Raw genomic sequence first — 67978 nt, 5'->3', positions numbered from 1 at the left:
TGTAAAGCAACCGTAGTCCAATAAGGATGTTAAACAATAAATGAAAGATCAAATTCTATTCTAAAAAAAAAAAAAGATTCTCGTGGGATCTTGGACAGGATGGATGGAGCCAGTTGGGTTCTGGGGCCGCTGTCCTGTTTAGATGGTGTGGAAACATGGTCAGAGTTGCTCAGGAGTGTCTCTCGCAGAGTCCTGGGCCCAAGCAGCCGTGTTCCTGTTGGGGAAGGACACGGGGCTCCAGCCGGCTGGGCGGGCTGTGCCGAGGTCCTGGGGCCTGGGAGGAAGCAATTTATGGAAAGTTAGTGCGTCATAGCCTTTCCAGGAACTCTAATCGTTAGGGGAGAAAACTATTTTGTGCTGCTTCTCTTTTAAGAAACAGTTAACAGAAAAGCACTCCCCACCGCGTAAACATGACAGGTTCACGGTGTACCTCGAAAGAGTAGGAGAAAAACAGGGGAGGGAACCGCGGAAGGGCAGCCGGAGTCCACCTGTCATTGCCAGGGCCCCGGCGGGGAGGGTGGGCGGGCACCAGGGGAAACCGTGGGGCGCTCTAATAGGACGTTGGCGCCCGGTGTGGTTCTGTGGGGAGATCGGAAGAAGAGGGAGGGGCCGGGAAGGGTGAGTCAGCGGCAGAGAACTGGGGTCACTTGAGTGTGTATCCCATTCCCGCACAGCTTGGTGATCTTGCATAGGTGGGAGTGTTGTGGACAAATAAGGTGTAAATAAGGACACAAAGATCTGGAATGAAACAAAATGGAAAGCTAAAATACATTTACGTTTCTGAGGGCATCATTCTTGTGTTCAAATGCCTTCCTTGGGCCCAGAGTGAGAGCCCGGGGCATCGCCGCCCCGGGTGCAAAGACTGTTCCTCAGGAGACACTGCAGAGAGCCCATCTTTACACTCGACGTCCTGCTGAGGAGGTGGGACAGCCATGGGGCTAACGCTAGAAGTGGCTTCTTTCCTCTCTGGTTACCGTTTGTATGGCATACGTACACCTGTAGGTGGAGAGTGGTTGATGGTGACCTGTGCCGATCAAGAGCACAGGGGCCCTGGCGTTGCCTCTGGGTATCCCACGACTGGGCGCTCCTGGGGCCACCCACTTCTGCTGTCAGCTGTGTTGTTTCTCTGCACAGGTACTTCCACCCGGACAGCGAGCCCTTGGAACTGGACTCACGCTTTTGGGAGCTCCGGGATAGCATCGTGCAGTGTGAGCTGCTCGTACTGAGGGTTCTGCGTTTCCAGGTCTCCTTCCAGCACCCTCACAAGGTATGTGCTGGGGGGGTCGCCGACAGTTCCCAGAGGCACGAAGCTACTTGCAGCCCCCTGAGCCTGGAGCCACGCGGGGCCCTGGGGAGAAGCAGTGACCGGCTCGGGCAGCCTCGCCCGTCGCCACTCTCGGGGTCCGTCAGGCAGCTCTAATTTCAGCTGCTGCCTTTCCGCCCGCTCGGCTGTGGCTGCGAGCCAGGATCCGCGTGCCCTCTGAAGCCCGTGCCCGTCCCCAGACCCGTATGAATTATTTGTTCACTGAGCCACGGGGAGGCAGGGCCCATTTCCTGACCTGCCGAGTCCCTGTGCCAGGAGTTGCTGCCCCGCCTCAGAGCTCAGTGCCAGCTCAGCTGTGCGTACGAACCCACGAGAAAAGCCTGGTCACTCACCGTTCACAGCTAGGAGTGCGTTCGTCCCAACAGAAGAATTGCTTCAGAAAGCAGCAGAAGGGGCACGTGAACCCTTAGAGCACTCGGAAGGACCCTGTGGACAGCTGGAAAGGTGGCCTGCAGAGAGGCGGGTGGGGGGGCTTGGGACGTGTGCCTTCCCGACCGCCTCCCTAGTCCCAGAGCCGCTGGTGGAGATTCCAAGCCGTAGTGTTTTCTGTCGGCGTGCGGTGCAGGGCTGCTCTCCTCAGTGGCACTCCCCGTGGGCTCAGGAGAGAGTGGTGTTCGGGCAGAGGGGGAGCTGACAGACGGCCGAGCTGGAGGGCATTCAGAGGCCCTGGCGCCCCGAGAGCCAGTGTCCGGTGTCTGGCTGGCCCCTAGCCTCAGGCTGGACTGTGGGTGCCTTGCCCTGTCGTGCACATCGGGGCGCCGTTTCTGGAGTTTTAATGTTTGAGCTGGGCCACGGGCATGAGGAGAATGATCGCTGATGGTGGCCGGCACAGGGCCACGTTGACGGAGAGGGACAGTGGCGGGGTGGCCATGGAGAGCGGCCGAGTGGGTTTTGGGAGCCGGGCCTGGAGGCTGAGAGCAGGCGGGCCTGAGGGGACCGCGGCGGGGCTGGAGGTGAACCTGGCAGGAGGGTGGGGCAAGGCCTGTGGAAGGCACTGGGGCTTTTTTCCAGTGACACCGGGAGGCGACATATCCGATCTGTGGCGTACACACATCGTGACACTTAGGGGAGAGTGGCTGGTGGGCAGACAGGCCGCAGGCTCACAGTAAAGGAGGCAGGTGACGGGGGGCCAGCTGACTGGCGTGTCTTTGCAGTACCTGCTCCACTACCTGTTGTCCGTCAAGAACTGGCTGAACCGTTACAGCTGGCAGCGGAGCCCCGTCTCCATCACCGCCTGGGCCCTGCTGCGCGACAGCTACCACGGGGGGCTGTGCCTCCGGTTCCAGGCTCAGCACATAGCCGTGGCGGTGCTCCACCTGGCCCTGCAGGCCTATGGGGTCGAGGTGCCCGCTGAGGCCGAGGCCGAGAAGCCATGGTGGCAGGTGAGGTGACTGCGTTGGCAGTCCCCCTTGGCGTGTGTCCCCCTCTTCTCTGCCTGAGGTCCCTGTACCTGGTGTCACATTTCTTTGTAGTAATTATCCACAAAGAAAGATACGGGCTACTTGGGAACCTTGAAGCTTGAGGCTACTCTGTCCTAATAGTCTAAGGCAGGCTCTCGCCCTCGACACCGCGGACGTTCAGGGTCGGATGTAGGAGCAGGACAGCGCCAGACGTTGCCAAGTGCCTCGGGATAGGGATCGCCCCTGGCTGAGAACTACTGAGGCCAACCAAGCACTTTTTTTGAACTGAGTGGGAGCTTGTCGTAGATCCGAGGTTAATAAGTCTGGCTTCACGTCAGAAGACGTACAGGGGGTGCTCTAAAAAGACAGCGGTTGGTAGGTAGGTAGATAGATGATGTGTGGATGGATAGGTGATGGTGGATGGTGGGATGGAGAGATGATGGAAAAGGAGGTAGTTGGATGATAGATGGGTGGGTGGATGCATAGATAGATAAGACAGATGACACCCCGCCTCCCCGAGACGTACTGAATGCTGAGAGCGGTTTGTCGAGAGCTGGGTGAAGTGTGTCTGTCAGAAAGGCTGCAGTTCTAGCGGGTTTCCCTGGGTAGTCCCACCGTTCCTTAAAATGGGATTTTGACATCATTCTCCGTTTTTCCTTTCCTGTACTTGAAGTTTGCCGGCCCTCTCTTCATGATACCTTTGTCCCTCCTTGTCCTACAATGAGATTCCATGTAAGCAGACTTTGAGGTGACGGAAGGCTCCTCCTTTTTGGGCACCACCCCTCCCACGCGAACCCACAGTGGCTGCCCTCCCCCTTCCTGAGGCTCCCTCCCCCGGCCTGCTCGCCCTTCCTGGGAGCTCACAGCTTCTTTCTGTGATTCACTGTCCTGTATTGCCTGTCTGCCCCCCAGCCCCCCACCGCACCCCAAGGCCAGGGACCTTGTCTGCTTCATCGGTGTCTGGGCAGGTGGGGGGCAAAGGGCGGCTGCGTGGACAAAAGCATTGCTCCGTGCCGGGCTTCTTGGGGACTTCCAGATCACGTGAGCCCAAGGTCCCCACTCTGTTGAATCAGGTGGCGGTGCAAGGGGCCGCTGCTTCCTGGCCCGTCCTGGGCTGACTTTCCTCTGCGTGTCCTCCCTGCTCTCCTTTCTCTTCGCTTGTTCCTGACGGTGACCGGGGCTGGAGCTGCCGCAGCAACCTCTGCCTCCCGCTCTGGGCCGCCACCCCTCACCCCTCGTGAGAGGAGAGCACGGAGAGCGGCTCCGCCACGGGCCTCTTTTCTGGGCGACACACACGTGCCCAGCAATCGTTCTCCTGGACGAGGCCGCCCCTCTGGACGCTACGCCCGCGCTTCGCTCGCTCTTGTCTTTCCGGGTGGCTCCGAGTTCCGTGCACGGGAGCGGCCGGGCATCCTTTGGGCACGTGAGGGCCGCTTCTTGGTGCTGAGTGGCTGCTGACGAGCCGCCTGCCCAGCCCCGAGGTGCTGCCTCTAAATCGTGAGACATTCTTACTGCTCATCGAGCGTGGCAGCGGTGGCAGCGGGGCGGCCGTTTGTGCCCAGGTGCTTCGGGCCTCTGGGTGGATGAGGCTCTGGCTCTAAAGCAGTAGCGAGTTGTAGCGGGTGTCGGAATCCCCATCTTTTGGAGGCCGAGTCCTGTTCCGTGGTGTGGCTGGACCGCGTCATGTCGGTTCGTTCCTCCATGAGGGACACTTGGATTGTTTCCAGCTTTTGGCCCTGGGCTACTTTTTTTAAAAAAAATATTTATCTATTTACGTGGCTGCGCCGGGTCTTAGTTGCGGCAGGCGGGCTCCTTAGTTGCAGCTCGCATGTGGGATCTAGTTCCCTGACCAGGGATCGAACCCGGGCCCCCTGCATTGGGAGCGCACAGTCTTAACCACTGTGCCACCGGGGAAGTCCCAGCCCCGGACTACATTTTAGCGGTCATTTCTTGGCTTGGGGTCTCCAAGAGCATACAGCTAGTGGACCCTGACAAGCAAGCCTGTATTTCTTTTCTTTTTTTTTTTTTTTAACATCTTTATTGGAGTATAATTGCTTTCCAATGGTGTTTTAGTTTCTGCTTTATAACAAAGTGAATCAGTTATACATATACATATGTCCCCATATCTCTTCCCTCTTGCGTCCCCCTCCCTCCCACCCTCCCTATCCCACCCCTCTAGGTGGTCACAGAGCACTGAGCTGATCTCCCTGTGCTATGCAAGCCTGTATTTCTGAAGTATTTATTTTCCAACCGGAGTCCAGGGGGTGACGGCTGATCTTCCTGAGCCAGTGGTCGAGGGAGGGGCTGTTTCCAGGTCACTATCTCCCACCTGAAGTGACAGCCTGTGGAGAGTTCACGCTTCCTTTGGTGGCCATGCAGGAGGGTGGACTCAGGTCCAGCTTTTGCCCCAGCTCAGCCCTGGGCCTTGACCTTCATGGTACCTTGATTCCCCAGGCAGCACCCCCCGGCCCGGGGGCCACGGCATCCGACCAAGTGCTCCTTGTTTTGCTTTTTACTTGCCGTGTCATCAGGGGTCTCAGGCTTGCTGTGCTGCCGAGAGGACTCACAGAGTTCAGAAAAGCCGTTATGCTCGTGGTTATGGGAGTTCGGCTTAGTTACCGGGGAAGGGTACAGGTTGAAATCAGCAAAGATAAAAAGGAACGGAGGACAGGTCCAGGAGAGACCAGATATGAGCTCCCAGGTCCCTTGGCCCTGGGCAAACCGAGACCCTCTCATCAGGCAGGGGCCTAGAGTTCCCCTCCCAGGAGCCAGGCCAGGACTGGACCTTCCTTGGGAACGTGCAGAGTTAAGCCCTCTTCATTTGGGCCCCTGGGGACTCACGTTGCAATTTTATAAGCTCTGTGGCACAGTCAAGCGGCGGTCTGGGGACTTCCCCGGCGGCCCAGTGGTTAGGACTCAGTGCTCTCACTGCCGGGGCCCGGGTTCAATCCCTGGTCGGGGAACTAAGATCCAGCAAGCTGTGCAGCGTGGCCAAAAAAAAAAAAAAAAAAAGACACGTTCTGGTCCAGGCTAGAGAGCAGGTCCACGTGTTCCCTAGGGGTTGGCCTAGGGTAGAGTGGGGTCCAGGAGACCTAGCCTATTTCTGGAAATGAACTCCCACCCCTGCTCCCATACCCAGAGACTGTGGACCAGGGGGAGGCAGGAGCCTGTCACCAGCTTCCCATGTAACCCAGGACAAGTCCCCTCTCCTGTATGAGTTGGATGATCACCACAGCCTCTTCCATCTGGAATGTTCTCTGCTTTGTGATCAGCCTCGGCAGGCTGGACCTGAACCGGCTGTGCAGAGAGCCACCCTCGTTTCCAATAGCCGAGTCCCCACGCCATCCCCCACCCCTGTGCACTGTGATTCTGTGCTTAGTGGCGGGTGCCTTGTTTAACGGAGAGGGAGTCTAACCGGAACCTGTTTTCCTTCTCCTTTCTAGGTGTTTAGTGAAGACCTTACCAAGCCAATCATTGATAACATTGTGTCTGATCTCATTCAGATTTATACCATGGACACAGAGATCCCCTAAGGCCCTGGTCCAGGCCTGCCCAAAGAGAAGTCCGTGACGCTCGGCAGCCTGGGGATGGCACCGCCACAGGGCCGTGAACGCCGGCCCCCAGAGGACCAGCTGGAAGGGCTGGTGAAGGCGATGACTGTCCCCGGCAGCCGTGGTCTGGACAGTGACAGGAGCCACGCCTTCAGCGGGCGGGCTTGGAGTTCACCGCGAGGGGCTGCCGAGGCCAGGCGCCGCGTCTGCTTTTGTCCTTTGAGAGGACCTGACTGCCGTGGAGGGTGACGTCGTCGGAAGGAAAATCAAAGAAAGGATGGGACTGAGCCCCTGGGGATTTTTTAAAAGCCTGATTTATAGAATGAATTAATGTGTAACATAGATGGAACTTTATTTTGTGTAATAAAAGATACAAATGAACTGGGACACCCGGTGTTTGCTCTCTAGCCCGTGCTGCCCTGGGGGGCTTGTGGGTGCCGTCCAGACTCGATTTCCCCTCAAAGGCTCTCCAGGTGGAAGTGCCTGGGGTAGGCCCTCCACCGCTTCCGGAAGGTAGGATGGCACAGTGTGTGCCCGTGTCACAATGACGTCCCCTAGAAGGGCCCACGTGTCCTCCCTCCTCTGCTGGGACCCTTGCAGGGCTTGGCAATCATTCTGCTTGGCGAGTGAAGTTACATCTTGGAAAGAGGGATTAGGGAGTATCATCTGAGTTCAAGAAGACCAAAATGTATCTAGAAAGTTACAACTTTTTATTAAGGCCAAGAGAGTGAGTCAAGATGCCGAGTCTGGGGAATCTCAGAGCCGTGCCCCGCCCCCCGACTCCCACTCAAATGGCACTGCTTCGGGAAGGACTGCTCTTGGGTGTGCCCTGGGGGAAAGAGGCCAGCCTGGGCGGTTGGTAGGACGCACGCTGGTAGGACCATCCTTCAACACATGATGGCGTGGGGGCTGGGGGACCGTCCCAGGCACTTCACCACATTTGCGAGGTTGTCACCAGGGGAGCGCAGGCTCTGGCCACTGGCCACCATGCCCTCTGGCACCCACAGGTATGGGGGCTGGTTGGCACGCCCAGGGTCCACTGGGTGAGGGGCACAGGGAGGGGCCGCTCATGGGTGACAAGTCAGGCAGTAGGGCTTGCTGGAGTTTGCAAAGTGATTGTGTTATTTGTCTTTAGGGTGAAGGATATGAGTAAGTGTCCCCTCTTCCACTGTGCCCTTTCCAGCTCAACTGGGTACTCTTTGATGACAGAGTCTGTGCCAGAGCACAGGGCCGGGGCTCTGAGCGCGGACAGTGGAGGGTGAGGGGCCTGGCTGGCAGGCCTCTGAGGGCGGCTTCGGCTCTCTTGCCAGTCCTTTCTGCTTCGTGCTTTTTAAAAAGCACCTTGCCTCCATCACCCCTTTCCTCCCCGCAGGCTGGACCCAGCTGCCCCCCACCCCGGCCTTGCCTGCCCCATGTGGCCTAGCACTGCCCTTGGTGTCCCCACTCCAGCCGAGAGCCACCGTGCTTAACAGGGCGAGCTCTGGGCTGCGGGGCTGACAGCAGCCTCTCTGGAGTTTCTGTGGCCCTGAGTTTCCTCTCACCATTACCAGGTATCAGTCTCTCGATGGGACTCAGTTTCCCACTATGTAAATCAAGCAGGTTGGACCAAACAACTTCAGACTGTGACTGCTCACTGCTATTTGAAATCCCTCCACCCATGTGTGTGCCTGTCACACTGCCCTGGGGACTCGCTGGCTTTGTGTGCTGGCCTCTGGGCCTGTCAGCTCAGTGCTTGTCACTCAGGGGTCATCTGTGTGTCTTCCTGATGCCGCTAAGGCTGTGAGCCCCACCTTCAGTGTGTGTTGTCATTGGAACAGAGATAAGGATAGGTATCGGGACGTATGTGACACTTTTAAGGAATACGTGACACGGCCAGCTGTGCTTTGTGCTTTGTAAGGACAGTTCAGCCACAGACTATGAATTAAAACCTGGTGCAGGGTGGTTTCCTTTTGTTTGCTTTGGCTTCCTATTACTGAGGCTTTTATAAAAGATAGTATGGATTAAAGATATACAACCTTCCATCTCCTTTATTTTAGGTTCAAAAAGGAGAGATTGAGATAAGATTTACTAGAACCTGAAGCTTCCAGGAGCTTTTCATTCCAGAGCACGTCTTAATTACTGTAAAGTGATAAATGTTTGATCCTTCCTCGGCCTGTCAAACCAGAGGAAGGAGGGGGCAAAGCAGGTTCTATGTGGGGCTCGACCCATCTCTTCTTTTCCAGCTGGGATGGGGAGTGGTGTCCCCCAAAGACACGTTCACATCCTAAGCCCCGGAATGGGACCTTATTTGGAAATAGTCTTTGCGGTGTTGTCAAGGTAAGATGCGATTCTACGGGAGTAGGGTGACCCTAGTCCAATATGCCTGCTGTCTATAAGAAGAGGAGAGAGACACAGAGATAGGCCTGTGCAGAGGGAGAATACCAGGTGAAGACAGACTCACAGGACAAGGCCCTGCGACGATGGAGGCAGAGACCAGAGTGATGTGTCTACAAGCCAAGGACTGCTGGCGATGCCAGAAGCTGGAAAAAACTAGAATCTTCCCCTAGAGGCTGCAGAGGGTACGTGGCCCTGCCACACCTTGATTTCAGACTTCTGATCTCCAGAACCGGGAGAGAAGAAACGCCTGTGCTTTAGCGCCCCCCATCTTCCGGTTTGTGGTACTTTGTTACAGCAGCCTAGGAAACGCACACGTGGGCCTTCCCCCAACTCATGGCACCCACCCCCGTTCCCAGGCTGCCAGCTGGTAAAGATGGCGTCCGGCTTCGTGAAGGGATGGGTGTTATAGTACCTTCCTCGCCCCAAGGCATTTGGCTGAGTACCAGTTTCTTCCCATGGGAACCTGGGTCATATTTGATAGTGGAAGTCCATGAAAAAGAGAATTCAGACATAAATGAATGCGATCGCTCCAGAAGGTGCAGCTGTCTTGATATGGCATTTGGCCCAACCTAGGCTTACTTAGAGTTATGGTTCGAGGTGGCTTGTGCATCAGTGAAGCAAGAGCTCCTGTATTTGTCTGTCTGCTGCTTTCTGCCATTTGTCTCTGGCCTTTTTTGGAAGTATGGACTCTGGTGGTTGGAAGGGAACTTAGAAGCCATTTTGCTCGTTTCTTGGCAGCTTCCCTGGAAAATGCTTTCTCTGGCACTGCCAAGTCTACAAGGGTGACATGCACAGTCGGGGAATAGAAACATGAGGAAACAGGATGCAGGGACTTTTGGCACCATTGCCGCGGGAGTCATTCGCAAATCTCGGGCCAGATCTGCCTTCGTGGCTCTACTGGTACGGCACGGCTGTCCCCAGCACGGGTGTTCAAAGACGCCTAGTGAGCGAAAGAATGAACGGGGCAGTGACGCTCGGAGCAAGTGAATGGGTGCAATAATGGGCTTTCTTTCCACGGCTTTGGTTTAAAGAGGAAATCTGTGATTGGAACCCTTGTGCACTGCTGGTGCCGTGGAAAACGGTCTGGCCGTCCCTCCAAAAATTAAACGGAAGATTACCATAGGATCCAGCAATTCCACTTCCAGGTATCTACCTAAAAGAAGTGAACGCAGGGGCTCAAATAGGTATTTGTACACCTGTGTTTACAACTGCGTGATTCACACTAGCCAAATGTGGAAACCACCCAAGTGTTCGTTGAAGAATGAATGGACAAACAAGATGTGGTCCCTCCAACCAGTGGAATGTTATTCAGCCTTAAAAAGGAAGGTCGCTCCGACACCTGCTGCAACCTACAAGGCATCATGGTCAGGGAAATCAGCCAGACACAGAGGACGGATACTGTAGGACTCCACTTGTACGAGCTGCTTAGGGCCGTCAGATTCCTAGGGACAGAAAGTAGGATGGGGGTGGGGCACGGGCTGGGGGGGGGCACGGGCTGGGGGAGGGGAGGGGGGCTAGTGTCTAATGGGGACAGGGTTTCCCCTGGGGAAGATGAACAGTTCTAGAGATGGATGGTGGGGATGGCTGCACACCAACCTGAATGTACTTAATGCCGCCCAGCTGGGCGCTGAAAAATGGTTAACGTGGTAAACTTGACGTTATCTGTACTTTTCCACAATAAAAAACGAAGCCGTCTGCACGCGTGCCAGGGCTCTGGCATTTGGGTGGCGTTCCCTGCTCTCACCCTCCTCTGAGGATGCCACCCTGGAGATTCAGGTCAGGCCCTTCCAGGTCAAGACAGTTTGAGGCCCACCATGCGAACCTGACCCCACAGGGCGGTCGAGCCCTCTCCTCCTTCCATTAGGATTGGCAAGGTGGCCACGACCCCAGGCGAACCCCGCTGCCCCCGGGGCTCACCCCAGCTTGGTAAAGGGAGGAAGACGCTTCTCTTTAGGTCTGGAGGAGAATTCGCCAAATAATAAATCACACACGTTACCCAGACTGAGATTGTGGGAGCCTTTCATTTTTTTTTTCAATACACAGAAATTTTGGTCTATTCTTTAAATTAGGAAATTCAACTACAGACTTTAAGTTATTATGCATCTGTGGTCTTCCTCATTAAGATACTTTTGTTCATCTTTATAACAGGCAGATAAAAATGTAAAACAGATTTAATAACTGAACACAGTTGACCAAGCCATTCCATATAAGATAATGCTTTAGAGGGAGGGGCTTCCCAACGAGATAGGGCCCCTGGCCTGAAGACGCACAGAAATGAGAGCAGCGATCTGCACCCCACACCCCATGGAAAGGCAACCTAGGGACTAAACAATCGCCGTGTACAGGAGGCAACTTTGGACAGCAGCAGCAAGGCTTTGTGTCTACAACAGAGGATGAAAAGAAGCCCGTGAGCATAGCATTACTCAGTGTATATTCTTCAATTTAAACATTTCCAGTTTCAGTTCTTGTTTAAGAACACACAGACCCTCAACAAATTGAGTTGCCCTGTTTGTTGTTGTTTAAACAAGGACATTAGGGAACAATTTACAAATGGGTAACATTCTCAATGTGCCCTTTGGAAGAAAGGGATGGCTTTAAGTTATCGGTAGCTGGCATTTGAAGTGGGATTTGCTTTTCTAACCGAAATTCCTTTGCCCGGGGTGACATGGCATTAATGTTAACAGTGGGGACCGAGCACGCTTGGGACGCCGCCTGCCCGGAGGCACACAGACACAAGTGGAGGCAAGGCGAGCCCTGGCCAGGGGCTGTGGGATGGGCACGGGATGGGCGAACCAGCCTTGCCACTGGTCCAGCTGCTGCTCAACTGCCGAGCGAGCCCCTCCACACCTCAGCTCCCAGCTGCCCCCCAGCGGCTCAGCCCCAGGCCCGAGCGACAGGCGCCTGTACTAGCCGTGGCTGGACCCCAACCTCCTCCCTGCAAAATGTGAGACAGAAGAATTCTGAAGGTAAAAGAACCTCTGCTTTTTCTGCATTTCCCACCCCGGTTGTCACGCATTCGAGGAAAACTGAGGCTTGGCACGCCGTGTGCCCACACTGCCAGGAGAGGCTCCCGAGGGAACCGTCTGGGGAGCCCAGGCCCAGCTCTCCCCACCTGCAGACCAGGTGCTCAGCCGATGACGTGGCAGAGCTGACCTCCTCAGCCTTCCGCACTCGCCATTATATAGCAACAGAGACGAGGGACCGTCGCTCCCAGGGGCTTGGCCTCCCCAAGGTCGCCGTAGGTGGCTGCAGACCCAAATCCATGCCCTTGCGGGCCACAGTTATCCTTGAACGAGAACACCAGGATCCGAAGAGTGCTTTGCGGGTGGTGACTGAGAACTTTTCCCAGTCGCTTTATGGGCGTCTCAGCGACAGCTTCTTGGCATTTGCCGAAGCAGAGCGGGAGTCCAGGTGGAGGCGCCCAGGGGGCTGGGGTCTGCGCCGCGGCCGTGCCGGCTCCTCCTGGGTTTGGATGGAGCGTCTGTCTCCGCTTTCTTTCTGACTCTTTGCATTCTTCCCCACCTCCACCCGTGGACCTGGCTCTCCTGGGGCTGCTCTGGGGATTCCGGATCATCCCAGGAGGTCAGGCATGGCAGGTGGCCTGGCTTCGTGCTCTTGAAGTTGGGACTCTGACAAAGAAATCCTACCCACTGGCCAGATTTCAGGACTTGGAACTGGAGTTGGAACCAAAGGAAACCGAAAGCAAAACTCCCCCTTCGGCCTACTGGAGGGAATCATTCTCGTCAATACTTTGGTATTTTCCTTTTTAATAAAAATTCCATCGAATGGTGTTTTTTTCTCTATAGGCAGGGGTCTCAAAGTGCAAATGTTCCAACTGTTTCAACTGTAATCGCTCCGGCCTCACGCCTGCCTTCCCAGGAGCTGTGCTGGGAGTACGGAGGATGGAGGGGACTGGCGGGAGGGGAGCAGTGCGGGGGAGGGGCGTCCCAAGCAACCAGAAGGATATTATTCTTGCAGTCTAGTTCCCTGAAAAAAACCCTGCCGCGATAAATAATGAAATCTCAAAATGAAAACACCCGATAAGAGAAATGGAAATATCATGCCGTTAAGTAGTTCCTTATTCTTTAGATATGCATCTGGTCCTATGTGCACGTACACGTCTATACGCGCACACACGTGGCTACGCACACATGCACACACAGGCTGACTGCACGCGTCCTGGGGAGGGGGTGCTTGGCCGGTGGACCATCTGGGTGGGAGCATCCTTCCTGCAGAGCGGTGCTCGCCTCTTGTACCTGTTGAGCCGACTGCTCTGCAGCAGGTGCCACGAAGCTCTCGATAAACGGAAACCGGCCCTCTGCCGCACTGCACAGCCCAAACAGGGAACATCTGGTGGAATTACAGTGTTCGTTTAAAAAAGCTTCCATAGAAAAAGGGGGGAACACGACTGTTCTTGGTCTCTCCTTCCTCCTCCTTCCCCTTCCTGGTCCTCCTGAGTAAGAAGCCTAGAATGCATTGGCTTCTGGCAGGTGCCTTGGAGCATCTTCAGCGGCCTGGCGGGCCCTCCTCGTGGCCGGTGCCCTCGCCCGGCCCGCCCGGGTGCGTGTGTGTGCGGGGAGTGCGCGTGCCGTGCCGAGAGCAGTTCTGCTTAGAGGGACGTCTCCACGCTGTGGAGCGGGCTCCCGGGGCGGGAAGAAAACACTGACGAGGTAGCTGACTTGGTGCCGCGCGTAGTCAGGTAGACGCCGCTGTCTATGGCGTTGTTGTTCTGGTTGGGGGAGGGCGGGGGCGGGGCCCGCAGGCGCTCCTCGTTCTCGTCCACGTCCGTGTCATCGATGAGTGGGATGTTGTGGGTGTAGTCATTGATCAGAAACTCGGGCGTCGCCATGAAATTATGGATGGAGGTCTTGGATTCGGGTTTCTCCAGGCCTTCGTAGAGGGAGCTACGGAATGCTTTCACCACCCGGATCTGGAGGGGGAGGGGGAGGGCCAGTGAGCAGGAGGGAGGAGGGGGAGGGCGAGGAAGGAAGAGGGAAGGAGGCCATCAGCGGTGAGTGCAGCCCACACCCACGGCAGGGGTCACTGCCTGACAAACGTCTGTCTTTTGGAACAGAACAGTTGGAGCCCTCTGCCCCGCTGCGTCTCCCTCCCCGTCGCCTGATGCGCATGCGGGACAAATGGCAGTGGCTTTCTCTAGGCTGAACTCAAGAGCAATGGATTCACGGGACTCCTGGCTGCTCCCTCCCACCCCTTCCCCTGCACTGAGTGTGGGGGGGGATTCCAATGTGGGAGCCCGGAAAGATGACTGGGCAAAGGGACAGTGCTGGACACTGGGCTCTCCACTTTCTCTTCCCAGAGAGTCCGAGGAACTTTCTGGCAAGAGAAAGTCCCCAGCCTGTGGGCACACTGCAGGCCTTTCGCGCGTTGGTTCCCCTCCCTGGCTTCTCGGCGCCCTCTCCTCTGTCCCCCGGCTCCTGTGGCAGCAGCCCGTGCTGGCCAGGCCCAGACACATCTGCCCATCACTCTCCGTGCTGCTAAGTCCAACGGCCCTTCTGTGTCTCCATCTTATTTGATCCCCCAGGGGCCACCTGCCCCTCTTTCTGGGAACTTCTCCTGGCTCCCCTGACACTGCCCCTGTCTGGCCCTCCTCCTACCTCACCGGTTTCTCTGTCTTCACCTCCTCCACTGCTTCTGACTCTGTCCCAGAGTGCCCAGAGCCCCGGCCTGTCCCTGTCCCCCTCCTCCCTGTGCACACCCCCAGGCTCACCTCCTCGCCCTGGCCACAGCTCTGGGCTCATCTGGCTATAACCATGGACTGCGGCCCAGGCCCCTCATCAGAGCTCCAGGCCTAAGAGCCTACCAGTCCCCCATCTGGAGGCATCCAAGATGGAAAATGGCCCCATTTTTAATTTACACCGACCAAGCCTGTCCTGCTCGGATGCCCTGATTCACCAGCTGGCTGCGTTTGATCTGGTCGTCATTTCCCTTCTCAGACCCTTCCGTCCTGCATCTCCTGCCATCAGAGGCCCTTTGTAGTCTGCCGATACCCGCCTCTACAGCCTTTCTCACCCTCCTCCTTTTCACTCTCCAAACCACACGACTTCTTTCAGTCCCTGGAATTTGGTTGGGGGCCATATGCTTCCCCCACTCACATTTGCTACACCTTGTTCCCTGGCTGCCCCGCTGGCATCTGCAGACCTCAGATCAGCACAAGTGCCCCCTGGGGAGACGCTTCCCACAATGCCCTGCTCCCCAGCTACCGAGGCCCCAGCTGAGCTCAGGCACCCCTGACCTCCGCACCTCCCGCAGGACCCTGCTCTCAGAACTAGCCCCTCGGCCTCCGCTGGCTGCCCTGCCTTCACCTCCACATGTGCTCAAGTCTCCTCGGTTTGCTGCCTCTCTCCGCTCCTTCCCTGGGCCCCCAGCCTGGGCTCCCTCATGTTTCTAGAAGGCAGAATCGATGGGAAGCCTTCAGCTGGGCTTCGCACTAGCCAGCTGGTCCTGTGCTGAGATGGGGAGGCCAGAGCCTCCCTATGTGAGTGGGTGGACACAAAGTGAGCTCTAAAGCCATTACCAGGTCCAAGGTCCTAGGGTTGGGTTTTCTTGGTTTAGACAAGGTGTTGGAAAACTGTGGCCCAAGAGCTAACTCTGGCCCTCAACCTGGTTTTGTAGATAAAGTCTTATTGGGTACACGGCCATGCCGTGTCCTCTGAAGGACATGTCCAATGTTCATTGCTGCCCCCTGGTTTAGACCATGAATCCCTTTCAACCCTCCAGTGTCTGGATCCCGGGGTAGGTCAGTTTAACCCAGGAGAACCTCACAATTAAGTGCAAAAAAAAAAAAAAAAAAAAATGAGCCCAAGGGCTCCATAAAATTGGAAATTTCTGATTCCATATCTTAAATCCAGTTAGGATTTTCTCTGCATTTGGTACAGCCGCATCTTCCAGGTCGTAGATGGCCATCATTTGCTGTCGGCCCCCGCATTCCCCAGACTGGTTTCTGAGATCGGGGTGACCCAGAAGTTGACAATCATTTTCCTTTTCTGGTGCCAGGATTGTGGGAGAGCCAATGGGACACTGGCTGTGGCTGTGTGGTGGTGGAGGATCTACTCCGGCAGTCAGCCACCCCCTCAAGCCACAGAAATGGGAGCAGGTGGCGTGCTGCCGCCCTTGGCCCTGGAGGCCTTTGTGGTAAGTTTGCCAGCAGTGCCCCGGTGCCCCTGGCTACATCCTTTCCCCTCACCTGGACCTGGGTCATGTGATCAGGCCAGGCCCCTGCTCAAACTCATCCCCAGCTCCCCCAGAGGGTGGCCGGCTCTTCCCTCCCCAGCTTCTGTTGCTCTGGCCTGGAAGGCTCCTTCAGGGCCCTCCTCCCGGGTGTAATCAAAGACTCACTTTGATGCCCCTCACTAGCCTCGTTTGCTGCCTGTCGCCAGAGCCTGGCGCAGAGCGGCCGCTCAATCACCAACAGAAGGTGCCAGGGCTGCCCACCCCAACGTGCGCCGTTGGCCTGAGTCATCCTGAGTGTCTTACAGCTGACGGTGAGTCGGCTTCCCTCCAGCTTCCATTTCCCTGCATGCAAATCTTGGGCTCTTAACACATGGCCTGGGATTGGTCTTATGATGGGGAGTTTTCAGGCCACTCCACGCTGAAGGGCACAGTCAACCCCCGGGACATGGGTTTGGTGGGAACTGGGAAACGTTTCTAAGAGAGGGCCGCCCTGGACGCCTGAGCTCGCACCTGGGAGTCTGAGGACATCCCCACCGTGGAGTTTAGCGCGTCCCTGCGAAAGCCTGGTCACAGCTGGGTGGGTCCAGCGCTCTTCCCCAGTGCGTGACCCTTACTGCCTCCTGAAGCTCCTCTCCTGGCCTGGGACTGTCCCAGGGGCCAGGGCAGGGTCCTCAGGCCACCTGTTCATCTCTAGGACGCCCAAAGGGGTGTCATTGCCCTCAAGGCTGTGAGTGCCGCCCACAGCGCACAGCCCACCTCGACGCCACCAATGCCCCCTGCACAACCTCCGCCTGCATCTGCCGCTCCTGTACCTCCTGTCAATGGCTAATGGGCCTCTCGAACTGGAGGAGGTCCAGGAGGACCGTCAGCCTTGCCCCCCGCCGACCCTGCCCCTCGCCTAGTCTTTGCATCCTGGTGCAGGGCTCTGGCTGAAACTTGCAGGCACAGACCCAGCGCCGCACATCAGCGTGTCTTGGGGCCCCTCTTTCCCGAACCTCTCCAGGGCGGAGCCGTCCCCGCCTCAAGCGCTGCGGCGGTGTCTCCCCGCAGCCCCTGAGCGCAGAGACGCCCCCTGCCTGGTCCCTGGATCTTTCCCGGGCTCCAGCCTGCGTGGCTGCCGCCCCTGGGGTCCCTGGTCCTTCTCTCTGACCGCTGAGTCAGGCCCTGCCCTCGCTGTGTAGCAGGCAGGGACTCCAAACATCCCAGCAGCTGCTGAAGCTGCTCTGGGTCCTGACTGGTGGCGCTCACACTGGTCTGCGCAGTGTGGGACGCCCCCAAGTCCAGGTTACTGTAAGAGAATTTAAAGGTAAAGAAAGACGTGAAAAGCACCGGCCAGTAAAGAGGACTTCTAGATTACAGCCAACCAGAAGCAGGTCTGGCTGGGGCTGGGGGCTGTCCCATGGCTTCCCTCCCCTTTCCGAGTGAGGCCTGCTGCGCCCCACCGCCTGGCCTCTGACACCGCGGCCCGCTTCCTCCTTCGCTGTCAGCTCCGTCCCCCTCGTCTAGGTTACTCTTTGCCCCTCTCTCGGGGCTGCAGCCCCTCCAGCTGTTGGTACGCAGGGGCCCAGCTTCGTTTGGCCCTGTTCTCTTCTGCCCCCACTCCCCAGGGACCTCTCCGTTGGGCGCCCCGTGCCCCCCACACTGCACCCCTGCTTCCAGGTCCCCCTGCTGCTGCCCATCCCCTATCGTGGCCAAGGGCCCCAGAGTCGTCTGGGCCTTTTCTCTGTCCACATCCATGCATTTCCTGGGTGCTTCTAGCCATCTGCCTGCTAAGGAGCTCCCACCTCAATGTCCAGACTCGGGGTTCTGCCTGCTTCTTCAACTTTACCTCCCACCCCCCATGTCTCCTTCCTTGTCTCCCTGTTGCCACCCTTGACGTCCACAGTCTCTTCTCAGCATGGCAGCCTGAGTAATCTTTTCCAGCGGAAGTCAGAGCGTGTCGCACCTTCCACTGGTCCAAACACTTCAGTGGCAGTGTCTCCCTCAAAGGAAGAGTCCTGCCAGGGCCTGCCTCGGGCCATTCTCTTCCTCTTTCTCCTTTACCCTCTCCAGCCTCCCGGCTCTTCCTCAAGCACGACACTCCTGCCTCAGGACCTTTGCACTGGCTGTTCCCTCTGTCAGGAAGGCTCTTCCCCAGTGAGCCTCATGGCTCCCCCTCAGCTCTTTCTGTTTACAGCCACAATCCACTCATCTCCCTCGGCACCCCGGCACCTCTTCTGCCTCCTTTTCTCCCCAGCATGGTTCACCTTCAAACACCCCACACATCCCATTATTCTCTCCTCTGTCTCCTGTCACTGGAACATAAGGCCCCTGACGTCCCCAGCACCCAGCACAGCATCCGCCTGCAGCAGGGGCTCAGTGGATAGGTGCTGGGCGTAGGGGGCCCACACAGCCTTGCACGTGTCTCCCACCATAGCTCCCCCGACCAGCGCCCTCCGCCCACGGTGCTCGGAACAGCAAGCTTGGGTGTCCCCCAGGGCCATCACCCCTGCCCTGTCCCCCGCCTACACTCTTCTTCCGCCAGATCATCCCATGTCGGCCTTGTCTCCTTATTTGGAACTCAGCTCACAAATCATCCTCTGAGAGGCTGTCCCGGACAACCTTTATCGAAAATAGTGCCACTAATGTTTCTCTCGTTCTGCTTCCTTTCCCTCTGAGGCTGGTGACCACCTGCACTCAGCGCAAACTTACTTCTCTGTTGTTTGCTGCCCGGCCCTCGCCCCCGCACGTGAGCCCTGGCCTGTCTTCCCCTCACCGTGAGCTCCATTAGCGGGGATGGGGCATGTGACGCTCCAGACCCGCGGTACTACCCCGGCCACAAGGAGAAAGGATGCTTGTGTCAGACTCTGCCACGGGACCATGCCACTGATGAAGAGTTGCAAGCAGAAGGGGTGAAGGTCGCGGCTGAAAGTGGATGTACCCCGCTTTTGTTTTGAACTTTAATTGCTTGCGTTTGCAATGTAGGTGGTGGTGGAGGCGGAGAAGGGACGTGGAAGCAGGGAGGAAAGCGAAGGATGAAGGATCTCCCACCCCATTAAAGGAAAAGAAAAGGAGAGAAAAATAAAAGCAAAGGCTCCCGAACAACAATGACAATGGCCACAACAGAAACTGGGTCTGACACCTTCGGGCTGTGGGAGGAGCAGGCCCTGGGGGGGTCGTCACCCTCTGCACCCTCCCTTCTCTCTCACTGTGAAGCTCACAGAGCTCAAAATTCTTCCATCCAACTCCTGCCCCGTCCTTCCGTACCAACCACCATCCAGAACCTTCTGTGGGAGGAAGGAACCTGGCAGCTTCCCTGGCAACGGGGCTTTGGATTTAGAGCAAATTCTGAACACAGCAGCCAGGGAGAGCCATGGCGCCTCCATGAACTTTAGGTTCCCAAGTCCCAAACCCTCCCTGTAGGCATGAGGGTGAAACGTGACTTGAGATCAACACAAAGAGGTGTGCGGTGATGGACCCACGATCGAGGGGGTAGCGAGGGGGAAGGCTCCCTTTCCTCACCACGGAATCAGAAGACATGAAAATTCAGACTCCAGAGTCGGCTCTTTCACTGAGGGATCGAATCCCAAACAAAAGACACAGCTTTGTGTGTGCTGGCAAGCCGAAAATGCTGGTGGCTTGTGAGTTTTGCGAAGTTTACCTCCCATTCTGTGGGCATGTATGTGTGCCCAGGACCGGGACAGGCCAGACTCAGTGGCCGGTGTCAACAAGATGTTGCACTGAACTGACCCAGGCATGGAGAGTCCTGGGTTTTCCAGGGGCTCGGCCTTGCCTCTCATCCTGGCTGTCTCCAGCTGCAGGGCCTCAGATAAGTCTCCTGGGCTTCCTGGGCCCTGGCTCCCAGCCCCAGGAGTCGGCCCGGAAGTGTCTACGGGGGTGGGGGGCTCTGGAGCAGGGCTTTCGGGGTCTGCCTTAGGCTGCAAGCTGGCATGTGCTTTAGGAATTGCCTGGAAGGTTCTTCCATGTGGTAGGGTCCCTGGCTGCAGGAAGGCTCGGGCAGGGCTGACACTGTTCGTAGTGTGGAGACAGTGTGCACAAAATGCCAATACACTATTCCCAGAAACCCACGTGGGCAGACTTGCCTCGAAATCAATGGATTTCCTGAGAAGGAAGCAAACTCCAGCAAACAAGACAGCTTTCACCTTGCAGGGCTCCTTCCTCAGTGGGGCTGTCTTAACTACTGCTCTAGGAGTGTGTGAGGGGCATGTCTCCCCAGGCTCCAGAAGGGCGTGTCCACAGAAGCCCCGGGGTCTCACCGGGCTGGGCTTTGCCAAGTCGGCAAAAGCCAATTAAAATAAAGCAACCGCCATGATATGTTTTCGGTATGGTTGATCAGACCTGAAGGGCCCTGAGGGAGTCCTTCTGGGCACATCTGACCAAACTCGCCACCTGCCCCTGTGACAGTAATCGTTTGAGCGTAGAGGCCCACTGTTGCTGCAGGAGGGCCAGGCTGCTGGGGAACAGGCTGTGGATATGTGGCTGGGCGGGGCGGGAGGGGGGGGGCTGGGTGTGTCTGTGCGGCCGTGCTCGCACCTGGGGGCAGCCATCTGTCGGCCTGGGCTTGCTGCTCATTAGTAAACCTGAGTGAATAGACACCTCCTGTCTGCCTCCACCCTGGGGATCCTAACAGCCAGCTGGGGAATGAGGCTGAGCTTCCTGAAGAATTACCGTGTGAGAGTATGATTGGGGCAGGAATGAGGGTGACTGACACACTAACAGGGGATAGGATTTCGCACCCCCTTCGTTTCCAGAAGACTGATGGTGTTTAGTAAAGAATGCTTTTTCCTAAGCCACTCAGGTGGGTGGCCTCAAGGCCATGCACGGCTGAGGTCCCATGCAATGGCTGTGGTGGGGCGGCCACTAAGGCAGGCAGGAGAGACGGCTGAGTGGGCGGCGGGGAGGCAGCCAAGGCCATTCTGGAGCCGGGGGCGGGGTGCCGGGGGTCAACAGGAAGTGTGCGTGGCTGTGAATGTGGGCGCGCTGAGCCCCGAGGACCATCGCACCTCTAGCCTCCCCCCAACACTCCTCTGAGGGGCTGTCCTCCCCCTCGGACTCTGGCCACTTCTTGCGTTGGTGTTGCATGCCGGGGCCTGCACTGGGTGAGCAACGTCACCTGTCACTCTGGCCTTCGGGCTCCTTGTCCACACCCGCAACCAGGCCTTCCGCCTACACAGCCTGAGGCTCTCACCGGAAGCGATGTTGGGCCGAGACTGGCCGCGGCGCTCAGGAGGAGGCGCGGCCTGGCTGGGTGGTAGGCAAGGAGGACAGAAGCCTTCCTGAAAGAGCTGGGTTTTCCTGAGGAAACCTTGTGCCCCGTGACCACTGCACCCTGCCTTTCTTCTGGTAAGTTCCGAGAGAGAGACTGAAGGCCTAGGGCTGTCCTCCACTCTGCCAGGACTTCCCCTGATTTGTACGATGTGGGTGCCAGGCTTGGTGATTTCTCGGGGTCTTTGAAGCTTGGACTGGGAAGCGGTGATGGTGGCAGGAAGTGGTCTTGGTCGGCAGCTTCTGGAAGCAGGAACGTCCCCTGGTGCCACCTGGCCCTCCATCCAGCATCTTGTGAGTCAGGACATCGGGACCCTCCTCAGGCAGAAGGTGCTCGTCTCCCAGTGGTACGTGGTGTGGATGGACAGTGACCCTTCTTCTGGCCAGGAGCTACTTAGGTTCCCCGGGAGCGGCTCCTACCCCACGCTGCTGGGCTCCCGGCACTGGGAAGGGGGATAGGACAGGTGGCCGCAGAAAGAAGGAAGGTACTAGAAGCCGAGGAAGAGAGAGGAGAAGGAGGCTGCCCCCAGGGAGGAGGCCTGAGGCCCCCAGACAGTGCGGCCTCAGCAGGAGTGGGGGGAAGGCCTAGGGGTGAGCAGAGGAGGGACGGGCTGCCTTCCCCCAAGTCAACACACAGGCGGATGGACAGACAGACAGAGAGGAGGCACAGAGAGAGATGGCAAAGGAACACGTGAAGGAAGTGGCAGGCGAGGGCAGCTGCGGCCCAGCAGGCCCTGGCCGAGCCTCCTGCCGGCTTCCCCAGGTGGAGTGGTGCCAAGTACCCTGTGGGACAAGCTTTCCAGCTCGCCTGTGACGGCTGTCAGCCAGCGTCTGTGGCCCCGGGTGGGTGGCTGGCTCAGTGAACATTCAAGGGAGCTGGACATGCGTGTGGCCTGTGGGATGGGGAACGCGCTCGTGTGTGTGTGTGTGTGTGTGTGTGTTTACGTGTGCGCTGTTTCCAAATGGGACAAGGTGGCTCCAGTGGGGACCAGTACATCCCTTCCATAAAGGGCAGAGTGGTCTGAAAGGACAGCTTAAGAAAGAGGAGGGACGCCCTCCACTGGGGACCTCTTACCAGTTCCTAAAAAAAAAAGAAGAAGAAGAAGAAAAGAAAAAACAAAAAAGAGAACACAAGACAAAAGAAAACAGGAAAAGAGAAGAAATCAAGCAAAAAGAAAATCCCAGAGTCTGGTGTGGGAAAAAAGCATAGTTAACAACTCCCGTCCACGGGGAAGTGATGTGTTCACAGAGGTGAGAGTTGCCGGGTCCCACTGGAAGGAAAGGAGACAGGTAGCAGTGAACCATCCTGGCAGGGGCTCTGGGCTCATACTTGAAGGTGTACTGTTTGGCTTTTGAAATCTCGAGTTTGCTGTGAGAGGCAGGTGGCCCTGGGGGGCAGTGGGGGGCAGTGGGGGGCCCACACTGTTCCTTGTGTTGTCTCTTACCGGGCGGACCGTGGGGTGGTGGGCTTAATGGCCTAGTGGCTTGCCCTTTGTCTTTGTAAAGAAGTGTGAGCAAATATGGAACTTTCTACCTCTTTAGGACAGCCCCTGGGTTCCTTTAAAAATGTGACACACATGGCGGGAACTTTTCAGAGGGACGTATAAAAAGGAATCAATTTCTCCCAGCTTCTCGAAGGAAGGAGGAGAGAGAGTATGGACCAGATCAGGTTAAGACCTTCCAATCCTGAGGCCTGCTTGGAAAGAGCGAAGATGCTTTGGGAACAAAAGGAAACGTGGCCGAGGGCGGGCTCGAGGCATGAGGAGGGCTCCTGGGGTCACCTTTAACGCCCGGGGGGCCCAGGTGTACTGCCTTTGGAAACCACTTCAAGGAGAGCTCTGGAAGCTGCTGCTTTAGTCCCAAGTGGGCGGGCTGGGTTCTTCCGCTGTGAATGGCACCGCAAAGGCGCTCGCCTCTCCTTCCAGTCCTGGGGGGGCGGCCCTGAGGCCGCGCGCCTCCCTCGAGCTGCCCCGCGGAACACTGACCAAGGCCCCAACCTGACTGACACCAGACACCACCAGAAGCGGCCAAGTTCATGAAGAACCGTCAGTTCAAGAAAAGAAAACCAGCGACAGAGGAGCGCTAAACAAAACCCCCAAACCAAAGGAAAGAACAGAAGGTCCAGCAGTGCCATGGATTCAGTACATTTCATAAGAGGATATGGCTTTAGAGAGACACACCGTCTGGGCGGGAAGGACTGAACAGGGCGATAAAGAAAGAACGGAAAAGCCTCGGTGAGCGGAGGATGTAAGACTGGAAAAAAAGAGAAGGAAGAGGCGGGAGGCTTTTTCCTCCCCCAGAGATGCCATTTATGAGAGAAAAGGGGACTCAAGACTCACTCCCAGCGGCACTGGTGGGATTGGCAGCAGAGAGAATTACGTGAGTAGGGGTAGAAAGATTGGTTACGTCATGGAGCTGGCTGAGGACCGAGGACCGCCGGCGCACAGCACCCTGAAATGAACCGCTTCTCTTGAAGGTACTCACTACCTCCATCTGTGGGAGAGAAAATGAGATAAAGGTTGGCTTGCACTGTTGTCCCCGCGACCGCACGGGGGTGGGGCTGGGTGGGGACAGGGGCCACACTGGGTGCATATCGTGACAGCAAAGCCTCACTGAGGTCGCCTCGGTGCTTCTGCTGGGGCCGAGGCCGAGGCCGAGGCCGAGTCTGGCCTCTGCGTCATCCACCAAGAGAGGCTTTGCTGAGCAAATGATTAGCGCTCAGAAGACCTGGCGCGCGGGGGTTGACGATGGATCGGGCACACCGCAAACACTTTAGAAAGAGCCATTTGCATTCACGATATGTTCATCGCAAGCCACTCAGTGTAAGAATGGATTTTAAAAGAGGGGGAGGGGGTTTCCCCAAAGCCCCTGCTTTCTCTCATCGGAATGCCTTCCCACAGAGCCACAGGCAGGGCAGGAGGGAGAGTGGAGAGCCTGGGTCCGGGGAGCAAAGATGGCTTTACTTTGTCCCCCACCCTTAAAGCCTCCTAGGAGGCTTCGGGAAATGAGAGCCATGGGGGTGAACTTGCCGGAGATGCAGTATCTTTGGGTTTCCCGACCCGCCTTTGGCTGGCAGGGGGGCCTGGGGGTGGAGCAAGCCCGGGCGTGGGGTCCCAAGGAACCGTGGCTGGGTGGCCACTGTGAACGTCCCCCCATCAGAAGACCGTGTGTCTAGATTCTGGGAGGCCAGCCCGCTGTGGCGTACTCTGGGCCGCTCCTTAGAGAACGTCCCCTCTTAGCGGGGAGTGTGTGCGGAATCTCTGGCCCTAGAAGGTGGATCTGATCTCTAGAAAGTGCCACATAGTTCACTGGATGACGTGAGCAGCGGAGCGCTCAGACGGCCCCCATCCCAACCGAAGTGAAGACGGCCGGCATTTCAACCCTCAGACGCGCTGCCAGACAGACTAATTGTTGTGTACGCACCACTGAGCCCCCTTCTGCCCAGCAGAAGCAAGGCATACTGAGTGCCCACGGGGACTGGCACAGTGCCGAGTGCCCCAACACACCGAAGGAAGATGACCCGTGCCATGATGTCGCTGTCTCTTTGCGGGGCGGGGGGCGGGGCGCATCTCCTCCCTAGACTGAGATGTTTCTAAGGCTACGGAGACAGGGGACTGTCTCAAGAGGGGGCTCTTACTGTGGCAAAGGCGACAAGGGAAGGGAAAAAATGCCTTTCCTGCCTCCGATTGGGCCTCTCCGCATGGTGTCCCGAGGCAATGATGGTATCAGTCAAAATACCACAGAATTATCCCTCTGCCCCACGCCTGCCCCGGAAGCCCCCCACGCTGGGCCAGGAACGAGGCCCAGTCACTGCTGAAGCTTCTCTGGTTTAGAATGGAATGCGAAATAGACCACGCCGTGAGCACTTTGAAAAGCTCCACGTCCTGCATTTGGAGGACTCTTATTCTGGAATGACACCCTTCCTGGCTGGTGCATTTCTATGTGCCTGGAATGATGGTGAGAGCGGGCAGCAGCTTAGGAAATGCCTTCACTTAGCGACATAAAAACTTGTGCTGGTCTCTGAAATCTGGGGAGCAATTTTGTGTCTTGCAAAAGTTGCAAATCTAGGGCTGGCTGCCTAGAGAATGTTTCTCTTGGCATGGGGTGTATGCACCTTGAGGGGCTTTATTTCTCCTAGGCTTTATTTCTGCTTTGCAAGCAGGTATTTTGAATCAAAATGAACAAACGCTCTTAAAAAGTGAACTAAAGCAACTGGTTGGTTCGGCATTCCTGAGAAGTGTGGCGGATTTGATGTGACAAAGTCAAGGGGAGGAATGAGTGGCTCCACGGAGAGGCCAGGGCTAAGGGATGGCGGAAGGAGACTTGGGTGACCTTGGGCAAGTCCCTTCTCTCTGGGCCCCATTTCCCCGTGTGGAAAGCAGGGACCCGACCAGCCCGGAACTGCAAGGCTCTGACCGAGGGGACCCACTCTACCAACGGGGTGGCAGTGTCAGGTCCAAGAGCCTGCAGGCAGTAAGAAGACACAGACGCACAGGTGGCTGGGGCACCAGAGACCTCTTCCCGGACACCTAGGATTGGGGCAGGGCTGTGGTCTTGGCTGCTAGAAGAGCTAACACTGACTTTGGCTCAGCGATGGAAGCGAATAGGCTCTGCTGTAGAACCCGCCCAGCATGACACACCAGAGCCCGTCGGGGCGGGATGGGTGGGTGGGTGCTCACAGTTGAGCAGCCAGGAGGCCACGGGGAAAACCTAGACAGCTGGTGACAAAGGCTCCTCCCATTCTACTGGGCGCTCAGTGTTCCTGCCGGGCCCAAGACATCCTTCCCCCGCCACGCTGGCCAAGGCGCCTGCGATGCCGCGAGGGCTGAGCCAGAGGCCCGGAGCAGCCCCTTGGGACTCTGAGAAGGCTTCATGGGGCCGCCGTGGGATGAGGAGGGGCCCCAGGGGACACGGTGGGAGCTGCGGAGGCCTGGGGCCCAGACAGTGGCCAGCATGGAGGCACAGCAACGCGGGCGAGCAGAGTGGGAGTCTGGGAAGGCAGCAGGGGTTCCAGGGACGCAGGGCACGTGGGGTGATGCCGAGAGGCAGACGGGAGGCTGAGTGCTTCTGGCCGGGGAGCTGAGGCTGGCGCCTGGGGAGGAGAGGGGCGCCCAGAGACTAGGCCCCCAGGGGTTGTGTGGCAGCAGCTGGTGAGCCGCGTGCACTGGGAGGGCGCTTTGGGCACCTGGCACGGAGGATTCTTTGGGATGAGCCCATGGTGACTTGTGACAGGCTGGAGGCGGGCGCTGGGGAGAGCTGTGCTCTCAGGTCCTGGCCCAGGCCAAGCGGCCACGCGGGAAGCCGCCCGAGCAGGCGCCCGGTGGTGTTCTTCCTGCCGGTGGGTCTCCAGGGCAAGAGCAATTGGAGCTGGGTCGGGGCAGTGGGGCTGTGGGTCCAGGACAGAGCACGGAGAAAGGCCCGGGAGGAGCAGGGAGTGGTGGGGTGTCACACGCTGGCTATGTTGCAAATAGGCTGCAGGGGTCCAGGGTGGACCCCGGGAGCCTCAGTCCAGGCAGAGACGTGGGCGGCTGGGCCAGGAGGATGTTGGGGGCGGGGCCGGAGGTGGCTGGACGGGGCATGCGCGTTCGAAGGGCCATGCCAATGTGCCAGGTGTGTGGGGAGACGGGAAGAGGGTCTGGGACAGCTCCAGGGCTCTGGCTTGGGCAGTAGAAGTGAGGGAGCCATGGATCAGGAGCTGGGGGGCGGGAGGAGGTGGGCTTGGGGAGGTGGGGCCTGGGTCTGGACTGACCCGAGCCCAGGGTGGGTAACGTGAGGCAGAGGAGAAGGTGGTGCGTGAGGGGCGCCTGGTCGCCATCTGGAGGCTGTGCGGGGAGGGCCAGGCCATGGGGAACTGGCACGAAGAGACCAGTGCCCCCGGGGACCGTGGGACTTCCAGCAGCTAGGGTCACAGCCAGGCGACAGGGCAGACCACGGTCTCAGTGGGAGGTGGGAGCGACAGGCAAGGAAGATGGAGAGGGGCCAGCAAGCTGCCAGGAGAGCAGGGCGGACCGCACTTCCGGAAGGGCGCTGGGAAACAGTCTGCAAGCGGGAGGGATGGAGGGACGGCCCAGCTCGGGAGCCGGGAGGGTGTCTCGCAGACCTTGGTGAGAACTGCCTCTGGGGTGTTGAGGGCTGATGTCAGGCTATGATGAGAGAGACAGCAAGTATGGAACATTCTGGCAAGAAGGCTGGCCGGGAAGAGCTGGGGGCAGGAAGCGAGGGTGGCTCTGTCAGGCAGACTCTCAGGAAGCCTGTGCAAGTGCCCACAGCTGGGCAGTCGTCGTGGCTGTCTGAGTTTATAGAGGAGACTGGGATGCACAGAACGGACCAACTTGGTTACCAGAGTTCACTTCCCAAATGAAGCCTTTCCCTAGAATTCACAGTATAACCCACTGAATGGTGAGCTCACCAAAGCCTATTTGAAACGGGCGTCTGCCTCATCCCGAGAAGGCCCCTTCCCCGTGACCTGGGGCAGCTCCCAGCAAAGAAAACGAGTCCCAGCAGCTATTCAAACAGTGGGTGGCCCGTGCCCCCATCTCCCTGAGATACAGCTCTGGGTCACAGCGCACGCCGTTAGCTGACACCTGTGCCCACTAGCGGGGAGGGCCACCTGGGCTCTGAGCGAGGCGTCAGGGAGAGGCCATCTTGGAGACATACTGTCATCTGGCACTTCCGGCAACTGCCCTTGTGATCGTGGCGGCAAGCCCCAAGGGCTTCCCTGTCGCTCTCAGGCTCATCTCGCCCATTCTCTGCCTCTGGCTTGCTTGACCCCCTCGCGAGGCGGGAGAGCCAGAGTGGCCGAGCAGCCCGGCGGCTTACCTGCGTCTGGATCCGGTTGAGGCCCCGGAACCAGAGGATCTGGCCTCTGCGGAGCTCCCGCTCGGCGTGGTCGATCTCTTCCTCGCCCTCAGCCAGCTCCTCGTCAGTCATCTCGTCCTTCCCGGGCCCGTGCCCCGCTTCCTTCAGGCACTTGAGCTGGCTGGTGGGGATGGTGGCGATGACCTGGGTCGCCAGAGGTGAGGGACAGCAGGCAGAAGTGGCCGTCAGAGGTGGGAGCTCTGCTGGGGCCGGGAGCGGACGCAGGCTGCCCGCCTCCCGCTGACGCAGGCCCAGGCCAGTGTGTGTGCCTGCCCCTGCACAGGCCCCGGCCCCGTGTGCAGCTCCTTCCTCAGTGCTTGTTTCCTGCGGGCGGCCCCTGGGCCGCCTCTGCCAGCTGCCGAATCCTGCTCTCCAAAGCAGTGTGCGCGCCGGTGGACCCTCCTCCATCGACGCCCAGAGGAGCGGCTCATGCCACCTTCCCGCACAGCGTGTGATGTAAGGGACTCGCTTCGCCAGGCCAAGGTCTGGCCCTGGCCTGGCTCATGGGAGGGGACCTTTAGGCCCCTGCCTCTTGGTTTAGCCGGGGCCAAGGGCAGGCAGGCTACACTGCCGCGGTGATTTGGGGCGGGTCCCCGGGTCGCATGTACCAGCTTGACCTCCGGGGCGCGGAGATTGAGTAACTAAGTCACACGGGCTCCCCAGGCCTCCGGGACCGACGCCACTCAAGTCCCCGGACCGCACCGCTCAGGGGAGCTGCCCTGATGGTGGTACCCACGCGTGTCATCACACATTGCCTCCGGGAGAAACTGCACTGCCACGTGACTCCCCTGGTGGGGGAGCTGGGAGCTCGTGCCCGGCCTCTCCTGGGCCTGCCCTATGTAAGCATGATCTTGGACATCTAGCCTCCAGAGAATAACACCTGCCGTTGAAGCCACCCTGTCTGGAAGGTTCACAGAGGTATTGTGTAGCTTCAAATATGTGAGCATTTTCCAAGCCACGCAATTCTAAGGCACGATTTTCAGCTCCTACCGTGGCAAGGGGAGCGGTGGGTGGTTTTGCTGGGCGCTGTGACATCCCAGCCATGGCCCTTTGCGTGCTCTCTGCTGAGGCCGTCACTTGTGGCCCTGCACCTAGGTCATGGCCTGTCCCAGAGGCAGGCTAGGGGACCCTGGGCTGCCCACAGTTCCCCAGACAAATGGGAAAGGGGCAGGGCTGGGAAAGCCACCGAGGCGGACACTTACCTGTCCCCAGACCAGCTCCCCAGCACCAACAAACAGGCACCAGAGCCACTGTTCCGTAGACAGCGGCGAGCAGCTGAAGGGCTTTCCGCCGAACTGCACGATGACAATCTGTGGTAGAGGGGTGGGCGGGAGGCGCGTCCAGCCAGCTCCTCTAGCCCTCGGGGCTCCCCCTGTCCTGTGGGCCCAGCTCAGGGAGTCAGAAGGCTTGTTGCTTCACCCAGGTAGACAGGCAGCTCCTGGGAGCCTTCTTTTCTCTGGTCTCCTTCCCTTCATCCCCACCTCAGCCAGTGCCTAAAGAAGCTTCCCAGACCGGCTGACCACAGGCCGTGGGTGCTGTGCCGGACGGGCACGTGGCCTCGCTTGGTGTAAGGTGCCCACTGACCCAGGCGCCCCGGACTGTCCCTTTTCCAGCCTTCGGGTGAGGCTCGGTCACGTTAGCCATGTTCCTGGCTTCTGTGAAGGTGGTGCTTGAACGTGCGTACGCCAGACACTCTGATTGGCCTCCCGCAGCCTCAGGGCCCCTCCATGGGAGGAGTCCTCTTCCAGGGATGAGCTTTTCAACTACAGACCAACTGGTCCCAAGCCCACACTCCAACTCTCTCTGTTCCTGGGCTCTCACCCTCCAGGCCACTGTCCCCCTCCCTAACCACCCAGGGCTGGGTCCCAGACCACAAGGTGGACAGCCCTACACCCCAGAGCCTGGGAATTATTCACACCATCAAGTGCTCAGCCTGCCCCTCCCGCCTCAGCTCCTGCTCTGGGTTCCTCGCTCTCCTTCTGCCTGCCGACCAGCCCGGGTGCTTCCCCAGGTGGTCCCCGTGCCACGGCTGGCCCCCCTCTGAGAACTGCGAGAAACCAACTATCCTGGCCTGTTGGCCTCGCTCTACCTCACATTTTCTATCAACACGCCCTAGTTTTGAACACTCAGCGCCTCCTGGAGTTAAGGTGGCCTCCCGCCAAGGAATCGAGTTCAAGAAGTGGGAGTGGCAGACCTGGAGGGGCCTGCAAGAGTGGAGCCGCCCCTCCTACCTGGATGGCAAAGGTGCCCAGCACGATGGTGCAGAAGATGGGGTTGCCGAAGATGCCGTGGAAGACGTTGCGCTCGCCGTGGATCTTGCGGGCGTTGATCTCGTTGAAGAGCTGCATCATGACGAAGGTGTTGAAGATGATGGTGTAGTGCTCGGAGGGCGGCGAGTGCAGGGGCGCGTTCCTCCCGCTGTCAATGTCGAAGAAGAGCTCCCCTGCAAGCCCAGGGCCGCGTGAGGGGAGCCGGGCCCAGGTGGGCGCGTCACCACCGGGCGACATGGCTGGAAGTCATGAGCCCCCCAGCCCCCAGGCTAAGCAACGGGAGCTCACAGCCAAGGCCGCGTCCAGACCAGGGGGGTCTGGCACTGAAACCCCAGGACAGGGGTGAAGACATTAAGACCCATGTGCACACTGGCTCGAGCTGGGGAAGGAACGGGAGCTGCAAGGCTCAGGGCAGGCCCGGCCCTCCTCTGTGCCGCCCTGCCTCTGGAACGGCTCTCGGGTCAGCCATGACCAGCTTCTGCTCCCGAGATAGCAGAGAAAGGCCCCATGAGAGGACCCCCAGGTACTGCCGTTTGGGTGCCCTCACGTGGTGACTCTTGCCCCTTGGCCACCGCCATGCCTGCACTGAACTTTGAGTCTACTCCCAGGAACATGTGCTGAGAGCCAAGCCACCACGTGGTCAGGGGTCATCAGACCCGTGGAGGGCCTCTGACGTCAGGAAGAGACAAAGCGACAAACCCGCCCCCATGTAGATAAAGGAATCTCCTAAAAGGAGCCGATGCCATACAGAGAACAAAACTCCCAGGATGGCAGGGAGGTGAGGGCCGAGGGGTCCTCACCGGAAATCGGGTCCCCAGGTGCCCGTCTGTCCCTGCCACTGCCGGACAGCGCCGGGGCCTGCGGGGCTGGCCACAGCACAGGGTGCCCTGGGCCAACCTACCGACGAACAGCAGCGTGAAGATGGTGGTGAGCTGGTAGACGGCGTGGCCCAGAATGTTCTTCATCATGGTCCGCGAGATCAGGGGCTTGTCCCGGCCATACGGCTTCCGCAGCAGCAGCGACTCAGTGGGCGGCTCCGTTGCCAGGGCCAGAGAGGCGAATGTGTCCATGATCAAGTTCACCCACAACATCTGCACGGCTTTGAGAGGAGAGTCCTGTGGAGAGGAGCCAGTTACCCCAACATGGGCCTGGAAACCCCACCGGCCCCCCACTCCTGGGAAGAGACTCAGCTTGGGGTCAGCGTCACTGGAATTGAATTCAAGCGAAAATGCAACAAATCCAACCTTCCCGTAAAAACGCGACATCTCCATCCCTATGTTTTCTTAAAGTTAGCAGAGAGTTTTCTCTGGGCTTTCAGATTCCTGCTCTTAAAATGTTGTCAGTCTCCCTTCTTCTCTCACCTGCTGGCAGTGATCTAGAAGGTGTGGTCCAAACTGTTAGCGGGAGGCTGCCACGCCCTGTCACTTGCCCCAGACCATAAAAGAGCCCGACGGATGCATTCCTGCACCCAAGGGCCAGGAAGAGGTAGAAACTGCACTGGACCTTCCTTCCCATCGCCTCTGACTTGTTGGTTAAAAATGAGCCTCACAGAAGACAGACACCAGGGACCATATCCTGTAGGATTCCATTCCTGTGAAACTTCTGGAACTGACAGACCCATGGAAACAGAAAGCGAATGGGTGGATGCCAGGGCTGGGGGAGAGGAGAGTGGGGGAGTGGCTGCCTAGTGGGTACAGGGGTGATGAAAAAGTTCCGGACTGAGGTATAGGTGACGGTCGCACAAGATGCGCAAATGCATCGAAAACCACGGGTTGGTACACTTTGGTTCAAATGGCTATTACGGTACAGTTTATGTTATGCGGATTTTATCTCAATTCAAAAATACCTTTGAAAGGGAGACAAATTCTGGACACTCACTAATGGGGAGGAGAATTGGAGAACTGAAAAAGGAAAAGAGGCGCCTGCAAAGGTTAACCACGGAGTTCCCAGCAGACCCAGGACAAGCGCAAACGCAGGTCCACCAAGACTTGCACACGCACGTCCACAGCGGCCACGGGTGGAAACAACCCAAATGCCCATTGATGGAGGGATGCAGAAACACAAGGTGCTCGCTCCATACGATGGAACATCAGTCCGCCATCAAGAGGAATGAAGTACCTGCTACAACATGGACGGACCTCGAGAACATTGCGCTAAGTGAAGGAGCCAGACACAAACAACCACCTATGATTTGGTTCCGTGTAGCTGAAATGTCCAGAATAGGTAAGTCTGTAGAGACAGAAAGCAGGTGAGCGGGTGCCGGGGGCTGGTGGAGGGCGAGTGGGGAGGGACTGCTCATGGGGATGGCGCTTCCTCTTGGGGTGATGAAAACATGACGGAACTACATAGAGGTGATGATGGTGCAACACTGTGATGTACTTAAAAGTCACTGAATTGTATACTCTCGAACGGTGAAGTTTTTGGTGGGTAAATTCTATCTCAACCAAAAAAGTCTGCAACAAAAAAAAACCCTGGCTCCCGCCACTGGGTCCTCAGGTAGGGGCTCTTCAGTCCTCACCCTGCTGGGGGCGGGGTCCCCTGGGCTTGCTCTGCACACTGGGGTCCAGGTGCACCGGGCGGGAGGAGCCCGGCCATGGGAGGGAGAGCCCGGGGTCTTCCTTGGGCCCCGGTGGCCCCCAGTGCCCACCTGAGTGATGCAGGCACCCGTGAAAGCCACAATCACGGCCACCACATTGACCGTCAGCTGGAACTGCAGGAACTTGGAGATGCTGTCGTAGACATTGCGGCCCCACATGACGGCCTTGACGATGCTGGTGAAGTTGTCGTCCGTCAGGATGATGTCCGAGGCTTCCTTTGCCACGTCAGTCCCCGCGATGCCCTGGGGGACACACACACCGTGTCCGCGGGGCCCCTTCCCCAGCCCCCCTCACCCACTCCAAACGTGTCCTTGTACTAGAGAGGTTTTGCTCACAAACGAAGAGGGCGCCACCGCTGCAGCAGCCAGCAACAGGGCAGAGCTTGCAGAGGCCCAGGTGGCCAAGATGTGAGAGAAAGAAACTTCTGGCACTCTGCAACTTGCCTCAACGCTAGCTCCCACGCTGTTGCACAAAGCTTACGTCCTCCATCACAAGGCCCCACCTGGCGTGGTGAGCCAGGCTGACAGCGGGTGGCTTACCATGGCGAAGCCCACGTCCGCCTTCTTGAGGGCTGGCCCATCGTTGGTGCCGTCCCCGGTCACGGCCACCACCTGCCGCTGCTCGCCGGTGTTGCTATCGATGATCCCTGGAACACAGATCAGGGCAGGTCTGGTGCCATCTGTGGCCCCGGGTGACCAGCCCGGGGGCGGCGGAGGGGGGGGGCCAGTAGGCCATCCTTGGGACCAAGTCCTGTGCCTTCACTGGCAGTCCCATCCCCCTTCTCCCACCCTGGCCCATCACCCAGTGCGATGATACAGGGTGGTGGGATTTCGTAGAAGGCAGGGGCTCGGCACTGGGCAACCTGGAGAAATGTCTCCCTCTCCTGGGCCCCAGTTTCCCCATCTGCTATGAAGAGAGCTGGTCTCTACTGGCGTCTTCCATTGATACTGTGAGCGCAGAGAAGTGGAGGCTCGAGCTCTGGCAGGTCAGCCCTTTGAGGGAGTCTCCATTATTATCCCCATTTTCCCGATGAGGTTCAGGGAGGGCCAGTGACTTCCTCTGAGACACAAAGTCTCCAGCAGCAATGGGTCCAGAGCTGAGTACCCTGAGACCCAACTGGAAGCTCAGCTTTGGGCGTCTGGGAGCAGACGACGACCCGAGGGGTGATGGCCATACCCAGCCTGCGTCCCGCCACCCGGGGCCGGGGCAGGGCAGGGTGAGGAGTGAGCCCACTCCATTACCTTTAACCAGAGTGTGCTTGTCGGTGGGAGACGATCGGGCAAGGACCCTCAGCTTGGGCCACACCTTGTCCAGACGCTCCTGTTCTATCTGGGAGGGAAAAGCACACAGACGCTGCAGAGCCTCGGTGGCAGGGCGGGCAGTCAGGGCTGAACGGAGGGGGCGGCGGTGGAGAAAGTGTCAGAACCGTGGACTCGAGGGAGGGCTGACGGGCCGGGAACTACCTCGCCTTTCTCGTTTCGGATCCGCCGGTTAAACTCCTTCCCCTCCAGGCACAGGAAGTCCTCCCCGGGCTGGATGATGCCGCACTTGGCTGCAATGGCGCGGGCCGTGTTGATGTTGTCCCCAGTCACCATGCGGACTGTAATGCCAGCGCGCTGGCATTTACGGATAGCTTCAGGGACCTGGAAGGGACAAGATGGCTGGAGCCCAGACCCGCTCCTCCATCCAGATCTGGAGGAGGCGGGAGAGACGGCCTGTCAGCTCTGCCCCGGCTGGGAGCCTGGCCCGCAGGGAGCAGGGTGCCCCCAAGCCCAGGTGCCTCCTTCCCTGTGCCGGCCCCGGGGACTACCGACGACTCAGAACCAGGCCCTGACACCAAGAGCAAGGCTGGGAGAAGCCACTGGAACGCTGTCAAGGGGCACCATCGGAGCCGTGTGCAGCAAGGTGACCGGAGAAATCACCCAGCTCTTTCAACCTCAGTTCCCACTGGGGAAATGGAGACCCAGAGCAGCCGAGCCAGGACCAGTCCCATTAGCAGGCCAGCTGGCAGGGGCCGTGCCAGTGAGCTCCGGAAGGACAAGAAAGGAACCTCTGGCCCCAGCTGCCCCGCCAGCTGGCAGGACCCACCTCGGGTTGGACCCTCTCGGGCCCTGACTCAAGGCAGGCTCTGGCCTCGTCGGCCGAGCTCTGGGAAGCTCTCACGTGTTTCCCCGCCACTTTTTTTTTAAAAAAAATAATATAAAACCTAAGACATTTAGAGCCGTAGGCTTGACATGACAAGGCATTCTCACTGCTCATTAGAGGAAATGGGACATTGCTCTGGTTCCTTAGTACCTCTCCATTTTCCAAACGTAAGATTAGATTCCGGAAAAGGGAGAAGAACAAGACATCCCTCCGGTGCTGAAGGGAGCGGAGGCCAGCCGGGAGGGGGTGGCATTGTGGAGCGGAGGGGCCAGGAGGGGACAGGAGGGCAAGGAGACGCGGCAGGGCCAGGGGTGCGGCCCGGGGACACCCAGCTCCCTGCTGAGTCCGCTGGGCCCGGCGCACCCCACTGTGGGCTCCCGGTGGGCACCGCCGGGCTGAGCCCCTGGAACCGTGTGAGCACGACAGAGAGCACGGGAGCACGTGGTGTCCCGGGGGCGGCCTGGTGGCCAGGCCGGGGGGTCAGGGCAGCTGGGAGACCCCAGGGGAGGTGGGCAGCAGGCGGGGCCAGGTCGGCTGCAGGGGACCACTGGCCCGGGAGGTCCGGGCACGCTGGTGGCCCCCGAAGCCAGGGTGTGGAGGCCGTGATCTCAGGCAGGGAGAGAGTAGGAAGAGGAGGGGTACCCGGGGCCCAGCCAGAGGGGCTCCCACTTCAGGGCTGGGACAGAGTGACCTTACGATCCCTGCAGCAAATATGGCCAGGCGGCCTAGAAGGCCCAGCCCCGGGAAAGTGGCTTGCATCCCACACCCCCAATAACGTGTCTCTTCACTCAGCCTCAGGGACGCTTTCTGCTCTTTGGGGACCCTTGAGAGCTAGAGGATGAGCTGCGGGGAGATACCTCCCTTTCCAACAAGCTCCCCCCACCACCTCTGACGCGCCTGGGAGGAGCAGCCCCTCTGCTGCCACCAAGTGGCCGTGACGAGCCTGAGCCCCGGGAGCCCCAGATCCAGCCTCTGCTGGCCTCCTGTGTGGGCTCAGCCCAGGCCGGCTCGTCTCTGGTCTGAAAGGCCCTTGGCCTCAAGCCAGGTGGCAGGAAGCTCCCTCCATCTGCAGGCGCCCTCTCCCTCATCAGGTGACTGTCCTTCCTCGCCTGCCTCCCACTGGGGCCAGCCGTGGTCCTGACCTGATGGCTGAGGCCTGACAGCACAGCAGGCAGCCAGGTGTCTGCAGGAGCCCCCAGGCCCCTCTGGCATAAGTACAGCCTGCCTACAGGGTCCATGCAGCTCCCCAGGGCAGAGACACCCCCCTGCCAGGCCCTCCACAGGCTGTAGCCGTCCCGGGCCCCCAGGCATCCCAGCAAGTTGAACAGCACCCTATCGGCCTTCCCGCCTGCCGTCAGCACCTGGGGCTCCCCTGGGCCCTCGGGGCACCCTCCTTGGCCACTGCGTGGATGGCTGGTCCCCGTGGGCTTCTGCCTGGCTTCCCCACCTGCTGCCCAGCCTCTCACTCAGCCACTCTCCAGCCAGAGAGGAGTGATCCTGTCCCCTGGGCCCTTTTACCAAGGCTGCTTCTGGATCTTAAACGAGCTGCCCATCGCCTGGCCTTGGCGGCTCTCTCACCCTGTGCTTCTACCGCCGGGGCAGCCACTGAGGCTGAGCCTTCAGGGTGACCTTCAGGGAACTTTTATCCATGTTTTCTCTAAGATGAAAACGTATAAAAACAATAATATCCCTCTCTGAGAAGAGCACTGACCGGGGGAAGGGCTGGGCCTCACCCCACCTATGTGCAGCCCTTCTGGACTGTTCCATCTAGCCCCCACGTCCAGCCTCCAGTCTAGCTCATTGGCGCTTCTGTAAATGAGCCGCCGTGGGCCAGAAGAGGGCCTCTGCAGCTCTGTCTTGGAGATCTACAAATACGTCTCAGGCCTCCAACCTTACATCGGTGACTAGAGCTTCAGTTTGCAACAAATATTTATGCCGGAACTTAGGGGAAGCTTGTAGGGCTCCTTGGCCCAGGGGATCAGGCAAGAAGGGCTCCCCGTGCCGTGCGGCTGCCAGCCGCTTCACACCTCACACCCCTCCATCCGGGCAAAGGGCGGAGGTGGAAGGGCTGGGCGGGTTTGTTATGATGCTGTAGAAATGGCCTTGGCCAGGGCCCTGGGGGTCCGTGAATGTCGCCTTCCCGGGTCTGTGAGACATTCCAACAGGAGCTCTGGCTTTCCGGCAGCTTCATTCAGCCCCAGTTATCTGGATGGAAAAGTCTAGAGCTGCTACTGTCAACACCTCCCAAGGAGTAAGGAGAGAACCACCATCACCCTGGAGCGGCCACCTGGGGGCCGGTGGTGGCGAATGGCTCTGTTCAGATGGAGAGGCCATCGGGTCTATGCAAGGGCCACATGGCTTTAGGACTCGGCTCGCCGTATGGACACAGCCTTCCTCTGCGCCTCAGTTTCTCCTTGGTCCGGCGAAGGGAAAGGCCCAGTCCCTGTGTCCCTGGAGGTAGCCCTGCCACCCTCAGCGGCATCCCGTGCCCCTGCTCTCCAGGCAGCTCCTCTCCCCACCCGCCTTCTCTGGGCCCATTCCTTGGCTCTAAGTCTCTCTCCTTGCCTCTGCCACCACCCGCTTCCTCCTGGGGCCGACTCCGCGTGCCCCTTCTCTGCACACAATGGTCCCTATCTCCTTGGAATTCGGGGATGTGCTGTCGCTGATGACCCCTGACTTCTGAATGGAGGGTCTGTGGTGCCTGGTCCAGTACGTGAATGCCTGTCTCCCGAGGGAGAGCTGAGGGCAGCCCGTGCACACACGTTTTCAGGCTAATTGGCAGGATCAAGGTGCCCGTGCTTCTGACACGAGGTGGGCGCCACTGGAGAGGCCCTGGGAGAGAGAGGATCCTTCCCTGCCTCACAGCCTGCACCCCCCGTGCCTTGCACACTGTCTCTGGGGGCTGGTGCCCTGCAGCTGCCGCCAGCACCCTGCTCCAGGGCCAGCCTGGCAGGCTGTCTCCCTCGGGGGTCTTGCATCTTGAAGGACCAGCACCGCCTCCATTGCTCTTCCTCTCTGCACCCTGAGCAACCTCTGCCCTGTCGCCCCGTTCCCCGTTCAGCAGAGCTCTGGGTGAAGCTGTGTCCACACGCTGGCCGCCCTGCTCAGCCACACGCCCCTCACAGTTTCCCCTCCCCGCCCGGCCCCTTCCTTGGAGTCTCCTTCGCAGGCTCCTCCCACCTGTGCTCCGCTGCACCCACGACCATCACTCATGAAAAGACGCTCCTGGAGAATGTCTCTCTGGCCAGGACCTAACCACGTGACATCTCCGTGGGGATGTCCCGAACCTCACTCGGCCCCAACCAAACCCTCGACTGAGAACTGCCTTCCCCTCCCCCAGCCCCCCAAACACCATCTACCCAGTTCTCGGAACCAGAGCCCTGGGAGTTGTCCCCGGCTCCTGCGTCTCCCTCACCAGCCCCTCTGGTCCATCAGTCCTGCGGGCGTTGGCAGCCGTCGAGGTTCTAACTGCCGCCCTCTCTTACCTGGCGGAGGCCAAGCAGGAGGGGGCCTTCCAGACGGCAGGACCGAGCCTCCTGAAGGGTGCAAGGGCAAGAGGACGAGGGTGGGGGTCCAGTGTGCCGGGGAAGGTCTGATCTGGGGCATGTTGGCCATGCCCCTGGAGGACCCCGAGGCTCTGCCATCGCCCACCCTCCCCAATTGGTCCAACTCTGGCGGGCTGCCATTTGTTCTGCCTATAAAGTCCGGCAGGGAGTGGCGTGACGGCCAGGAGGGCGGGAGAAAGGGGCAGTTCCCTCCTTGCATTTACGTCCAAAGGCCTCACCACCGAGGCCAGACGCGAAGAAGGGTGGCCCCTCCACCCGTCCCGACAAGCGGGCAGCTCACAGAGGGGCTCTGGCTACCTCGGGCCGCACGGGGTCCTCGATGCCCACAACGGCTATGCAGGTGAGGTCGCCCACGACCTCGTTCTCGTTGTCCCAGTCGGGCTCCTGGGCAGCGGAGAAGTCCCGGTAGGCGATGCAGATGGTGCGGAGCCCATCACAGGCCATCGGCTCGATGATCTTCTGCACCATGTCGTCCCGGTCCCGAGGGCGAAAGCTGCGCAGCTCCCCATTGCTGTTTAAGATGTTGGTGCACCTGGGGCGGACAGAACAAGAAGAGCCCTCGCCGTGAGGCAGGGGAGCCAGGCCTCCGGCTGAGCCCTCTATGTGATGCAGTAGAGGGCTTCTCCCAGAAGGGGGCGCTGTGCTTGTGCGCGGCCTAACAGTGTGCCCCTCCACGTTCTGCCCAGAACCTCAGAATGTGACCTTATTTGGAAAGAGGGTTGTCGCAAAGTTAAATGAGGTCACAGTGGAGGAGCGTGGGCCTTCAGTCCAATGCCTGCTGTCCTTATAAAAAGAGAAGCGGGGGCTTCCCTGGTGGCGCAGTGGTTGGGAGTCCACCTGCCGATGCAGGGGACACGGGTTCGTGCCCCGGTCTGGGAGGATCCCCCATGCCGCGGAGCGGCTGGGCCCGTGAGCCATGGCCGCTGAGCCTGCGCGTCCGGAGCCTGTGCTCCGCAACGGGAGAGGCCACAGCGGTGAGAGGCCCGCGTACCACAAAAAAAAAAAAAAAAAAGAGAAGTGGACACGTCGAGACACAGACACAGGGACAAGGCTGTGTGACGATGGCGGCAGAGATTGGAGAGGTGCAGCTACAAACCGAGGGAGGCCAAGGGCATCTGGGACAGACAAGGGAGGATCCTCCCTTGGAGGCCTTAGGGGGAGGGCGACCCCACCCACACCATGATTGAGGACTTCTGGCCTCCAGCACTGGGAGAAAATAGGTCTTTGTTGTTTGAAGCCCCCAGGATGATGGTACTTTGTTCCCACAGCTCCGCACAGACTCGACGGGAGTTGGGGGGCTGTCACTCTTGCCCCGTTGCGCTTTAGGGAGAGAGGTGGGACATCGGCAAAAACCGAATGCCACGGAGCAGGGCCACGACAAGGCAGCGACCACAGAAGGGCTGGGATGGGGAGGGCTGGCAGGATTCAGGTGCAGAAAACGAAGGAGCAGAGGAAACACGGGCCCCAGAGGCTGGCACGGCAGACGGACAAATGGGGGCCCCGAGCAGACTGGTGAGGAAGGAAAGAAAGAAGCCGGCTGTGGAGGCCACGGGAGGAGCCCAGAGGTCCTGCTCGGGACTCTGTCCTGAAGGCCCCAGAAAGCCGGGGGTGAGTGCGGCAGCGCAATCAGGCCAGGTCTTAGAAGGGTGCGTGGGCGCTGCAGGGGCCAAGGCCGAGGGGAGGTGTGAACGCTGAGCGGGTGCGGGGCATGGCGCACTCGGAGGCAGAGCTGTGTGCCGCTCACCTCAGTTTCCCTAACAGCTCTGTTGAGATACAATTCACACAGCACACGACTCACCCGCTTAAAATGTCCCATGCAATGGCTTTTAGTATATCCACAGTTGTGCTACCATCACCACAGTCAACCCGAGAACATTTTCCCCACCTCTAAGAGGAGCCCCGCACAAGCGACAGAAGAGAAAAAGAGATAAGCTGGACTTCACAACTGAAAGACATCTGCGCATCCAAGGGCAAATCAAGGCAGTGAGCAAAAATCTATCAAGGGAGTGAAAAGACGGCAGCCCACAGGATGGGAGAAAATACTTCAAAACCAGATACGTGTTAAGGATCTAATACTCAGAACATATAGGAACTCTTACAGCTCAACAATCAAATGACAAAGAATTCACATCCAAGATGGGCATGGGCTGGAATAGATATTCCTCCAGAGAAGACGAACAAATGGCCAATAAGCACATGAGAAGGTGCCAGTATCACTGGTCATCAGCAAGATGTAGATCAAAGCCACCATGAGATCCCGATGGCTGTAACAACAGCAGCAGCGACAATAATCGGGTAATAACACGTCGGTGAGGATGAGAAGCTGGAACCCTCATGCACTGCTGATGGGGAAGTGAAGTGGGGCAGCCCCTGTGGAAAACAGTTTGGCGTTTTGTCAAAAAACGAAACATGGGATACACCCAGGAGAATTGAAAACACGCGTTCAAGCAGAAGCTCGTACATGACCACTCAAAGCAGCGTGATTCACAGTCGCCGAAGGCGAAAACAACCCAACTGTCTGTCGATGGATGACTGGATAAGCAGAACGTGGTCTACCTGAGCGATGGAGTATTATCCAGCCATCGAAAGGAATGAAGCCCTCGGATGAACCTTCAAAACACTATGTCGAGTGAAAGAAGCCAGGTGCAAAAGGCCACATATACTGTATGATTCCATTTCTGTGAAATGTCCAGAACAGGTAAATCCACAGAGACAGAAAGCTGATGAGTGGCGGCCGGGAGCTGCGGGAGGGGGATGGGAGCGCTTGTGTGACGGGCACAGGGTCTCCTTTGGGGTGATGAACTTGCTCTGGGATCGGGTGGCGGTGATGGCGCACCTAATGCCACTCAACTGTCCACTTTAAAGGGCCAATTCCATGCTATGTCTACTTTCCCGCAATAATACAACCAGAAATGCCATACGCTTTAGCCAGCCCCAGCCCCAGGCTGGGTCCTGCTGCTCGCTCACTTTTTCAGCAGGATCTCCGAGGCGCCCTTGCTGAAGAGGCGGAAACCGCTGTCGGGCATGCGTATGACTGTGCTCATGGACTTGCGGACCGAGTTGAAGGTGTACACTTTGTAAAGCTTATCTTCAGGAATCTGCTCCCGCACGGGCTGGAAGTCCTGCTTCAGGTCCAGGACGAAGCCCAACAGAGCGCACTCCGTCTTGTTGCCCACTTGGCGCGGGAGGGCGCCTTCCTTCTCTGGAGGCTGCGAGGTGAGGAGAACCAGCATGGCCCTGGAGGCCCAAGGCCACCCTCCTTACCGTCCCCAGGCACAGGCCAGCCTCGGCCGCCACGTCTTTCAGGTGTGGTGGCAGGGAGCTAAGGAGGGCCTCCAGTACGGACTAGATGGGCAGGTTTTCCACGACTCACTGGGCTGGGAAGGGCTTCCAGAACCTGCAGGCCCCGCCCAGTGTCCAGGGACGAGGAGGGAGACCAGCACCCCAGAAGCGATCGTGGCTCTTGGCTCAAAAGTCCTTAAGAGAGCCTAGCAAGCCCCTGGTGATGCCCACGCCATAGCCGGGCCAGGTTCCCTCCCCTCATCCTACCCCCGCCTCGGCCCGCCCTTGCTCCCAGCTCACTAGTATTTTGGTGGTGTAGGCACTGTTGATGGAGATGGCGTGGACCAGGAGGTCGAGGATCTTGGGGGTCAGGGCGCTGGGGGCCGGAACCTCTTTATAGTGGGTGTCCCCGAGGTAGGACTGCACCACGGTCATGCGGTTGGTGGTGAGCGTGCCTGTCTTGTCTGAGCAGATGGCCGTGGCATTGCCCATGGTCTCACAGGCGTCCAGGTGGCGGACCAGGTTGTTGTCCCTCATCATTTTCTGTAAAGGGCACAGATGGAGGCTTGGGTAGCCAGCTGTCCTCGCGGGGTGGGGGAGCACAACGGCATGTGGGATTCTGCTCCGCCCACCAGCTTTCCTCGCGGCACTAACAGCCCGGGACCTCGGGCGGCAGGTGCACAGCTCAGATGGCAGTGGGGTGGTGGTCAAACCGAGGCAGCGGGCCTGTGAGACGTAAGGACTCTCATCAGACAGGCCGAGCAGTCGACTCTGGGTGGCCACTCTCCCTGCTGACAGGGACAGCTGTAGGGACAGCTGGAGCCTCCCTGCTGCCCAGAGCCCCCTCTCGGGTCACCTGCAGGCCCTGTGGCTCCCCTGCCCACCCCGATCTCTGCCCTGCCCACTGTCTCCCAGGGGCCCCCTATCCCCCTGCCCCCACCTCGACTCCCTGGCCCCTCGGCGACCCTGCCCACATCCTGCAGATGCTAGCTCGTCACACAGCCCTGCCCAGGGAGCCAGGTAGGCAAGGATGTGCAAGTCCAGCTCCGCGTCCCTGCTTGGGTCTGAACCCTGGGACCGCGGAATTCTTATTTGTGTCATGTTTATTTTATTACCTTGACAGAGTAAGCTAAGGAGATGGTGACAGCAAGAGGCAGGCCCTCTGGGACAGCCACAACCAGCACAGTGACACCGATAATGAAGAACTTGACGAAGTACTGCACGTAGACAGGTGTGCACTCTGCCAGCCACGCCCGGCCATCCACCACGAAGGTCTCGATCACAAAGTAGAGGGCCAGGATGATGACGGTGACGGCGGACATCACCAGCCCTGCCCAGCCACATCAGAGGCCACGGAGCGTGGAGGCGGGAAGGGTGGCCAGCAGGGGTGAGGGAGGGGGAGACAGCAAGAGGGAAGAGCTAAGGGGCGCTGCGGCCACATTCCCTTGACCCCGAGTCGGGGGAGGTGCTCCTTGTCTCTGGCCTTACGGAGCTTTGCAGTCCACGCTCGCCAGAGGGGGCGGAACCAGGCCCTGAAGGCCATCACCTGCTCCTAGCCCGTGCCCTTGCTGCCTGGCCCACACCCCACGTCACATCCCTTTTCCACTTGTTCTCCTTGGTCCGGCCTCGAGTCCGGGAGCCCAGTGTCCGCCCCTGCCCGTTGGTGGCCCCTGGCCGCCCCCTCGGCTGCCCCCACCTGCTTTCCCGATCTGCACAGCCAGTTTGGTGAGCTTTCCCTGAAGGACCGACTTCTCCTTCTTGGGCACGTTGGCTTTCTTCTTTTCCCGCTCCTCCGTCTCCCCACCTTCTGCGCTCTTCAGGGGCTGCATCTCCATGGCAACTGCCCCATCCTGCTTCTTAGCTGCACACAGAAGAAACCCGCAGCCAAGGTTAGGGCCTGGCCGCTGGGGTGACGGCTACAAGGGGCTTTCACGGAGAAAGATATGCCACACCATCCGAGAGGAAACAGGGGCCTCTGTCCTCTCCCTCCTCTCTCATCAGCCCAGGCCCTCCTGAGGTGGGCAGTGGCTCCAGCGCTGTCCTGGGCAGGACAGAGATGCTTCTCTTGGGGCCTCGCAGGGGAAGGGAGGACAGACACAAGCACTTGGGCACACAGACAGCGTGGCCAGTCCTGTAACGCCCCAAATCTCAATACCTGAAAGCAGAGGCCTGGGGCCCACGGAATGTTCCAGAACCCAGAGCTGACTCTTGCCCACTGCTGTCTTAGCCATGTTCCCACTCCCCTCAGGGAGGCCCAGGAATCCCCGCTCAGGCTGTCTCTCCTGCCAGCCCTCAGGTGGACACCCCTCCGGTGGATGCCTGGACTTCCACCGGGGCCCCAGCTCAGCACGTGGGCAGTCCTCAGCCCATGCCCCGGCTGCTGGCGGGCAAGCCTTGCACCTTTCTCTCGCCATGGGGCCTTCCCTCCTCTCCCCTAGATGCCTCTCCATCTCCTCTCTGGAACCGGCAGCCCTCTCGCAGCCCCCTTGGTGGACCCTAACATGGTGGTGCTGTGTCCCCTGCCCCACACCCGCCTCTGGCCCGTCTACCGCCTCACACGCCACCCCGTGTAATCTCACCACCCGCAGGGGGCACCCAACCCTGCCACTCGTCCTTGTCCCCCCACCCAGTGGGGCTCTCAGCAGGCTCTCAGCGCCTCTGCATGCCTCCTGCCACCATGCAGTGTCAGCCGCTCCCTCTTTCTCTGTCTCCCCGCCCATCCCTTCTCCCCTTGGCTGCCTGAGACCACTCACCGGTGGCCCCTTCTCTCCATGGCCTCGGGCCACAGCCTCAGCGACACTCAAGGTCCCACCCCACTGGGCCACTCTAGCCTCTACCCCACTGACTGCCACTCCCTGCCCCTGCCCGGGGCCCTGGCCATTGGACTGTCCTCCTGTCCCAAATGCCATCCCAACCCCAGCCGGCCTCTGAACTCCAGTCGTTTGTCTGCGTTCCTGGGTCCCACACTGCACTTGAGTATTGCCCCTGGATTCACGTCTGTGGATCGTGACCTTCCTGAGGGCCAGGACCGTACTTTATCCATCTTTGGATTCCCAGCACCTTCAACCCTTCACCCTGGCTACAGAGTATCGGCACCCGCCAAGCATTCTGGCTGAAAGGGGCGCAGGCCTCGAAGGCTCAGCAGAAAGGCAGCCGAACCAGGAAAGCCACAGGCGCACTTCCGGTGGGGTCTGCAACCGAGGCGGGCGGCCCCCCACCCTGCGCCGCACCCTCTGCCACCCATCCTGAGCGCAGGGCGCGCGTTACCTTTGGTCTGGCTACTCTCCATCGCCCCATCCTGCTGCTTGCCTACAACGGGAGAGGAACGACAGACACGGAGACTTGAGAACACCCACGGGGCCTTGGCACACACACGCGCACACAGGACAGCGGGGCACAGACAGTGCAGCCAGTGAGTGCGGTGAGGGGGGCAGGCGGGGGAAGAGGGCCTGCTCTCCAGCCCTCCAGAGAAGCCGCGGGCCAGCCCTGGACAGACCCTGGCTCACGCATGGTCAGCAGTGGGAGGTTTCTGGAAGGGCCGGCACCACGGGTAATGGGGGCTGCCAGGTGTCAGGTCCCAGCTCTGCTGCCTCAAACAGGGCCCCCCAGTCGGGATGGGTGCTCCCCCCAGAACCAGTGCGAGGGGGTTGACCTAGATGGTTCCTAAGTCCTGGTGGCCTAGAGATCAGCTTTCTGTGCAGCATGGCCAGCAGTCAAGTCCGTGGGCGCTTTAGAGGATAAAGGAGCGAGACGGCTAGCCTCAGGGCACCCACAGCGCTGGAGGGGGCGGCAGGGGCACCGGCCGGGCTGGGCCCCACTTGGAGCTGTGCGGGCGCACCTTCACAGACGTGCTCTGCCACCATAAAGCCCACAGCTGGGTGCTAGGGACTGGGGCGGTGACCAGCTTCCCCAGGCCAAGGTAAACAGTGCTGGCTGTGCCTCTGGTTTCTGAGGCCGGCAAGGACTGCAACTCTGGGAGGGCCCAGGAGAGCCTGGCAGGTGACGGGCTCTGAGCTGGGGGTCGGGCTCCGCCCCCCAGCTCCACCTGCCTCACCTGCCCCAGGGCAGCAGCCGGGAGAGCTCTCTGCAGGCCACACACACACTGCCCTGGATCCAGAGACGACCAGCCTGGGACAGGAAGGGCTAGTGGGCTGGCTTGTCAGCCACGACCCAACAGCTCATGTCACTGGGGACCCAGGGACACAGACCGGAGGCCAGGTGGCTCCCAGGCAGTGGGGTCTGGTCTGGGGGTCCCAGGGAGGAGGGAGAGGTCCCCTCGCAGCCCCGGTGGGGTGTCAGTTGGGCCCTGTGGGGCATTCATAGGTGAAGGAGATTTCTGGGGCGGGGCAGGGGAGACACCTGTAGACACACAGGTGGGTGACAATGCAGCGGGCGTGTTGCCCTGGGGCCGTGGCAACTTCTGGAGGAGGGAGGGAGGTTTGAGATGAGCACGGTGGGAAGACGAGGGCCGGGCCTGGCCTGAGAAGGGGCATAGCTGAGGCAGGGGAAGGAGTGGGGAAAGAGGTCAAGGCCGGAAGGCAGGAGACAGGCGGGCGAGCAGCGCCCTTGATGGACAGATCCAGAGGTGGCAGGGGGCATTGAGGGGGGATGCTGAGGGCGAGGTGCCACCTTCCGGTCTCTGCAGCGGCCAGGGCCTTGGCGGAGACGTGGGGGAGGTGAGGGGTCGTGGGTGCCGCTGCCCCCTCCCCGGAGCCTGGCCATCTCTGCCTCCCCTGCAGGGCCCCCCCACGTTCCCCTCGTCCAGGGAGCCAGCTGCTGCTGGTGTCCCCTCTGACTCTCAAGTGGCACAGTAAGCCAGGGAGAGGAACCGGGGCTGGGGGAGAGCCGGCGGGGGCGCCTGGAGGGGTCTTGTCAAGGTCGAAGAGAAGGGGCCTAGGACCGAGTCCTGAAGGACGGTGACATTTAAGGGAACCTAGCGGGAGGGGAAGAGGCTGGGAAGGAATGTGGAAGAGGCGTCCTGCCAAGCAGCCATCAAGGACTCCAGTCCAGCCCAGAGGAGGCCCAGGGCCTGCCTACCCACCCACTTGCCCTCCTGTGGGCCCCAGGGTGCTGACTGTGGCGAGACACCGGGCTGAGCCCTGCGGGGAGGGGGGCCTGGTGTGGCCAAGGTGGCCGAAGGTCCGCCAGTGCCCATTGGCTGTGAGGGGTGGGCCGGGTGGGCCAGGAGCAGGGAGGAGTCCGGGAAGGGAAGCCAGGCCCAGGCTGCCAGGAGGCGGGGCCCATGGAGGCTTTTAGGCAACAGCGGCTCATCCATTTTTCCTCCCTCACGTGCCCAGGTCTGGGAACACTAGTGCGTCTTTCCTTACGCTGACCTGTCCCCACGTTACTGGGCTGGGCAGACCGATCCCGCCTGCACTGCAGGCCCAGCAGGCTCGGTTGACTGAGGCGGAGCTGGTGACCCACACGTCCTGTCCCCAGGGCCCTGGCTGCATGCTCTGGCACGTGGTCTCCCCGTACTCGTGTGTGTCTTTGTACTTCTAGTGGGCCCAGGTGGCTTCCCTCAGAGGTGGGGTACACACCTAGAGAACGTCATTCCTTACCTGGTTTGATGGCAGGAGTGGCCTGAGGGGAAACCCAGGTCAGAGCAAGGTGAGCAGATGCAGGCCTGAGTCGTGGAAGGGATTGGGGTCCTGACTGGGATGGGGGCGGGGGGGGGATGCTGGCCGAGCTCTAGAGCTTTGTAAACCCTGTTCTGAGGAGTGGAGGGGGCACCAGCCACGCCAGGGGCTCGGGACGCTGGCAAGAGGAGGCAGCTGGGTAGCCGTGTGCCAGGTAGGCCAGGGTGAATACAGAGCTGGGCCGCCAGAAGACATCTGTCCCTCGACACTGCTTTCCCTTAGGGTGAGGGCCCTGGCCCCATCTCAGCTTCCTCTGGCCCTGGATGTCCTTTGGGGTGTCTAGTCCTTTCTGCTTGGGAGCCCTCCACCTTTGGCTGCATGGCCTGTGTTTCCCTAGCTGCCACGTTGGCCTGGGGCCCTCAGTGCCTCACCATGTGGGCTGACCACCCCCAAGTCCGGGTGGCTGGTCCCTGTCCCTCCAACCCCATTCCTACCCAGGCAGGGCACTCCCCCGACCCTGGCACCCACGCCCCCAAAGCCTTAGGGGAAGAGCCATCCGAGGGAAACTGCCTCACACAAAATGGGGGGCCCCCAGCCTGCTGGCTCTGGGGCAAAGACCCCAGAAGAGGAGTCTCCAAAAGGAACCAGGAGACAGGGTATGGCCTCCCACCCCCTGAGGGCTGGTTCTCCCCAGTGCCAGAGCCAGGGCCTGGGCCAGCAAGGGGCCGTCACCAGGCAGGCGCGGAAGAGAGCGCGGCTGCGTACGAGGGCCAGCGGCCTGGCGGCACTGGGAACTGCAGGGTGCTGTTGCCTTACCTTTCTTATCCTTCTTCTCCTCCTCTCCACCAGCCCCAAGCAAGGTAAAGATGATGCCTGTCTGGGAGTTCACACCAACGGCTGTCACCACCATTCTTCCAGAACCTTCCATGACATGAGTGCCTGGCACAGCAACACACAGAGGCTGAGATGGAGATCCGCACCGTTGGATGGGAGGCGTTGTCCTGGGCGTCCCAGGAGCAGGGGCTCCGGTCCCGTTGGGCTCACCTGACAGCAGCATGGGGTCTTTGTCTGCCGACTTGCGCACGTGGTCCGACTCGCCCGTCAGGGAGCTCTCGTCAATCTTGAGGTCATTGCCCTGGATGAGCACGCCATCGGCGGGCAGCAGGTCTCCTAAGGCCGGCCAGGTGGCCAGAACCACAGACCATGCGTCCAGGAGGCCTTCCTCCATGTCGCCTCCCATCTCCCCCAGAGGAGGCCCTGTCGGGTGCGCGGCCCTCTTCCTTTGCTCTGCTTTCTGGGGGTACCCACCCACTCCTAGCCCTGTCATCCGTCTTCCAGGGAGTGGGGCCCACAGGAGCGCCCTGCCGTGCTGGGGAGGCCCTCGACAGGCTGTGGGGACAGCCTGCTCCCGGGGCGCCGAGGCCGCTGACACGCCCCGTCTTTGCTGGGCCTGCTGCCCGAGCTGCCCGCCTGCAGCCTCCCACCCCACGTGCTCCCCGGAGAAGGCCTGCCCCTGACGTGGGAGCTGAGCCCCTCCGCAGCGCGGGTGGCGATGGGCGCGCTCACCATACTTGACCTGGGCGATGTCCCCTACCACCAGCGCAGCCACCGGGACCTGCAGGAGCTGCCCGTTCCGGATGACGGTGAACTTCTGCTCCTGTTCGATGCGGCTCTGCAGGCCCCGGAACTGCTTCTCCTTGCTCCAGTCGTTGAAGGCCGTGACCAAGACCACGCAGATGACAGACAGCAGGATGGCGGCCCCCTCAATCCAGCCCGCCTCGGCCTCCCCTTCGTCTTCTGCCCCAGCCGACACATTCCCGCACGCTGTGCCCAAGGACGGGAGGGAAGGGCAGAGGTGGCAGAGAAGTCCCTCTGCCAGCTCCTTCCTCCCTCCGTCATCTCAGGCTCTATCCCTCCCCTCCTCCTGCCAGCACCTCTGCGCTGCCACCCGCGTCCCGCCCCCGTCCACCAGGTCCTCCTTCGCCGCCCTTCCCAGCCCTGCCCCTCACCTTCGCTCTCCTCTCCAGGTGGCGCATAGAATGAGAGGCCCAGGGATACGATGGCGGCCACCTCCAGGATGATGAGGGTCACGTCCTGCAGGGCCTCCCATACCAGCTGTAGGAAGGTCTTGGGCTGCTTGGGAGGGATGAAGTTCTGCCCGTAGATCTGTCTGCGCTTCTCCAAGTCACTGGTGTTGTCGGCCAGGCCTGCGCAGCGTGGGCACGTGGAGCGGAGGCACAGAAGGAGAGGATGGGAAAGGCCAGCCCCGCATCCCCCTGCTCCTTTCTCCGTGCCTGTCCTTCCCTCTACACTGATAGCTCCCAGAAAGCGGGCACTGCACTGGCCTGGCACCTGGAGCCCTTCTGCAAACCCTGGGGGCATGTAGGCGGGAGCGCTGGCAGCCTCTCCAGCTGCCCGGAGGGCACCGGTGCGCGACCGCGCCCGAGCGCAAGGAACGGGGGACCATCCTCCTGATGCGCCTGCGGAGCTCCAGGAACTACAGTCCCCTCCGCAGCCCCGACAAGCTGCGCGGGCCAGGAGGGAGGGAGGGAGGGGGGCCGGTTCGCGCGGCGGCTCAGAATCAACACCCACAAGGGGGCCCGCCCCAGCTTTTGGAAGCTGGGCCCTGACTTCTCAGTCTTGGGACGACCCACTTCCCACCCAGGCCTGCGCCAAGGCCGCTGGGTCTCTCCTTCTAGAGCACGAGTCTCCTCGGGCCCGTTCCTGAAGGTACCGAAAGCTCCCACGCGGGACTGGTATCCAGGCCGCTGCCTCCGAAGGCCAGGCATCCACTTGGCCATCTTCCCCAGAGGCAGGCAGATGGGATGACACAGTCCCCTGGCCCCGACCTCAGCGCTTGGGACTCTGCTTCCTTCCAGGCCCATCCACGGGCCCCCCACCCCCCACTCCCCCCAAGCCTTTCTGGCTTCTCTGCCCCCAAGCGCCTGGTCCCACACTGACACCTCGTGGACAGACAGTGGCTTGCAGTTCCCAGACCTGAGTAGCTGCCGCTCCCCAGGCCTCCAGCGGGGAGGGGAGGGGCAGGGGGTGGGCGACCAGAAGGACCCGGGTGCCAGCCCTTGGGGTGCCCCCTGCTGGCTTGGAAAGCCACACAAGACCGGGTCCCAGATGAGTTGAGAACAAGGAAGTGCTGGGTGTGGTGCAAAGGGGTTGGAAGGAAGGAGGGTGGGTGTGTGCTGGACAGGGAAAGGTGGCTTCTGGGGAGGGGGAAGGGGAGGGGGCCCCTCGGGGTGGAAGGACTGACAAGAGCAAAAGCCCCCAGACACACCGCCTTGGCACGTCTCCCGAGCTAGGCCATGACCGCACACTGTCCGCCCCACCCAGCAGGAGCCACAGCTGTCTCTGCCCTTCCCCTGCCTCACTGTGCCTGGGCCCGGCCACGGCTCAAGTTTCTGGAGGCTGTGGCCTCCCAGTTGGGTGTCTGGGAGAAGCTCAGGACCTCAGCTCCTAAGGGCTGGGGACCCAGCTCAGGGCCCATGTCCCACTCCCTTCACCTACAGGAGATGTGAAAAGCGGGGTTATTACTGGGAAGGTCCTCAAACCCTGAATCTCCCAGACACTCAGGGTCTCCACTACCCCCGCCCTGGGAAAGGGCACTGATCTGGAGGCCCCGAGAACGATAGGGGCCCCCGCACCCTCTAGAGAGCCCATGGGTCCTCGTCACGCCTGGGGAATCTGCATCTTGCCTGCCCTGCCCCCTATGCCCAGCTGGTCCCCGCAGGAAGCTGGGCCCTCAGGGCCCCTTCCTCAGGAGCTCCCTCCCTCCCTCCTTCCCTCAGCCTGTCCCTTGGCCTTGGTTTGCCCTTGGTGCGGCGGCAGTGCTTCTCTACGCCTTGCTCTAGACCAGCCAGAGGCCTTGGCCTTCCTGTGGGTTCAGGGGACCGGAGAGCTGCTGTTGCCGAAGTGCTTGCTGGGGTGACCGAAGGCAGCTGCAGCCCCTCTGGCTCTGAGCACGCACTGGTCCAGCAGGGCCCCTGAGGTGGCCCAGGTCCTGGGTGCAGGGGCAGTGGCCGGCAGTTGGCATGGACTCAAGTGGGCACCCTGCCCAGAGCAGAGGCCAGATGCCATCAGAATTGGATTAGGACCACATGGAGCAGCTCTCGGCTAATCTGCCCTCTCCTTTCCACGAGTGCCAGTGGAGGCCAAACGGGGGAAGGGCCGGGGACCAGGTCTCCCCAGCTCGGCCTAAGACCCAGCTGGCTTCCCTGGCTTCTGGAATCCTCCTGGATAGCTGACAATGCGGAGCCCACTGATGTATTTGCTGCCCGGAGAACAGCAAGCGCCCTCCTCCAGTAGAGCGCGCACCGCCCTGGTCTCCTCACCCTCCCCAAAGCACCAGTCTGCCAGCACCCCAGAGTCTGCCCGCCTTGCCAGGGGGTGTGCGGGGGGGGCCTGGGCTCAGCTAAGTCGTCCCTCCCCCAGCTCAGGTCACTGTCTGAAGCAGGAGCGGGAACGTCCAGGTGAGAACTCTGGGGCCTTGAGGGCTCCCAGGGTCGGAGATGGGAGGGTGGTCCTCGAACCGCTCGTTCTTCGGGATGCAGACCAAGCCAGGCTGGGGTCCCTCTGTTGGGTCCACCCACCTGGGCACCCGCCCTTCTTTACGCCCGCCCCTCCGCAGGCACCGGGCGAGCGCCAGAGCCCCTGTGGCAGAATCGGGCGCGTTCCCAGGGGCCTTGACATTTTACATATTTAACAAGGCCTGACAGGCAGAGGAAAGAGCTACCAGCTGAAGCCCATCTGCTTCCTTTCATCTGGGAGAGGCCAGAGCCCTTGCGGCTAAATGGCCCTCCACCCCGGCCTCCCCCGCCCCACCCCGGCCCCAAGTCCGGGGGCTGGGGGGAGGGGATGGGCGAGGAGGAGAGCAGGAGAGAGCTCCTCCGGCCCTGAACCAAGCCATCTGCCCCGATCACACACCCACACCAGGCCGGGTCCCTTTAGAGCACAAAGCAGGAGAGACCCAGGCGGCCCCTCAGAGCTCCTGAGCTGGCCGTGCGGGCGCCCCCTCACCCAGCCTCAGGCCCACCTCCTCTGCAGGGGCGGGGGCAGGAGGCATCTCCACTCCCCGTTCCAGCCCAGGTGTCACCTGCACACAGACGGAGCCAGAGAGCAGGAGACAAGGGTGGCGGCCAGGGCCCTGGGTGGACAGAGGTGTGATAGCCGAAACAGGAGCTGATGCAATCGGCCGGCACTGGCCGGCAGCAGCCCTGGCACCAGCAGCCCTGCCGGGGAAGCGGCAGCTGGGCCAGAAATGCTCCGGCCTCTGCAAACTGGGGCCAAGCCTGGCTCCCGGGGTCCCGGCCTCCCAGCAGACCCAGCGGGCAGGACTGGGGAAGGCTGGTGCAGGGCAGGGCAGACGTCTGCTCTGGAGCAGGGGAAAAGGGCCACAGGGCGGAGGGGGGGACCAAGGCGGCAATCAGGCCTCCACCCCTAGAACCTTCTAGAGGACACACCCCAGGCTCCCTAGAGGCTCCCTGCAGCAGATCTCAGAGATATACCGTCTCAGATTTGGACCTCTTCAGGATGGCCTGCGCTGGCGCCACCTCCACGCAGCAGTATACCTGGCCCCCACCCCAAGCCCCTCCCTAGAGGACCGAACCCTACGCCTTTCCTCCTCTTCCTGCCCCCCTTAACTGCACGGAGGGCCGAGCATATGGGGAACCGGGGGCACTCGGTCAGGGGCTGCCCCGCTCGTCTCTTGGAAGAGCTGCTGGGGTTTCAGTTTGGGGCCCATCCCGCCAGCACGTGCGATTCGGTGCCGGCTTCTCCCTTCCTCTTCTCTGTCGTTCCATTTCCAGTTAATCCAAAGAAGAGATGCAAGCGGGAACTGCTGATTACGGACGCACAGGTGCAGGGGGTCGGGTTGCCCCACACAGAGCACGTCCCGCTCGGGGGGAAATGGGAGCGCACAGGCACGATCGTGGTCATGGTCGTGGTCAGGAGTGCCTCTGGGAAGCTGCTGCAAGCCCACCCAGCCCTTGACGGGGCCTGCCCCCGGGGCTAGAGAACATCTGCAGGGAGGAGTGAGGCGCGGTGCAGGGCCGCGCATCCCCGGCGCACACGCCGCCCGTGCCAGGGCTCTGCTGGCAGACTTACCCTCCGTGGGTGAGGTCTTCAGCCTCCTGCAGAGCCCGCCCACATCCCCGTAGGTTTCCTGGACTTTCTGCAGCGCCTCGGCCCCTCGGAGCTCCATGAGGGAGCGCAGCTCAGCCAGTGTGCACCCAAAGCCCCCTGCGTGGGGGGCCTCCCGCTGCTGCTGGGGTTTGGGGTGGAACTCGATGGAACTGTTGGCCACGTCCCCCATCCTGCCTGTGGCGCGGGAGGGGAGGGTGTCCTCCAAGGTCCCAGCGCCTGGGCGAGGTGCGGCGAGGCGGCGGCAGAGGGAAGTGGCCGCACACAGACACCTGGGGAGAAGGAGGTGAGAAGAAGCCCGGGGCTCGGTTGAGACAAAACCAAGGTCCACTCTCCTGGAATGTTCTCTGCAAATCTGCACTCCGACTCACTGAATGCAGAACTGCCCTCCCAGGCCCACCTGCCAGCTCACCCTCGCTGCGTGGGGAAGCAGGCGGCGTCAGAGGCTCCTGGTGGGGACCTGCCGCCGCCAGCAGTAGCCAACCCGGGATGCGAGGCTCTCACTGCCCCCTAGTGCATCTGGGAACCCACACCGAAGCAGGGGTGACGTGTCAGGGTTGAATAGTGGCTGGTCTTGCCCTGGCGCGGTTAGGTTATCTGTGCCTGTGCCCAACCTCGAGCTTTCCTCGTCTGCTCCAGCACGCTCCCACGCTTGCCTGATTAAGACTTGCCCGGTGCAGCCGGCATGCTATAAATCCCTGGGGGCAGTGGTCTTCTGGCGCGGCCTCTGCGGCTCAAGGTTTCAGGCCTGGCGCTGTGCAGGGTTCCGGGGAGCAGGCCAAGCCATGGACAGAGCCAGCTGGGCGCTAGGTCAAGGCTTAGCGTGCAGGGTGTTTCTGCTGCCTTGAGGGGACCTGGGGTCGGGGGGCAAGGGAGGAAGGGGGGTGCGGTGGGGAGGGTAAAAGGAGGGGAGAGGGAGAGAGGGAAGGGGAAGGAGGGAGGGAGGCAGAGAGCGGAAGGGGAGGGTGGAGGAGAAAGTGGAAAGCAGCCACAGGTCACTGGTGACTTCTCCGTCACCCTGGCCCACAGCACAGTGCCACCCACTCCCCTCCACGCCCCTCTGCCCTCCAGGATAACAGCAGAGCGTCAGGAAGTTGTCGTCCCTCGCACTGTCCCCACACCCCGCCGCCACCAACCCACCTGCCTGAGGAACCTCGGCACCTGGCTGCCCTGCCTGCCGCCTTCACAGGGTCTGGTGGCGCGGGCCATGGGGGTCCTGCTGGGCCGCCCCTCCTCGGGCCCCTAGCTCCTCCTGCTGGCCTTTCCCCACCTCTCATTCCCAGCTTGTGGCCTGAGTATGAGTGGTAGCATCCCCCAAGGCCGTGCACTAAGCTCCCCGGACTGAATCAGTCTCAGCGCACGTGGCCTTGGCCTTCACACCAGCAAAGAAGCCTCCTGGCGGTGAGGCTCCATTGGGCCCGATCCCTCACCTTTGGGGAAGCTCCTGGCTCAGAAGGATCCTCTTGGAAGCAGAACTCGGCCACCAATCCAGGTTTCTGATCTAGAACCGCCCATGGAAACACAGTAACCCAGAGCCTCGTGGCCTCTGCTCTCAGGAGAGCCCTTACCTCTCTGTGAGGCCAGCGGACGCCAGGAGCATGGACGTGCCACAGTCCTCAGGGGATGAGACCAAGGTCCCTGGGAAACAAGGTCCACTCCCCCATGCCCACAGGCCTCAGGGGGTCTCGGAACATGGTGGAGGCCTCAGTTCCTCTGGACACTGGCCTCACGCTGTCAAGAAAAATCTCACGTACTTAAGGCAGTCCCGCCAGAGAGGTCTGGGAGACAGAGAGGCACCTCAGCTAATGGCCATCCGAAGTGAGCCAGGTTTTAAAAGTTTGGGCACCTAAGTGTTAACTCTCTAGATACTTTCTGCACGGAGCAGCCTTCATTGCCAGAAGATGTGGGGACAAGATGGCGGACACACGAATGCACCGTCCTCTCCGCTCCCACGCATCTCCCCACCTCCTGTCCCTGCTGTTCACCATCTGACCAATCTTTACTGAGCATCTACTGTGTGCCCGTGCTGGCCACCTCTGCTGGGGACAGAGGGGTGGGCAGGACTGAATGGGTCCCTGCACTCTCTGGCCGGGATATGGGTGCCTAGCAGTCCCCGCTGGTGGGAGAGATGGAGATAAGAGCTTCAGAGCAATGGGGGCGCAGTTTCGGTTGGGGGCCGGGGGGCCAGGGAGGGAAGAGTGTTCTGATACCAGGAAGGAGGCGGATCCCATGGGGCCACGAGCGGCAGAGGCCACCACCGAGCAGAGGGCTGCTGGGTGATGATGGACTGTAGGGGCAGAAGCCGGGAGACGACGGAGGGGGGCTGCAGGAGGGGTGGGGGCAGGGACCCCGGGGGCACGACCGGAGCTCAGGGGACTTGAAGGAAGCCAGGCTTCCGGGAGGTCGGGGCAGGGCAGGCTCCTTCTGGGGTGCTCTGTGAACGCACCTGCCCAGCCAGGTGGGCACAGCAGGAATCCTCTACCATCTGTCAGCTCGGGAAACTGAGGCTTGGCCAGGTGAAGTGGCAAGGCCACAGGGATGCCTGGGTGTCCCGCTTCTGACTGCAGGGTTTCAGGAGGCGCTGGAGGCCGTGATAGCAGCTTTTGGGCCACCCGAGCTCCGCGGCCCTCTGCAGACGCCGCGGGCCGTCATTCCCCCGCAGCGGTTTCCTTCCCCTCCTTTCTCTGCCCTGAGCTCCGTGCCCCTGTCTCTCCATTCCCAGAAGGTAGCACCCTGGGTGAAACTGGCGGGGTCAGGCTCTGTCTCCCCAGCCCCCTAGCCTGTTGGTTGCTGTAGGGGAGGGCGGGACCGGGTTCATCTGCGGACGCTCCGCTTTGCCTTTGACCAATGGGCGCTGTGAGTTCCAGTAGGATGGGGGGCACCCAGCAAATATGTGAGTCACTTGTCCCTGAGCAGAGTTCCCAGCCCTGGCTGAGGGGAGTGGCCAGCGCTCACCCGGGGCTCTGATGCCCCTGCATTCCAAGACCTTGCAAAGTCGAACCAACGAGCTACCAGGGCCTCTCCAGCACTTCTCTCTAAAAGGGAAGCCAGATGGACAATTTGTTCCTTTTATCCTTTTGGCCTCTACACCCTCTCTGTGGAGACCAGTTGAAAGGCACCCAGCCCCACCCACATGACACTGGTGGGTTCCAGGGGGTGACCCAGCCAACCGCCCATGGTTGGGTGGGCTCTTGAGCCTCCGCCCCGACAACCAGGGCTCACCCAAGGGCGGCTTCATCTCCCCCCGCCCCCCCGCTCCCTGCTCCTGTCCCCAGGTGTGGCCCTGCCCTCCATTAAGCAGCAGCCGCGGCCCAGACACAGCCACGCCAGGGCCTTGGGCTGCTCCTAACTGGTGTGCTGTCGCCACTGCGGCCAACTGGGCCCAAGGTGACTCACGGTAAGGGGACCAGGCAGGGAGTCGAGGCCTGGCCTTCTGCCCTCGCCGCAGCCCCGTGGCTGGCCTTGCCGTCGCTCCACGCCTCGGTACCCCCGGCACCCTGCCTGCGCCGCAGCCTGCTCTCTCTCCCTCGGCCCCCGCCAGGCCCCACGTGCTGACCAGCACCCCACAGGCCTCCCTCCGGTCGGGTGGCTGGTCACCACCCTGCTCTGGTCACCGCATTGCCCAGTTCAGGTGCTGTCACCCTCTCTGCCTCCAAGCCGCACTGGCCTCCGGAAAGCCGAGCCCGTGTTTCAGTCCTCCCCTGCCCCGTCAAGCAAAAGGCCACATTCCTTCAAAGGACCCCCCCCACCCCCCAGCTCTTGTCGTGCGCTGGCTGTTCAGCCATGCCCCACACCGGTCTGTCCACACACGCCCACAGCACTGCTGGCCCTGCCACAGCACACGGCCTGACCGCCACACCTTTCTGTCCCCTCTCCCCCAATGGCCTCTGACGAATCTGAGCGGCCATCCAAGCAGACCGTTCTCCAGAGGGTCCCCGCCAAAAGCGATTGCTGCCGAGTCTAGGATCCCGCGACTGGCTCTACTTCGCTCCGCTTGGCATGACAACGACCCGTGAGCGGGTCTTTCCCGCGGTTGGGTCATCAGCTCTGAGAGACACGTGGTTATTGATTCGGCAAGAAGTCTACCGCATGGTCAGCCCTGGGTGGGGACAGGGTCCTGGAGGAGTGAGTGAGCGGGGCCTGGGCGGCCCAGGAGGAGCCGGGAGCCTTGGGAATGCCATGACCCCCAGCTCGGGGCCCCTTAAGCCAGAGACGGTGGTCCTGCTAAACTTCCTCTTCGTTAACTCCACAGGCCACCGGGTACAGGGGGCATCAGTAAAATCAAGGTCTGTCTTGAGTGACTGGTGGCCGCTGGAGAGACCAAGCAGCATATACTCTTGTTTCCCTGGGTTCTCCGCAAGCCCGGGCAACGGCCTCCCTCCGTCTGAATAAGGACAGCAGCCATCACCGAAATGGCCAAGAACAGAAGTGACTTTCCGGCCTGGGCTGGCTGCCTAGAACGGTTTGTAGGCACCAAAAGGGCAGGGAACATACCATTTCTGTACTCTTTCATCTCTCAAACCTTAATTGGCTTAATTGAGTTGAAAACCTCCATAGAGGGGGACTCGGACCTTCTGGCTTTTGCTCCATCCTGGCCCAAACTGGCCTGCACTGGTGGGTGGTGGGAGCAGACCCGCTGTGGGCCCCCTGGCCCGCCTCCCCATGGCTCCGTGACTTTCAACAGGCTGCTACCCAGGGGGGCGACAGGCACGGTAGGAGATAGCTCAGCTGCAGGCCTGGACATTTGGACACCTGTTGCCCCTGGGCCCCGTGACTCATGTCCACCCAACCAGAAACCCAGGAGTCCTCTCCCCCCTGCGCCAGCCCTCCCTGGCCACCGCGGACCGGGCTTTGGGGGCTCTCCCAGCACCTCTGACTTAATTTGCCCGGGTCCCCCACTTCATCTCCTTGGCCCTCCCTTCAGGCCCTGGACAGCTAGGAGCTTCCTGGATGAGATGGGGGCACTTGTGCTCCCAGGCTCCCCTTTCTTGGCATGCTAATCCAGATGCTTCCCTCATTGCATCCTCATAGACACCCTGTGAGGGCAAGGAGACACCTTCTCTCCTTCTCAGACCTCCTGGCCTCGCCTTCCAGGTCGCTGAGGAGAGAGTCAGGCCACCCCTGGCAGCTCAGCCCCTGGGCTGCCCGGAGCGGAAGCCCTTCTGCTTCCCCAGCAGCCGGTCCTGCGCTCTACCCAGCGCCTTCACAGCGGAGGCAAGGGATGGAGGACGAATCCCACCTGCCGGCCCCCCCAAGTCACAGGTCGCAACGCGTTAGAATTTACCGCCGTTCACAGTTGTGGAGACACAGTCCCATGGCAGCTGCTGTCTGACCCCAGTCTGCAGTTGCTGGGGGCCGAGTGGAATCTGTCCCCACACTGGTGACCGGGCATTTGCCGCTGGCACCGCCACCTCCCTGGGGTGGATGGATCCCGGCTGGTGGCACCAGCCAGAAGTCTCTGGTGATGAGAACACTCCCCCGTTGTGAGTACAACCGGCCCAGGACACCACGCTCCGAGACGAGAAGGGAGCAGAAGCCCCTGAAGTCGAGTCCCAAGTCCCATCTGAGTCCCATCTGAGGCAGTGTCCCAGGGTACAGGATGCCGCCTGATGCCCGCCCGCCTGCCCCGTGCCCTCCCTGCAGACCCAGCAGCAGAGGCACTCGCCGTGGGGATTCCTTGAAATAACAGTCCCCTCCTCTCTCCGCCTCTGGGCACCTGGAGACTGGCCTCCCCGCACCTTCAGACAGGCTTGGGGCCGGGGAGCCTGCAGGGGAGCGAGGAGTGGCTGCCCTGCCCTCACCTTGCCCTCGCCCTGCCCTCGCCCTGCCGTTGCCCTGCCCCTTACATCCCAATGATCCCAGGCAGGTGAGGACCGTGGCCAGCTACCCCTTCACCCCTTGATTTCCCACACCGCCCCTCCCCCCCCAGGCCCTCTCCCTCCTGCCGGCCCCACCCCCTCCCCTCTGCCCCACGCACCTTGGCGACCGCCCTGCAGGGGAAATGAGGGCTCCAAGGACGAGGCCCCGCATTCAGCCAGGGAGGGAGGGAGGGAGGGAGGGAACCCGGGGGGAAGGAGCCGAGGCAGAGAACAGCCTCATTAATATTTCAGAGGCACCGTCACTGCAGCTCCTGGGCCCTCACAGCTCCACCGCTTATGCTAGTGGTGGGAGGAGGATGGGATAAAAGAAGGAAATAAAACAGAGAAAACAGATTTAAAGGGACAGCTCAGTCCCCCCGCTCCGCTCCTTCCCCGCCTTGTTCCTGGTACAATCTGTGCACACGCCAAGTGGCTCTTGCAGAGAACAGCTTTGGGCAAAAACAATAACAGCAGAAAAGGGTCAATCACCGCCACGGACCCTCTCCCCAGACTCCCGCCTCCACCCACACGGGGCTGCCCCTGTTGTGCTGTGACCAGGGCACCGGGGCCGCCTCAGGGACCCACCGGGGCTGCCAGCAAGGCCAAAGGATGCTTCCTATCCAGAGCCTGGTCCAGACCCAAAGGACCATGTGAGGCCAGCAGAAAGACAGATGCACAGACTCTGGGCATTGGAAGTCCCCACTGATCAGAGTCCATTCAAGGAGGATTTGAGAACCCAGGGAAACACAAGCCTAGGTTCCTGGAGGTGGCAGGGACCGGGGTTTACCTGATTCAGCCCCTCTCCTCGGGCGGGTGAACCTCCTCAGTATCCCTTGCTACTTGATGGCCCAGTGCTTTAGTCTTATCTAGAGCAGTGGACACCAGACCTGGAGGGGTCCCCACTCCCCCCAGCCCTGGGGGCTGTAAAAATGCATAGTCCCAGTCAGAGCTTCAGTCAGGAGGGGGTGGCACTGGGCTCTGTAAAGCTCCCCCAGAGGCTCACGAGGCCCAGCCAGGTTTGATGCTGCATATTTGCCTCTGCCTTCAGAGGCTCCAGGGAGGGCCCAGAATCCTCCAGTTAAAACAAGCTTATCCTTCCCTGGTGGTGCAGTGGTTAAGAATCCGCCTGCCAACGCAGGGGACACGGGTTCAAGCCCTGGTCCGGGAAGAGCCCACATGCCTCGGAGCAGCTAAGCCCGTGCGCCACAACTACTGAGCCTGCGCTCTAGGGCCCACGAGCCACAACTACTGAGCCCGCGTGCCACAACCAATGAAGCCCACGCGCCTAGAGCCCCTGCTCCGCAACAAGAGAAGCCACCGCCATGAGAAGCCCACGCACCGCAACGAAGAGCAGCCCCCGCTCGCCGCAACCGGAGAAAGCCCGCGCAGAGCAACGAAGACCCAACGCAGCCAAAACCAAAACAAATAAATAAAGTTATTTTAAAAAAACCAAAACAAAACAAGCCCATCAGGGAATATAAAATGGTGCAGCCTCTATGGAAAACCGCATGGTGGCTCCTCAAAAATTTCAACAATTACCGTAGGACCCAGCAATCCCACACCTGGGTACATGCCCAAGAGAACTGGAAGTAGGGTCTCTAAGAGATCCGCACGTCCACGTTCACAGCAGCGTTATTCACAGTGGTCAAAAGGTAGAAGCAACCCAAGTGTCCATCAGTGGATGAATGGATAAAGAAAATGTGGTCCCACCAATCAGTGGAATGTTATTCAGCCTTAAAAAGGAAGGTCGCTCCGACACCTGCTACAACATGGCTGGACCTACAAGGCATCATGGTCAGGGAAATCAGCCAGACACAGAGGACGGATACTGTAGGACTCCACTTGTACGAGCTGCTTAGAGCCGTTGGGTTCCTAGGGACAGAAAGTAGGATGGGGGCGGGGCATGGGCTGGGGGAGGGGGAGGGGGGCTAGTGTCTAACGGGGACAGGGTTTCCCTTGGGGAAGATGAACAGTTCTAGAGATGGATGGTGGGGATGGCTGCACACCAACCTGAACGGACTTAATGCCGCCCAGCTGGGCGCTGAAAAATGGATAACGTGGTAAACTTGATGTTATCTGTACTTTCTCACAATTAAAAAACCAAACAGGCCCTACTGGCCCTTTTGCTCCATATCCAGACTAGCTTTCCGCGGTGCCCCAGGCCACACACTGATAGCAGGAGTTCTACCACCTTGACTGGCCGATCGGCTGACGATTCTGCCCACGTGCATTTTGACTTCCTGGAGCGTCCCCTCTACCCGAATGGAAACCTAAGCAGACCTTTCTGCACCCTCAGCCTTCGGCCTCAGGGCCCTTCGGCACCACCCACATCCTGTCTCAGCTGGGTGGCTGCCACAGTAGGTGACAGAGGAGCTGAGAGGCTAAGCTCGCTGGCAGCCTTTGGCACTGCTCTTGCCTCCTACTTGAAAGAAGTGTGGCCCTAAGGGCCTCCCCGTGTGCCCCCTCTCTCCCCGCTGCTAGTATGCACTTCCTCAGGGGCTCTGACCCCACCCTGTCCTCAGGAGGAGCCAGAACACCTGGGAAGGCCTGGTCTCCAGAATGCAGATTCTGAGCAGACGATATGGCTTTAGGAGGTGCTCACGAATCCCCAGGAGCTCGTGGCAGAGACTCGCTAGACTTTCCCTGATTTCTATTCCTGTCTTTCCACGTTGTATTTTAATTTTTAGCTATAGGCATCTTGTCATCCAGCTAACAGCTATCTTCCCCCAACTCCAGTGCAGCTACGGAGGACCATGTGACGAGGCCCTGGCCAATGGGATGTGAGCAAAAGGGACAAGGAACCGCCTTACTCTTGGACAGCACTGAGGGTTCTCAGCACAAGGGACAGAGCCAACTTCAAGGTTGTGTCCTTAAAGGGAAGGATGTGTCCTCCTCCGCCCCTCTCCTCCTTCCTACGGGCTGGAATGATGATGTGAAGACAGGGGCAGGAGCAGTTACTTTGCTCCATCTTTTGCACATGGGATCCACATGTCAAGGATGGCAACACCATAGAAGGAGCCCAGATCCCTGATGGCCAAGCAGCCCTAGGTTGCCTACCTAGACTTATACGCACAGAAGAAATCCTCTCTCGTTTTTGTCTCCATTAAGCTGGGTCTCTGTTACAGAGCTCAAGCCTGTCTCCTAGGTAATTCAGGTGTATAGGGAGGAACCCAGCCTGTCACCAGGTAAGATGCCTGTCTTCCCTCTATGACTGAAGTCAGCCCTGGTTCTGGGAGATCCAGGAGTCCTTCCCAAAGTTTCCATGACCTACCACCCCCGACATTTCCATGGGCTCCCTGGGACATGGGACGGTTCGGACCTGGGCTCCCTTTCACCTGTGTCATTTGATATTGTCCTAGAAGTTCTAGGCAAAGCAGAAGACAGAACCAAGAGAGTATCAGAGAGAGAGACAGACAGAAATCTGGTCGCAGGCAACGCCGAGCACCCTTCTCTGTGCCGTGGCGGAATTCTACATTCCCCCTGTGCTCCAAGCCTCTAACGTGGGAGGAGTAATTATCCCCACTTTAGAGCCGAAGCCGCTGAGGCACAGAGAGGTTAAAGAACTCACGCAAGGCCACACAGCCAGCAACGAGCAGAGGCCAACGTGAACTCAGGTAGTCTGGCTCTAGAGAATTCTACATTGCTCATTTGCCAAGTGCCCCGAAAACCACGGAAAAGCAAGAGTTCACCAAAGGGACCAGGTGGGAAATCTGTCCACATATCCCTCAGGGCTTGCAGGTGCAGGTGCTGGGGTGAGACCTGGCTGTGTGAACCGACACAAATCACTCAACCTCTCTGTGTCTCCGCTTTTGAATCCGGAAAATGGGTCCTCGTTCCTCCTGGCTGCACTGGTGTGAACTTCAAGGACAGGGCACCACCACAACACACACACACACACACACACACACACACACACACACACACCTAGGAAGGGCCCCAGGGGGCCCGTTTCCCTGCAGGGTGTCTTCGCACCCACCAGCCCTGCCTGCAGCCCAGAACTCATAGGCAGGACCAGGCTCCACCAGGGAGGCCAGAGCATTCTGCTTGGCCAGGGGCTGACCCCATGGGCCTCTCCCATGCTTCCCTATTTCTGAGGGCCATCCTCAAGCCTGCCGAGGCCCTGAGTCCCTCCTGGGGAGCGCTAGGCACTGGCGGCAGGGCTGGGAAGCAACCAGGATGCTTCTGGAGGGAAGTCCACACTTGCACATGGGTGGTCCTCACAATCCCGGGTACCCCCTGGTCCCCGAGGGAAGCTGGAAGCCTTTATTCTTGCTGGGGCCTGGAAGCGTAGTTACGGGGGTCAAGCCTCTACCCTGGGGGGCAGTCATTTGTTTTCTGCCAGAGAGCGAGAGTGCGAGAAAGCAGGAGCAGAGAAGCCCGGTCTGGCCCACTCTGGCCCACACCCCTGCCGCTTTACCCTGTGAGCAGGTGACGGCCACTGAGGTCCCGGGCCTGCCCTGCAGAGCGTGGCCTGGCCTGAAGTCTCGGGAGCGTGCCTCTGGCCCCAAAAGGGGTAGAGGACACACACGTGGGGGCCAGGAGGTCGCGGGGCCCTGTCCTCCAGGCCTCCACGGCCAAGAACACGCAGACGAAATGAAGGCCCCTCCATCCCAATCCTGCCCGAAACATCCCCGGCTCTGTCCATGGTACCACACGGCCCACCCTGCCAGCTTCCGGTCCCCAGAGCCAGCTCCGAGCCACCGGAAGCAGGCAAGTCCTAAACAGGTAATTAAGGAAATTATAGACAGCTGGAGGCCACGGGATGCTGCAGGCCCAGGGTGACTAGATAAGGAGACTGCCAGGACCCAAGTGTCCTCCTAGGGACACGATCCATGGGGGCCCCATGGTGGGTCCTGCTGGGGAAGGGTCCGGTTTCTGGAAATAGGCTGAAGCCCTTGGGAAGACAGGCTTGGAGGGACTCTTAGGGTGAAGGTCAGGGGCGGCAGACTGTCAGGGAAGGACACCCACTTCCCTGTGGCCAGCAAGAGTCCGGAAGGCCAGGCCGCAAATGCGGGCCCAGAGATGTGCCGCTGACTTGGGCTCCACCAAGGGGGTCTCTGAGTGCCGGCAAAGTAGGTCTCCTTGTGTCCCTCGTAGGACCCATCTTGGCTGGAGGTTGGAGCCAGGTCCAGTGCCCTGGCTGAGTACCCCACGGAGCCGGCTCAACTGGGAGAAAGAGGTGATGAGGACCGTCGTCATACAGGGACCCTGGGCACAGACCACTCTGAGCACGTAGAAAACACCTTGGTCTTGGGCATCCCACTGGGAGGGCTGAGTGGCAACAGCACGAGAGTGCCGAGTGGGGCAGAGAAGACGTGTTTGGACTGAATACGGGAGTCCAGTCTAGCTGGCCTTCTGTGACCCAGACACGAAGAACTAGCACACCAGAGCGTGTGGGCCACCTTTCCCGGCTGACCTCAGAGGGACACGTGCCAAATGTGTGGATGGGGGAGAGAGTGGCCGGTAGTGCCACCCCAGAGGACGCCTCGGAAGCTGCAGCCCTGGGACGGGCATCTGCAAGGCTCTCAGGCTCCGTTCCAGCATCCTTACCAACCCCAACTGGCAGCAACGGCAGGACCTGAAGGTCACCAGGGCACCAGACGGCAGGGGCCTGGCTGCCATCTGAATCACACAGACGGCACTCTGCTGGGTCCTGAAAGCTATTTCTCATGGAGAACCTGGCACACAAATCCAGAAGTATTTCCAGCGAACCTCTGAGAAGACACCACAAAGCTCCGCAGGCCCACGGTGTGCCCAGGAGGGAGTGGGGGGTCATGCAGAGGCAGGAGGGCCCCTGTCACACGGGAATGCCTCAATGACAACAACGCAGGGTCCGAGTCCCGTCCCCGCATAACCCTGCTGATTGCAGCGCAGTGAGGCCGAGAGCCAGGAAGGGGGTGGGGGACGATGGGGGAGAAGATGGGGGGCGGGCCTGCCGCCACATGCAACGCGATGAAAGTGCTGTCCCCGTGCCACCCGCAGGCGCAGCCACGTGGGCCCCTCTGGGGGCCGCCAGGGCAGGGGTCCCGGGCAGCAGCCCTCTGGCCGCACACATGGATGGCAGGGTCGGAGGGACTCTCGCTCCGCTCCGCTCCCCGGGACAGAGGTGTCCGCGAGAAAGAGCCCGGCCACCGGCCGTGGCGCTGCGGGCCGTGCAGCCAGGGGCCCAGGAGGGAGGGATCAGGTGGGCTGGGGGGCGCCCAGGATGGCCGGCGCCTGCGTCCCAGCCCCTCCCTCCGGGCCTGCTGCGGGCACTGGGCCACATCAGGCGGGAGCCTCCCTCGGCGGCGGCAGGGCCGCCCGCTCGCAGGGCAGCGCTCGGGAACCCAGCACCGAGGGGACCGGACCGCCCGGCCCCAGGCCACGTGCCTCCCTCCCAGGCCCCTGGCTCCAAACCAAGATGGGACACTGCCCAGCTTCTTCCAGGAGGAACAGAGCTGAGGCCCAGAAGTGGGGAGGGGGTGCCAGGGAAGGTTCCCCCGGGCCTGGCGTGGCAGGTGGAGGCCCGCTCACGGCGGGGAAGCAGGCGCCTGGCCCTCCCCACGCTGTGCACGGCCGCCGCCGAGGGCGCCCAGCGCTTGCGGTCGGGGGCTGGTCCTTTCGCGGAGAAGGGGCCTCCCTGCGCGGTGGCCACCATCGTGCCCAGTGATCGTGTGCACAGACGTTTGGCAGGGAGGCCACCACCGCTCCCCGGTCTGGGGTTTGTGTCGGGACGCGGGCGTGCCGGGATTACCAGCGTCCCGTGGTCCGGGGGGCTGAGGACGTTCCCAGGCCAGTGGGGAAGAAGCGCTCGTGGAGGCCCAGTGGCATCCACCTTCGTTCCGGGCCGGCCAGAGAGGTGGCTCCAAAGCACAGCACGAGGACCAAGGCCCCGCGCTCTGAGGTCCCCGCGGCCGGGACGGAGATGGCCGGCAGTGACGCCTGCGTCTCCCTGCCCCTCCCTTGGTTGCCGGCTTTGCTCTCCTGCCTCTTAATCAGGAGGGTCTGGCGATCCCGGGCTGTCTGGCCATCCTGAGCTGTGGGCCTTTGCTCTGATCACGTTCTCCTGCCCACACCCGCCTCCCCTGTGTCCCTCTGTGAGGAAAACCCACAGCGTCTGCGGAGAGCCAGGCACCACCCGAGTCCGCAGAGAAGCACCCGCTGCGCTGGACTCTAAAGAGGTGCAGAGAATGAGCTTGATTTGGGGGACTGGACAAGTGGCTCTAAAGTTCAGGGGACAAGAAGAGCAAAGGAGTTTTGTTTTGCTTTAAGATAACTGACGTGGGACCTGCAGGCCAGGTATCAAAAGATCCAGGGTGTGGGCAGTTACCAGTGTGGGAGCCCACGCCCGAGTCCACAAAATGGGACAGACAGCCCAGAGACAGGCCCTACCACACATCAGGATCACACATTAACCAGGGGACAAAAGGTTTAATAAAAGAAACAGGGATGATGGGTTACAGCTTGAGAACCTTACCTCATACTATTCCCCAACACAAATTGTTTTTGGATAAACAGGGCTTTTGGCAAATTCCGGCCTCAGGGCCAAATCTGTCGGCCAAGTGTTTTTGTGAGTAAAGTCTTACTGGTACACAGCCACGGTCAGGACAGAGACCTTGTGGTTTGCCAGGTGGAAAACATATAGTATCTGACCCTTTGCAGAAAAAGTTTGCCCACCCCTGGATTAAAGAGTTAAACATCTTAAAAATGCAGCTACACATACGCTCACTCACACACACGCAGACACATGGCCAACCCAGAGATGGGTAGTTCTCAGATTTCTCCAAGGGATCGTGTAAGCCTAGAAGCAATGGAAGAAATCACAAAAAAATTGTGAGATACAAGGTGTTAACCTTTTGCATGAAAAAATGAAAAGGCAATGAATGAAGAGGATTTAAACTTATTTGCAACAAGTATGCTAAACGTGGATATGTTTCATGGATAAAGTTTATTCAGACCCACAAGAGGAAACACTTGGACCTCCACAAATAAAGCTGAGGAACTGAACAAGAAGAGATACAATTAATAAACACGTAGAAAAATGCTCACCATCAGGAACAATTCGAGAGATAGAAACTGAAGTAGACTAACGCTGGCAAGGCTGCAGCGAGCCAGCCCTTCAGACGCCCAGAAAAGCCCTTTGGCAGAATGAGCTTCCGTCTGGGCACTCTCTCCTCAGGACAGAACGAGTCACCCACCGAGATGCTCTGGAGACGCCTGGATCTCCACAAATAGCCAAATAATTAAGTGAATTACAATCTCTTGAGAGAATATTATTCAGCCATTAAAAATTGTAATTACAGCCCCGAGGACCGCCCTGATACATCCTGGGTGCTCGGGAAATAGCTGTCAAACGAGCCAACGATCATGTTCTTTATTTTTGTAATAAGTACTTACTGCTTTCATAATCTTCAAAAAATTAAGCCGTATCCATTTTGAAAAAAAATCATTTAGAAAGGGATTACGTTAATAAAGAAAATGCTTGTGTGAAGTAAAAAATAGATTACACAATTGTGCCCATGGTATAATTACAGTAATGTAAAAATAAATAGCCCATGCAAAGAAAACGGAGCAGAAACGTGTCCAG

The 67978-nt window shown here is 60.0% G+C and overlaps 2 protein-coding genes across 10 annotated transcripts in view; one reads left to right on the top strand and one right to left on the bottom strand.

Annotated features, from left to right (window-relative positions):
* CCNQ (cyclin Q) overlaps positions 1-6662 on the top strand; it is a 10340-nt gene extending 3678 nt beyond the window's left edge. For 4 of the 6 annotated variants that reach the window (XM_032620558.1, XM_032620560.1, XM_032620563.1 and 1 more), the window contains exons 3-5: positions 1135-1267; positions 2479-2706; positions 6168-6662. In XM_032620558.1, the coding sequence (XP_032476449.1) occupies positions 1135-1267; positions 2479-2706; positions 6168-6257 (451 nt within the window). In that variant the 3' untranslated portion in view covers positions 6258-6662. Of the gene's footprint in view, positions 1-1134; positions 1268-1665; positions 1769-2478; positions 2707-6167 lie in introns of all 6 variants that reach the window. The other 2 variants (XR_004348136.1, XM_032620561.1) reach the window with 2 other exon arrangements.
* Positions 6663-12038: 5376 nt separating this feature from the next.
* Positions 12039-53820, bottom strand: ATP2B3 (ATPase plasma membrane Ca2+ transporting 3). 4 transcript variants are annotated; one of them, XM_032620668.1, is made up of 21 exons: positions 53519-53820; positions 49414-49611; positions 48971-49228; positions 48449-48574; positions 48221-48343; positions 45093-45134; positions 43522-43686; positions 42941-43155; positions 42126-42368; positions 41511-41752; positions 38841-39075; positions 34296-34475; positions 34074-34161; positions 33372-33478; positions 32883-33074; positions 31137-31350; positions 30197-30408; positions 29168-29275; positions 27927-28109; positions 23487-23600; positions 12039-13581 (listed from the first exon to the last, which is right to left on the bottom strand). In XM_032620668.1, exons 1-21 carry the CDS (start codon positions 53724-53726, stop codon positions 13261-13263), a joined length of 3774 nt encoding a protein of 1257 aa, XP_032476559.1. In that variant the 5' UTR covers positions 53727-53820; the 3' UTR covers positions 12039-13260. The 4 variants fall into 4 exon arrangements, with proteins under 4 accessions (XP_032476559.1, XP_032476556.1, XP_032476557.1 ...); XM_032620665.1 differs by having other exon boundaries at positions 23514-23600; XM_032620666.1 differs by lacking the exon at positions 23487-23600.
* Between the last annotated feature and the right edge of the window lie 14158 nt (positions 53821-67978).

Source organism: Phocoena sinus, chromosome X (genome assembly GCF_008692025.1).
Source record: "Phocoena sinus isolate mPhoSin1 chromosome X, mPhoSin1.pri, whole genome shotgun sequence".
Taxonomy (NCBI): domain Eukaryota; kingdom Metazoa; phylum Chordata; class Mammalia; order Artiodactyla; family Phocoenidae; genus Phocoena; species Phocoena sinus.
The sequence above is the reverse complement of the archived record's forward strand: the minus strand, read 5'-3'. Positions and strand labels throughout refer to the sequence as shown.

Coding starts and splice junctions, on each gene's coding strand:
- ATP2B3 (XM_032620668.1), bottom strand. CDS start 53,726: ATGGGGGACGTGGCCAACAGTTCCATCGAGTTCCACCCCAAACCCCAG. Junction 49,229..49,413: donor ACCTGGAGAGGAGAGCGAAG/GTGAGGGGCAGG, acceptor CCTTGGGCACAG/CGTGCGGGAATGTGTCGGCT. Junction 43,156..43,521: donor TGTGCAGATCGGGAAAGCAG/GTGGGGGCAGCC, acceptor GTGGCTGGGCAG/GGCTGGTGATGTCCGCCGTC.